This window comes from Elgaria multicarinata, chromosome 1 (genome assembly GCF_023053635.1).
Source record: "Elgaria multicarinata webbii isolate HBS135686 ecotype San Diego chromosome 1, rElgMul1.1.pri, whole genome shotgun sequence".
Lineage (NCBI taxonomy): Eukaryota > Metazoa > Chordata > Lepidosauria > Squamata > Anguidae > Elgaria > Elgaria multicarinata.
This window is the reverse complement of record NC_086171.1, coordinates 157,549,731-157,608,118: the sequence shown is the minus strand read 5'-3', so window position 1 is coordinate 157,608,118 and position 58,388 is coordinate 157,549,731. Positions and strand designations below refer to the sequence as shown.

The 58,388-nt window shown below is 44.5% G+C and overlaps 1 protein-coding gene across 1 annotated transcript; it reads left to right on the top strand.

Annotated features, from left to right (window-relative positions):
• Nucleotides 1-18,782: 18,782 nt before the first annotated feature.
• Nucleotides 18,783-58,147, top strand: SLC6A17 (solute carrier family 6 member 17). Its single transcript, XM_063140425.1, has 12 exons — nucleotides 18,783-18,821; nucleotides 36,074-36,479; nucleotides 40,708-40,865; nucleotides 41,699-41,825; nucleotides 42,777-42,958; nucleotides 44,036-44,146; nucleotides 48,838-49,079; nucleotides 49,811-50,003; nucleotides 52,690-52,882; nucleotides 55,603-55,762; nucleotides 56,044-56,206; nucleotides 57,156-58,147. Exons 2-12 carry the CDS (start codon nucleotides 36,200-36,202, stop codon nucleotides 57,522-57,524), a joined length of 2,178 nt encoding a protein of 725 aa, XP_062996495.1. The 5' UTR covers nucleotides 18,783-18,821; nucleotides 36,074-36,199; the 3' UTR covers nucleotides 57,525-58,147.
• The last annotated feature ends 241 nt before the right edge of the window (nucleotides 58,148-58,388 follow it).

Genomic DNA, 58,388 nt, shown 5'->3' with positions numbered 1-58,388 from the left:
GCTAGCTTAGGGGACAAGACAGGCTAATGGGTACCCACAGCTCTCTCCTCAGGACCTCACTGCTCCACCTGGCACCTAACCTACTTGCTCTCCAGTCAAGCAAATGCTACAAGGCAGTAGCAGTGGCATCAGAGTGAGCAGAGCAGTCAGTGTGTGTGTGTGTGGGGGGGCCTTTCCCAACTTTCCAGTGATGCACTGGGAAGAGGTGACTAGGTCAGACAGGCAGGCAGGCAGGCTGGCCAGTAACAGGCAAGCATTGTTACTGCTAGGGGGTTGACATAGAAAAATGGGAAGAGCCCCCACCCACCTGTTCACCGGTATCTCCTGCCTGAAGGAGCTGCCTCATTCTGCCTAATGGCACAGTCAGCCATGGTGTGGACAGGAATATTCAGAGAACAGGCTGAAAGAACCATGAGTGTTTGGTTTAGAGGAAATGCAAGTGGAACCTGCAACAGAATGACGCAGTGTATCTGCAGCCCCTAAGATGAATGCTACTGCTCAGTGCTCCAGCCAGCTAGGAACAGGTGCCTTGTGGTGTGCTGTTCAGGCCGTGGAGGAATTTCAGGAATGGGAAGAGTTAAAGGAGACATTTTTCTTCCCACCCTCCTAAGGCCTTTCACGGCTGTGCTGTATGGCACTAGAGGGCTGCCAGCCCTAAGCCTGAGTATTTGATAGCTGTATAGTGGGAGCAGAGGGGATACAGTTTAGGAGATGTGAAAGAAATCCCCTCCAACTTAGATGTTCTCTACATTAGAAAAAAAAACTTCACACCTTTATCAGGTTGTGGATCTTTTCACATTCACCATGGGTTCCTTCAGACAGCAACGAACAACGGCCACGTAATTTTAAACTGAAAAGGGAATGCCATGGAAAAGAATAGGCTGCAATGAAACAACACCATCTAGTGGCAGAATAAATCCTGTTATAAATAGATACTGGATTGTGTCTGCATTATAAAAACACAGGGTTACTGGGAGAAACTGCGGGAGATGTCCTGGCTGTTGTTGACATCATGAAATAGACCCGCAAACTTCTGTGAGTGGTCTGTCACAAGCTTGCTATAAATCACTCATTTAGAGAAGGCCTATATCACTGCTGCTCTTAGATACTTACTATAGAGCTATCAGGGTCTTGAGCAGTTCACATCCCTCTCTTCCTTGGCCCTCCATTTTCCTGCTACCCCTCTCAACTACTACACAAACATCCCATGTCTTAAACTTCTCTAGACCACACACTTTTTTTTTTCATTTACAAAATTATGTACTTCTGTGTGCCAAGGTCATCCACTGAGTACGTAGAAGCTTTTTGGATGGTCCAGTTTCTCTTGCAAACTTATAGAAAAGAACCACCCGAGTTTGCTATTAGAGTGGATGATGTTTATTATCTGTGTGATGGGGATATGGTGTAGTTTTAAACAATAGGAAGATAGATGTAGATGTAAATGATAGATAGAATATCCTAACTGTAAGAGGATTTCTGCACTAGAACAGACTTTTGTCTAAACCATCAAGGAAGGAAATTGATTAGAAAGTTGTAAAATGAATCTCTTTAATTGGTAGTTTAAAGCATATCCTGATAGTCAACTGCTCAGGATACCTTAGGAACAGAATGTTCCATTCCAGAGCAGGAGATTGAACTAGACACCTGGTTTGCAAATAGTTTTGCAAGTGATAAGGCTGGCCTACTGACCTTGCCATGAAACAACATGAAGCAGTTCTTTGGAGTGGCTGATTTAAGAGAGGTCTGCAGAACATCTGTCTGTCCCCAATGTCCTTATCCATAAATCATTTAAAACACACACAGAGGGAGGGGAGGGGGAGAGAATTTATCAAGAGCAAAGCGTCATTGTTTATCTGTGTTATTTTGATTTTTCATTTCAGGAGCAAAAGTGTCCAAGGGTGACCCTTCCTCTGCAAAGCAGTTGGGACTGTCAGGACACATATTTTCTCCTGTGCACCTCCTGGAGTGACCTGCTACATTAATCCTTCCCTTACTCCTCCACTGTTGTCAGTGTCACACCTTCCTCCTCCTTCAAGGAGGAAGGGAACAGTGAGCACCTGTGGTCTGACCCCCCACATGTTCTGGAACTGCTTCCAAACTACTTTCTGATTTGCCTGTCAACCCTGAGGTTCCCCCAAGTGGCAAACAATGACCCCCATGGCCCATTCAGTGGACATTTTTAATCACTTATCTTCTCCTGCAAACATGAGGAAATGGCAGCAAGTTTCGTTATAGCCAAAAGAAACTGGGATTTCCTGGGTTTTATTTTGTGACAGAAAAAAGAACAGAAGGAGCAGGAGATGCGTGGGAGGATCGCTGCATCGTCAAAATGTCCCATGAAGAACTGTGAGTGGCTAGTTGTGAGGCTGCTGGAAATGCTTCCCTAAGCAAAGACTCTACACAGTTCCAATGATAATTGCAAGCTGCCTTTCAAGTGTATTGATCCTCCATTAGCACCACATACTCTTGGTGGTCACTGGTACTACTGTGGAGACTCTCCAGCAATTGGGCCGATCCATGAGACCATGTGGTTTGCAAACTTCACCGGACACATATGGATGCATTTACAGAAGCTTCCCGTGTGTGTGTATGTGTGTGTGTGGGGGGGCTATCACGTAAAAACGTCCCCTTGCATTCAACATTTCACCCACAAAAGGGATTTTAAAAAACAACAACAAGAGCTTCAAAACAAAAGAGCTGCAAAATGGCCTATCAGCGTATTGGTACCTCCTAGAATGAGTTCCTATTAGAAAGTAGTGTGCTTTTGAAGCTGCAGAAAGGATAGTTAATGCTCAGGCACAAGAGCTTTGAGGGCAGTTGCAAAGCGGCAGGCTCTCCTCTGTATAACCATGCTGCTGATAGTCACTGGGGAGGCAGGTTGGTTTCATGTTGTGGCACTAAACTGGAAACAGAAGGAGGGGGGCACCAAAAGCAGAGGCAGCAAAGAGCCATGCCCCACCCCCGCCAGTCACTCTTGAATTGTTCTAGCTCTGCTGATTGTACTAGTTGCAGGCCTGCCGCCTGGCCTGCTGTTTGGACCCGCCCAGTTCTCCTTGTGTCTTGTGAGGCATGAAGGGTACTGAATCAGTGTGCCAGACACTGAAAAATCCTCCATCTGGAAGAATCCTCAATGCTGCTTCTCTCAAGTTGAAGACTGACTCACAGAACCAAGTTGCCAGCTGGGAAGAACTCCTGCAAGAAAGATGGGCAAATGGACGCAATGCATCCAGTTCTCACCACCTTACTCTTTGCTTTGTCCACACACACACCAGCATCACCTTGCCTCAGGTCCAGCATCAAGGGTTGGCATCATTGGCCATCAGCTAAGACACCCACCCCAGCAAGGGGCCCACTGCTGAACTCGGAGCTCCTGGCCCTGCTTCTCCTGCCTCTGGTGCCTGCTTGTTCACCTGCCCTCTCCAAGGCTTTAGCAGGGTGGAACCAATGACCAGAGCAAGGAGCTGCATCCTCCCCACACTTGTTTGGTTTAGTTATGGAAAAATAACTGATTTCCCACTACTCCCTTCTCCCATCTCTTCTCTCCCATCCTTCTTCCAAGATCTCTCATTCCCCTTTCCCAAAATGCCACCCTTGGGTGATTTCTAAGCGATTTAGATGAGTAGAATAGACCCCCTACTCCCAGGTAGGAGAGAAAAGTCCCATTTACCTATTTGGGTAAGGTCGCTTACTTAGGGGTAAGGACGAGCCCTAGCTGCTGGTTAAATCACCAGGCGCTTGACACACACACACACACACACCCACACACACACACACCCCTCTTATTTCCTTTCCCCACAGCTCAGTGGGAAGCCAGGGAGAGAAATAAGAGGTGGGAAGCTCGCCCATCGAAAGGAATGTCAGGCACCAAGGGAGGGTGAAGCAGGAAGGTGGGACAGGAATGTCCCAGGGGACATTGCGAGGTGGGGAACCAGGGAGAGGGAGTGGTGGACAGGGATTAGTTAAAGACAATGGAATACGCGACAGGAAGGTCCCAGATTCATTACTAAGGGAATCATGTGATAATGGAGTTTGCAAGGTCAACAGGGTCTCTCACCCATCTGGGCATGTCAAGAAAACCAAGAGAAAGATCAGCTGTTATGATCTAAGCAAGCAACCAATTATTTGCATACAATGTTTCCCCCCTGTATAAAATGAAACGTAAACTTCTGTTCCGGGCCTTTTCCCTTACATTGACAAGGGAGAGGGACCTTTGTACAAAGAGATTTTTGGTACCTGAGGTGGAAATAAACTTTCCTTTTGAAAACCTGCATCTGGATTTTTTTTTATTTGGCTCAATTGGTTCGTATTCCACAATATTTATAACAGTTTGCCCTCCCCTTCTGGGCAGTGGTGGGGATTGGGCCCTGAGGAGGAGAGAGGACGCAAATGGGCAGTGGGGGCAAGGAGCAAACAGGGCGTGAGGCCTGCTGAGGGCATCTTTGTGCCCAAGCGCCCTCCCCAAAACCACTGGAACTGAGACTGGCTGGGCTGAAGGAGGAAAGAGTTGTAAGGAGCTCTAGAGCAGCCTTCCCCAACCTGGAGCCCCCTAAATGTTTTGGACTAAAATTCCCAGCATTCCTGACCATTGACCATGCTGGCTGGGGCTGATGGGAGTTGAAGTCCAAAACATCCAGATGGGATCAGGTTGAGGAAGGCAGCTCTATGGAGATGTGTGAGGATCCGTGGAGGCAGCCTCATGTGGCCCAGATTAGGTTTCAGCATACGAAAACAGATGGTTTTCTTACGCAGCTCGCAGATGGTGTTAGAAGCCTCTTGGTGCAATGCGAATAATTGTTATCTACTTGTCGCCCCTTTCACCAATCCCTCGCCAGCTCCTCCTCCTCCTCCTCCTCCTCCTCCTCTTGGCTATTCCCACACCCCTCCTTCTCTCTAAAGAATCCTCTTGCTTGGCCCCGTTCTTGAGAATTATACTAGCTTGGCCTAAATCCCTTCTAGCTGACCCTTCCTGCTCATCTTCTCCCAGCGGAGCTAAATTGCAGAAATGGGAAGACACATTTTGGTTTTACTAAATATAAATCTCCAACACCAGCTGTGCCTGGGGGACGGGGACATTGCTGTGGTAGTTCAGGCGTCAGGACAACCGAGGGCCTGATTAGGGTGACTCCGACGGGGTGGAGGGATGATGCTTTCATGGTGATGGAAGGACAAAGGAAAAGAACAACGTAACCTTCTTTCTCTGCCTGTACAGTAGCTGATTCTTATTCTTAGCACCATCATTATTAGGCATTTAGTAACGTGTGATGGAAATAATAAGAGGAGCGAGCTAGAAGGTGAAAGTCTAATCCCTGAAAACAGTCAGAGTAGGATCCCGTTGAGATGGAGAAGCGTGTGACGTCAAAAAGAGGCTTAAAATATACCAGGGTGTGTGTGTGTGTGTGTGTGGGAGATCACATGACAGGAATTGTGAAACACGAGCTGCCCTTTTGAAGCACAAACAAACCCAGTCAGGAGGCCTTGCGGGTGGGGAAACATACAGAGGAGAAAACGTTGCTTCTTCTCCATCCTTCTCATTGCTTTCCAAAAACGCTGCCAGCATCTAGAGAGCCCAAACAGATCAATTTCATTCAGTATGTGGTCCTTCAGTAGCAATGACTGGCAAACCAGTTCCCGTCTGCTTTGCTGAACTGTGCCAGCTAGCCACTCAGCAAATGAAAAGAAGAAGGAAAAAAAGCCCCGAGCTGTTCCTGGAAAGTGGTGGCAGCGAAAAGAACCAGCTGCGGGTTCACGTTTGACTGCCCCTTATTAGTTGTCGCGTCTGGTGAATGACTGGAGCTCAGAACTGGGGGCCCTTGGCGCTGTTTGCTGATTAGCGAGTAATACTGGCCTGGTTAATGGCTTGTTAGAATTACTTTGGTTGCAAACTTTTGCCATGATTGTTAAAATGCATCATAGAAACAGTATACCTGTAGTGGTGCATCTAGGTCATTATGGGAGTGGGGGCCATGTATATTACCTCAGTTGTAGAGCACACAACCAACATTTCTCTTCTCCCCTCCTTCCCATTCTGTGCTTCACAACTGGTTCTATATTCCTGATAGCCTGGAGCAAGTAACCAAGAGCGTCATGAGACGAGCATTTTATCACTACTGCCCACTGACAGGTGTTTGTGCATCCTTTAAGATGACAACGTCCAACCTCCCACGTGCTTCCTGCTCCTCCTTGACTCTTCCATTACAAAATGAAGTCCTTTTAACCTCACTTAAAAAAATAAAAATAAAAATAAACATGGAATGTGCCACCAATTCCTGCTGTGTGCAGGAAAGGCGACGCAATAAAACAGCCCCTGAATGCACCAGATGGTCTTTGTTTACTTCCTCTTTCTCCCAATAGCAAGAGGAAGTATCATGGTACAGGAGCAGGGGCAGAGAAGCAATGGTAGGGAACCACGTTTTTTCCCCCATCTGATGATTTTCCATGACTACAAAGTATAAAATGGAGTTTGATTCTGCTGCCTTGATCTCAAATACATTTACTTGGGGAATAGCACCATTTTGTTGTAGAAAAGGATAATATACTTTTAAGGTAATAATAAATAAATAAATAATAATATAAACACCTCTAAAGCCATGTACTGTACATGCTTAGTCAACTGCTTCCTAACTCTAAAATGTTTAAAAATAAGAAGAAAGGGTGCTGCAGCAAACAGTGTCAGCCCTTTTGGGCCAAGTGCTGATTCAGGGCCTGTTTGCCACTGGCCCCATCACCTTCTGCTTTCTGGATGGCCATTTGAGGGGCCCGTAGGCTACGGGCCCCCTGGACCTTGGCCCCAACATCCAGCTTTAGCTGTATCACTGATTGTCAGATGATGCAGAGAAATTGATGATGCACTGATTGCCAGTGATGGCTGACTCTGTTATGTGAGCTTGTGATTGTTGAAGACATGATTGCTGGACTTGATGGGACTTTGGCCTGGTCCAGCAAGACGGTGCAACATTGGTGGACAGTTGCCACACTAAAACCTGCTCACATACCTGAGGCCCATAGAATCCAATCATATTCTATGTTATGAAGTAACACAACCTTTCAGTGGAGTTTGGTGAGTTGGATCAGTCTTATGAATGCTTTGAAACCTATTGCAGCACCAGATCACTACATCTTGAAAAGTCCACGAAAAGTGGATTGAACCAGGATGTGGAGACTTGTGATCCAGACCCATGTTGGAGCATTCACCAAAAATGCTTTAATCGGCCAAAAAGATTATCCTGGGTTGACTTCACTGGGTAAAAAATGGTTGTGTAAATGAGTGCCCACACAAAGCCAAGAGATATTTGGAACATGCACAATTTGCGGCAAGTTACAATTTTATGACAGAAGCTCTAGAGCAGGGGGTGTTGATGGAACCTTTTTCAGTCCAGGGTCAAATTTCATTTCAGAGCAGCTGTTGGAGGCTGCAGTGCAGTAACGGGGTGGGTGGGTCAAAAGTAAAAAGGGTGTGGCCAAATGCAAAAAGAGGTGGAGCCAAAACACCAAAAACATTTTAGCTTAAAGCTCTTACTGCCTGTAACTAAGCCTTAGGAAAGGCATTTTAACCTTTGGAATAAGGGAGGGGGGAACACACAAAAGCCAGAAAGCCACCCAATGGTTGGTGATCTCAGAGATAGGGATTTGGCCTTCTGGGGGTATCCCATAGGGCCAGATTGGGGATGAATTTGAGCCCCAGACCTGAGGTCCTGCACCACTGCTCCAGAGGATATTTCTTCCTGGTTTGTCCATACAGTAAATCCAGGTCTAATCACATTTCCAATTCCATTAGGATTAGAACTGAGCCACAATGAATTAGAAAAGTAGTCAGTGCAGAGTAACATGATACTATTGCTTTCTGTACTCTTATGTACTTAAGCACTTCTCAAGTAAAACTGCACTTTCCATTCCTGTCTTGATGTCTTATGCATGACTCATGTTCAGATTCCAGAGGGGTAGCCGGGTTGAACTGTTGCAACTAAAAATCTTGTGGCACATGAAAGACTAACCCATTGATTATGATACAAGTTTTCGTGGATTAGTTACCTCCCAGATATGTTGTATGAAAAGATTCCCCATTTTGTCTTTATGTATCAGCCAATTGCTTTTAATTTTGTATGTGTGCACGTTTGTCTTCTTTCCTAGGCGTAGCTATGAATGCCTGGGTGTTAGTGTCATGGTGTATCAGCCCCTCCCACTTCAGATGTTTAACTTCTAGAGACTCCAGAGAAAGAGAGACCTGAACCCTGAAAAAACCACAACCCTAGCAACTCACACTGACATTTTTATAAAGGAACCCCAACATCTCTCCAAAAAACTAAATAGGGACAATGATGTACGAGGGATACATACCAGAAAATAGGAGCTATCCCTGGGCAGCTAATGATGGCCCTTTCTACACCTAACAATTAGTCTAGGAAAATGGAGGGACCATCCCTGCCTGCTCCTGGGACCCCCTGTATGTCATTTGCATGCACAAGGATGATCCCAGGACTATCCCGGGGGAAAAGGCAGGTGTAGAAACAGAAACAAATAGAAGGCAGTAGTTTTTTAAATGACTAATATATATATAGGGTGCCAGAACGCACACAACTACTCGAACCACTAGTGGAGAAGGATGATTAACAAGAACCCCATTTATTATTATACAAAAATTACAAAAAAGCTGATGTATCCCATAGTTATTAGACAATAGTGGTGTTGGGTACTATAATACAATAAACCAATAATTAGAATGCTATTCCTACTATAAGACAATGCAAGTCTATAATATAGCCCAACAAAGACACACTAACACACTTTAGTCTATTAAACACATTTGGCTGTACATCAGTACATAAACATATGTTCACAGATATATTATAAATAAGGTTTGTTCTTATTATATTTTATTCTTTCCAGCGTTGTAAGTTGTTGACAGGATTTTGCAATAAAGTTCCCATTTTCGCTGCTCAAGCTTCCTCGGAACAAACGCCATATCAGGTTAAACCGTCAATTATAGGATATTCATCCTTAAAAAAATTTCTTGCGGGGGAGAAAACCCCTCCAATTGAAGGCGGCCTGTCTGTTTATGGTCTGAAGAAAAACGCGGAAAGCACCTGTCAACAACTTACAACGCTGGAAAGAATAAAATATAATAAGAATAAACCTTATTTATAATATATCTGTGAACATATGTTTATGTACTGATGTATAGCCAAATGTGTTTAATAGACTAAAATGTGTTAGTGTGTCTTTGTTGGGCTATATTATAGACTTGCATTGTCTTATAGTAGGAATAGCATTCTATTTATTGGTTTATTATATTATAGTACCCAACACTATATTGTCTAATAACTATGGGATACATCAGCTTTTTTGTAATTTTTTTATAATAATAAATGGGGTTCTTGTTAATCATCCTTCTCCACTAGTGGTTCGAGTAGTTGTGTGCGTTCTGGCACCCTATATATGTTAGGTGTAGAAACAGCCCATGTCTCTGAGGTTCATAATTCCTAGTCTGTAAATACAAGTTTCAGCAACTCACATGGCACACTCAAACTAGAAACGATTAAGGCTCCAAACCTTTTTGCTGGTTTGGATCTGAACTGAAGAAGTCAACTCCTCCTGTTGCATTTCACAGTGTTCCAGGCACCTGCATAGCCTGGTGCCAGAGGCAGGCTGCCATGGGAGCAACTGTTGTTTTTATACTGTTGTTTTATGTTTTTGATGGTTTTTTAAAACTTGTATACTTTTTAATGTTTACTATTTTTAACTGTTGTAAACCGCCCAGAGAGCTTCGGCTGTGTTATTTATATTAAATAAATATAAATGAAATAAATAAATAAATAAATAAATAAGCAATCAAGCAGGCAGGCAGATGGGTGGGGGCCTGGAGGTTCAATGAGCATGAGGATGGAATTAGGCTCTGTCATACGTCAAGGGGCCCAAGAGACTCCAATTTGGCTTGAAACTAGGCTCACAATAAACTAAGATATCCTACAATTTTAGGGGGAAGGAATAGTTCAATTTTCTGGATCGAATTACAAGTCTAACTTGGAGATTAGGAGTTCACCCCATCATTTGGAGCATAGGGGATAACTGTAGCACATAGGGTTCCCTAGGTAGAGGAAATGACTATTAAACCAGTTCAGGTCTGCAAAGTAGATGCATCCTGACAATATACTGTAAAGTAAGAGCTGATTTGGATCAGGGCTGGTCTTACCATGAAATAGTTGCAGTTGTTGCATCCAGCAGCAAATTCCCCTTTCCTGCCTCTAAAATTCACCTCTTCATATCATTAAAAAGCAACTTCAGTGCAGAGCAGGGATGTCTTTATGTATTTGTTTCAGGTGTGACAATGCCCAGTACATTAGGTGGCCGTGTTACAGCCTCTCTCAACCTGGTGCCCTACAGATGTGCCTTACTGCAACTCCCAGAATCCCCAGCCAGCACATCTGGCAGGACCTAGATTGGGGAAGGCTGCTCTGTTCCTCCTTCTCTCTTTTCTTCTGAATGTGCTAGCAGTGTGTCTGCTTGTCTGAAAGGACAGCAATCTTAATGGGTCGATGGTCCTGATGAAGGCCAGAACTACACCTTGTGTCAAATCATTATGAATGTGGAATAAAAAGCAGGAAATAACACTATGAAAGAGGTAGATGGAATGTGGCTTGTGCCCCAATAGTCATCAGTGCACTTAGCAATGGTGTCGTAGATCTAGCTGAAGATGGCTACTTCCTGGCCTTAAAGGCAGCAGCTACAGCTTTAATAACTGCAATTCAAAGGGAAGTTTGACAGGCTTGACATTGGCGTTGTAACTGGAGAACCTCCCCCTGCCATGAGCCATGTGCAATTTTTCAAAGGCCTATTGAGATTGGGTCTGACCCTGTCTTGTTACTATTAAAACTCTTTCTTTTACTAGAAGGTTAACATTCTAAAAACAAACCACGCAGCAACATGCAAAACCCTCCCTCTTTAGCACTCACACTTTGCAAAATCAGCTTTTCCACGTGTTCTGACGTTTCCTCCCCCAACCTCTCAAATGTTACATTTTCTGAATTATTATTATTCTCCATCATCCCCCCCACACCTCCTCCCACCTTCTTTTATGTCAGCCTGAAATTGCTATGAATGAATGGCTGGTGGTCATGTGATGCTATCACCATGGAGACAGTTGGCAGCTGTAAGAATCAGGATCACGGGAGGGAAGCTGCATAACCAGCAAGTTATTTATAGGCTGCTGTTTGTGAATTTATGGAATTGCGTCTGTATTTGAGCGTCGTGTTTAATCTTCACGATGTGTCAGGTGGGGCAGCACACAGGATTATTCTTTACAGGCATGCATTATACAACTCCTCAAAGACACCGAATTAATGCGGAGGAGGGAGGATTCTTGGTAGCAAATGTTGAGATCAGATGGGTTTGGAATTAATTCACCTTAATTTTCTTGATCTTGAGAAGCTGCTACAGACCTAAGCAGACTCCTCAAAACACAGCCCTTGACATTTCCTTGAATATTTACTGCACAGAATTGCTGAATAGGGACATTTTAAGACGTTTTACTGCCAGAGATGGAACAGCAAATCCTTTCCCACTGAAAATAAAGTTCCATAGTACCTAGCCCGGCCCTTTTTTGTATCTGGTCACTCTAGTATAGCTCCTGCAGCTTTCACATTTGTGATGAAGAGGGAATTTCACCAGGTGCTGCATGCATACAAATGACACAAGCTGAAATTCCCTTTTCTATGCAACTATATAAAATACAGGAGCCCTGTCCTCCTTTCCATATGATCCTCCTAGGTTATACCAATATGCAAATGCATTTCTATTTAATCAATATCAAGAAATTACTTGATTACAAAATAGTCAGTTAAATAATTCAATCAAATTATTTAACTTACATCCCTCATTCTTATATAGAACAACACTGAGATTATTTACCTTTACACTTCCCTCTTGGCTGCATTATCTTCTCTCTACTGTAAACTCAAGGCCTTGGGAAATTCACTTGCATGGGAATTAAACACATCCCTGCAGCCATTCTGCTTCCTGTTTCATACATTAGTGGAGCAGTGAGAGATTATGGTACCTGTGAGGCAGTAGCAAAAATAATGTACGAACCCGCCTTTAATCTGTACACAGCGATACCATGGCCATGTCTTAGTGATGTTCTTTGCTCATTTTCTGTTGGGCTTTGTATGCTTCCATTCCTAGACCTCCCCCCTCCCACCACTCTATTATTATTATTAGTATTATTATTATTATTATTATTATTATTATTATTTATATAGCACCATCAATGTACATGGTGCTGTACAGATAACACAGTACATAGCAAGACCCTGCCGCATAGGCTTACAATCTAATAAGTTGTAGTTAACAATAAAGAGGGAAGGAGAATGCAAACAGGCACAGGGAAGTGTAAACAGGCACCGGGTAGGGTAAAGCTAATAGTATAGAGTCAGAACAAACTCAATATTTGAAGGCTATAGGGAAAAGAAAAGTTTTTAGCTGAGTTTTAAAAGCAGTGATTGAGTTTGTAGTTCTCAAGTGTTCTGGAAGAGCGTTCCAGGCGTAAGGGGCAGCAGAAGAAAAAGGACGAAGCCGAGTAAGGGAAGTGGAGGTCCTTGGGCAGGCGAGAAGCATGGCATCAGAGGAGCGGAGAGCCCGAGCGGGGCGATAGTGTGAGATGAGAGAGGAGAGATAGGGAGGAGCTAGACCGTGTAGAGCCTTGAAGGTCAGCAGGAGAAGTTTATATTGGATTCTGGAGTGAATTGGAAGCCAATGAAGAGATTTCAGAAGTGGAGTGACATGGTCAGAGCGGCGGGCCAGGAAGATGATCTTAGCGGCAGAGTGGTGGACAGAGACCAGCGGACTGATGTGAGACGAAGGAAGGCCAGAGAGAAGAAGGTTGCAGTAGTCCAGCCGAGAGATAACCAGTGCGTGAACGAGAGTCTTGGCAGAAGAGACAGACAAAAATGGTCGAATCCTGGCAATATTATATAGGAAGAAACGACAGGATTTAGCTACAGCCTCGATGTGAGGAGTAAAGGAGAGCGAGGAGTCAAATATAAAGCCAAGACTACGAGCTTTCTTGACCGGAGTAAGCGTGACATCGTTGACAGTAAGAGAGAATGAGAGGTGAGGAGAAGGTTTAGGAGGAAAAACAAGCAATTCAGTCTTTGCCATGTTAAGTTTCAAACGACGATGAAGCATCCTGCCTTTTACCCAATACTGGGCCTCAAGGCGGTATTACAAAGTTTAAAGCATACATTTTAAAACATAGGAAAACAAATGTAAAAAAAAGAAGTTTAAAATACACAACAAAATTGTAAGTTAGTAGGGGGAGAAAACAAAACAAACAAGGGGGCAGGCCCTCACCTTGGTGTTGCCCCTTCAGTGGTGACCCCACTGGTGGCGGACCCAAAGGAGCCTGCCTCTTAAGCTCCCAGTCCCCAAAAGTTGTTGCAGATGGGGGTGAGATGGTTCTGTGCTGGGAGCCTGAGTCTGCTAGGAGGCAGTTGGAAAGTTCGCAGACTAGGCAGGACAACAGCAGCCGCTGATTGGTCACTTGCTCTGCAGGCCTTCCTCTCCTGGCTGGATCAGATGGAAAGTTTTCCAGGTAGCAGGAGCCTGCCTCTTAAGCTCCCAGTCCCAAAAAGATGTTGCAGCTGGGGGTGAGATGGTTCTGTGCTGGGAGCTTGAGTCTGCTAGGAGGCAGTTGGTGTGCATCATCATCATATACTAATAGTAAACTTATTTTCCCAGTGTGTATCCTTATGTAGCCAAAATAGCACCACCCTACACAAGAGGAAGGTATATCAGCATGCTTGGGAAAACCTCAAGGCCTATCTTTAAGCAAGGGGGAAACACATGGGTGCAGGAGGGAAATCCTCCAAAACAGTCCAAGGAGGACTAGTTATACTCAATGGCCACAGAGGGCTCCATCACACCAGCTTTGTATTGCACTCTCGTCATGCCTGGTTTGCGGTTTTGCAGCACAACACTCAGACAATGTCATCCCTGTCGTGCAGACACCCCACCTCTTCCCCTCCCTTTTTCATGTTTTCCTAGAGCAGGGAAAGTCTGGAATTAAAGCGGCCTTCAGCCTGTCCTCTTGCTATTGCCTTGGTTGGGGACGCATCCTTTGAAGCGTTCCCAACCTTTGCTGACAAAAGGGGAGGGCAGGGTGATTCTCCTCCTCCAGCACCATGTTGAACCAACAGACTTGTGCTGAGTCGGTTGAATGGATTTTTACTGCTCCATCACCATTCTCATTGCCCCCAGAAATGGAGCCCAGCTGGTGAAACGTTAAATTAGTAAATTGCTAGACAACAAAGTCAGAGGGGTAGAGGAGCCCATGCCCATCACAATGTTACAACCAATGAACTGGAGGTGGAAGGAGAAGGGGCGGGGCGGATTGAATTGCAAACAAGTGAAAGGGAGGTTTCATCGGTATAGCGTGATACCACAAACCCACATGAAAGGGGCCATTAGCTTGATGCACTAATGAAATGGATCTAGAAATGGTGGGGACAAACCAGGGGGGAAAGTAAAAAGTTGGAGACCAGAATGCTGGTGGACTCTTGGATGGGGTGGGAAATAGAATGGAGTACCCCAGAGGGAGGACATGACTGGCTGTCACCCAGAAGAGGAACACTCCACCTTCCCCCAGCCCAATAAGAACTGAGCATGCTCAGTAACATGGGATGCTGATTGACTGTTGTGGGGTAGAGGTGGGGGGAATAGTAGAATTTATTTTATCCAGGAAGAAGGCATGGCTAAACATGAGCATTCTTCACTGCAACTTTTTGTTGCCTTTCCAGCCTGGTTCATCTACATATGCCTGGGAATAGAGCAACTTTTTAATATGACAAATTGATGAGGTTCTTTGGGAATGGTAAAATAATTAATGTTGCTTGTTTTTAGTGAACTTACTACATGTGTCAATAAATAGTCTTTCTTTGGATTTGATAATACAATGCAGACATTAAAATGTGCACTGGTACTATCATGACAGATATACTTTTGGGAGGAGGGGGTCTGCTGTCTCTTGTAGAACACTGAATTAGGGTTGCCAACTTTTGACTTTAAGAGTACTGTCCCTGTGAGTGGGGTAAAGGCAGAATCTGATTTGGGGGGGGGGGGGAATGGAATCAAGATTCTGAAATTTTTGGGTAGACCCTGAGACTTGTCAGTTTATGAGGGGGGGGAGGGCAGTGTGGCAGAATCTGGCCAGTCATAAGTAAAGTCTGGCACAATCGATTGATCAATTACATCAGTGGTGGGGAATCTTCAGCTCATCTGCCAGATATGGCCCACCAGGCATCCCCATATCCTTGAAATCCTGCCCCTTCAGGAAAACCATGGTGAGGGAAGACTGTTCCATTAGGACTCGTCTGGAGCTCATTAAAGGAGGTGGTTCCCAATGGAGCAGCTCTCCCTTCATTGCAGCTCAACCATTTTCCAATCAAGTGTGCAGTAGAGGAAGGACGTTCATGGGGAAGGGAGATTTAACATCCCTTCCCTGTGATCTCCCCCTCTCCATGCTGCTCAACTGATTGGGAAATAGCTGAGCAGTAGCAAAAGGGAGCTGCTGGTGTCAAGAGTAGGCATGGTTGAGCACCTGCTAAGGACCCACACCCCAGCAAGGGCCCACTGACAAGAACCCTCTGGAGTTATTCCTCTTCCTCCTCAACATCGCAACCTGCTTGTTCACTTGCGTCTAGCTCTGACCCAGATGTCAATGGAGCAGTAGATGCCACTGCCTACTTGCTCACTATCTCTCTACCTGTCAATGAGAAAGAGAGGAGGAGGGAGACTCACTGAGGGAGGGGGGCCATGAGACGTCTTGCCCAAGGACCCTCAAAAACCTGGAGCTGGCACTAAACTGCTCCATGGGTTCTGGAAGGGATCCCCCAGAGAGGAAGTGCAGCAAGCTGGGGATATGGGAAGAGATTGGGAAAGGAATCATAGAGCTGGAAAAAGTGCAGAAAAGGATAACTAAAATGATCAAGGGGCTAGAGCATCTCCCCTATGAGAGAAGCTTACAACAGCTGGGATTGTTTAGCTTGGAAAAAAGGAGGCTGAGGGGAGACATGATAGAGGTGTACAAAATCATGCATGGTGTTGAGAATGTGGATAGAGAGACATTTCTCTCCCTCTCTCAAAATACTAGAACCCGGGGTCATCCCATGAAGATGATTGGTGAAAGATTTAGGACAAATAAAAGGAAGTACTTCTTCCCACAGCGCATAGTTAAATTCTGGAATTCACTACCACAAGATGTGGTGATGGCCACCAATGTGAATGGCTTTAAAAGGGTGTTGGATAAATTCCTGGAGGAGAAGGCTATCAATGGCTACTAGCCCTGATGGTTGTGTGCTATCTCCAGTATTCGAGGCAGTAAGCCTGTGTGCACCAGTTGCTGGGGAACATGGGAGGATGCTGTTGCACCATGTCCTGCCTTGTTGGTCCCTGGGCGATGGCTGGTTGGCCAGTGTTTGAACAGAGTGCTGGACTAGATGGCCCCTTGGTCTGATCCAGCAGGGCACTTCTTACCTTCTTATTGCTCCCTTTTTGCATTTTCATTTGCTTGCTTGGATTCCTGCTGCACCTGGCTCTGTGAACAGATCTGGGGCAGGGAAATGGAGCAAGTAGAGCAAAAATAGGCAACAGGCTGAAAGGCAATGGGGACAAATACTACCTAATGAGAATCAAATATGGTACCCAGAGTAGTGATATGTGTAGGAGCAACTGGAGACTCTTTTATATTATTTTTTATTTTATTTTTTTATTTATCATACTTATACCCCGCTCCTCAGCCAAAAAAGGCTCTCGGAGCGGCTTACACTTAGCAAAAAAGACAGTCCCTGCCCTCAGGCTTACAATCTAATAAAGACATGACACACAAGGAAAAGGAGTCAAGGAGGGAGGGAGGGAGGAGAGAGAAAGAAAGAGAGAGAGAGAGAGAGAGAGAGAGAGACCAGCAGGAGCAGGCCCTGATGTTACTTCTGCCTTCTCCTGTCCCCTCAGTCCTTCTTCCCCACAGGGCCAAGATGGCAGTTTGCCCTGGGGGGGGGGGAAGAGTCCAGCAGGAGCAGGCCCCGATGTTACTTCTGCCTGCTCCTGTCCCCTCGGTCCTTCTTCTTCCCCACAGGGCCAAGATGGCATTATGCCAGCCACATCCTGAATCAGAAGGTGGGATAGATGTAAAAGAAATAAAGGTGTGAAAAATGTGCATGGTGCCTTTCTTCCAAGGCAGTTCAAGGCACTTCCCCATGTAAAATACTAAAACAATCAACAGACCATTGGCAGATGGGTTGCTGTGTAAAAGATAAAACAAAAGATCCTTCCCAGGCCACTGGTGGTCTCTTCAGGAGCTGATGGCAAGGAGGTCCCTGGGCTGGGCTTCTCCTCTGCTGCCTTCTTTCAGGGCCACATAAGTCTTGAAGGTGGGGGAGAAGCTGCCCCAGTCTTGCTATTTACTGTTTTACTCTGTACAGCACCATGTACATTGTTGGTGCTATATAAATAAATAATAATAATAATAATAATAATAATAATAATAATAGTTGGACACTCTCAGGCCGGTGATCTCTTTAGACCAACCTCCACAACAACCCGTGGCCTCCAGCTGTGTTGGACTACAACTTCATTACACAGGGCTGATGGGAGTTGTAGTGGAACACACCTGGAGGAAAATCTGCTTCCAGCTGGGGGAATTTGATTTAGGCGGATGGGCTGAGCTTCCCTGCCAGAGCCTCCTGGTTTTTCACACCCAGAGACTCGTGACTGGACCGAAGTGGTTGGCGCCAGGACAATGCCGGCTACTTGTCACCCGTCTTTGCAGTTGCGCTTGAGTAATTATATAAACAGATCCGGATCGGATCTCCCACGGAGCCCACCCGGCGCACGCCAACGAGCCAGCAGACAGCCCGCGTGTCATTCAGCTCGTACGGCTCACTGCGATTGGGGACACTTTCCCGCAGTGTGCCAAAGCCGCTTCGAGGCATGCTGGGAAAAGCCCGCCCTTCTGGGTGGGGGAAAGCCTCAGGTGTCGTTGCCGGCCTGGCCGCGACGTCGGCGGCCTGGGCCTGAGCGCCAGTGAGCGACGCGACGCGACTTTGGGCGCCGGGTTTGTCTGTGGGGAAGCCACCCGGTCCCAGAGCCGCCTCAACCGCCTGTTCGGCCGCCCGCCGCCGCCGGGCTCCAGAAGGGCGCGGCGCGCTCGCGTGCAGCCAACAAACCCCGCGCGCTTTCCCCACTGACGCGCGTCGCCCGGTGACTCAAGCCTACGTCACCCGCGGCCAGGCAAAAGCCCAGCTCCCGTGCCGGGGAACGCGGAGCCGCGCCACGGTGTCCTCTCGACGGGCTGCTCTCGCCGGACAGCCGGGCGCGCGGTCCAGGGAGGCGGTCGGGCGCGCTTCGCTGCCATTCGCGCTCTCCCGCGGGGATTCAGCCAGCAGGGGCGGGCAGAGCAGCGCCAAGCCGAGCCCGGAGAAGGCACCGACGGGCCGGGCGCTGCGAGAGGAGCCCACGGGCCACCTGGGGAGCCGGGCCGGGCCTCAGAGCGCGTGCCTTGGCATGCCCATTGCCCGTCCGCCGGCGAGGCGGGGCTTCTAGGCGAGGCGGTCGTGGCCAGAGTCGCCCAGTTCGCTCAAGACAGCCCGGGGCTCCCTGCCGTCCCGGAGGAGTTCCTTGCTGCTGGCGCCCCGACGGAGAGGTGAGTCCGAGCAGCTAGGTAAGGAGGCGCCCTGCCCGTGCCCTGGCCGTCGGCCTTCCAGCAGGTGCAGGCAGCGCCTCGTCCTTGCGCGCCTTCTCTTCTTTCCTGCCTCCATCGGCCCTCTTCCTCCAAACAGGTAGGATTCCCTTGTTTCCATCCTTTACCATCCCCAAGAGAGAGAGAGACACAGAGAAAAAACTCCGAGTTGCTAGGCGAGAGTGGAAAAGGGGATCTCGCCTCTCCTGGGAGAGAGGATGGAGAAGGAAGCTGAAATCAGGAGAGAGCGGGCGCATCACCTGAAGCCTAAAAATAACAAGCGATGCGGAACCTGAGACCTTGCATGCACCACTGAGTGAGAAAAGTGGGGAGGCGATGGAGAAGAAACGGCCCTTTGCTAACAGCTGGGCTTATCATCTGTTTGTGTGGAAGGGATGCTTGTTGTAGAATCGGTATTTCAGCATTTGGGGCAGGGGCGGCGGGGCGGCGGGGAGGACCAAGCATTTCAGGATCCCTCCTGAAATCTACGCGGCCTGAAGCGTGACCTTGATGGTAACATTGGGAAAGGAAGCAGAAACCACTTCGCCCTCATGAATAATTAAAGGATGGAGCTCGCATTCTCTCTCTCCCTCCCCCCTCCCTCCTTTGGCGATTCATGGCAGAACTCTAATTGAGTGGCACAAACATGGGCAGCGATAAGCTGCATTCCTTTGACTGGAAAGCCTTGGAGGAGAGGTTGTTGGTAATTTGGGGTGGTGGTGGTGTTTGGTTTTTTTAAACTGGACCCCTGTGAAATTATTGGTTGCACTGGGAGTCCCGTTCTGGGGCCAGTTTTACCCAGTGGGAGGAAAGGTGCCATTATTTTAGACCCAGCTGGTGCATCTGCTAGTAGTGACACATTTGACGGGGTTTGGGTTGCTGTGATTCTTGGCAGATACACTGGGGCACTTCGGGGTTGAAGGGGACGGTGCCTTGCTTTTGAAGACAAAGGGGTCAGAAATAGCAGGACGCTATTCTGGCCATAGCATCATGCCCAAAATATAGGTCAAGTTGTTGGTCTAGGCCTACTCTCAACTCGTATATACAGCTGGAAGCACGAGTGTGAAGCTTCATTAGCACTTTTGCTTAAACTGGATGAATCTGGAACAGGATGAATCTGGTCCAAGAACTTTTGCTGCCTGAGGTGAAAGCAAGATGGCACCCTTCCTCTGGCCCATCCCATGTCCAGAAGCCCACTGGACCAGCAGTGGAATACTGCTACAATGTTGATGGCAGGCTGGTATCCTCTACGGCACTTGAGAACAGCAGGCTTGCTTAGTGGGTGCAGGGCAGGCCTCATGACACACACTGTTCTCTCCTCCAACATCTTACTGCTGTTGCACCCCACTCCCAACACATGCTGTCTGGGGCCCTGATCTGGAGTTAAATTCTTAGCTCAGGTAGGCATGTCACTAGAGCGCTGTACAAATACTGTGGATATTTGGGTGAAATATAAGGGGTGCCTGCAGCATCTCAGGGCTTCTGAGGCTGTTGGAGTCTTCGCATGCGTTCCACCTGGCCCTGTTGTTCAGCATACGCTGTTGAGGCCTCCTTCACTACCACTCCAGCTGCTGCAGCTGGCCAGCCAGTCTCCTCTAATAGAGGACTACCTGGTTCCCATTCTCCCACCTCCTCCAATGTGCATCAGACTCTGCTCTGATGGGCTGTGGTTACTTCATCTATGCTTCACACCTAGCCTCAATCCACTTTCCCCCCTCCCCTCCTCCCACGGCCTGTAACATCACGTTCTCCACCCTTTATTCATACCTTGCTGTCCCTGGATAACAAAAATGTATGAACTAAGAGTACAGAATGTCCCTTTCTGTTGCTGTAGCCAAAGTGCTACTTCCTACAGAGTTTGAGACCTCCACCTAGGATCAACGACATGGCCTGCAACTCTTCAAATGACATTGAATTCCATGGTAACACACCACTATAAATTAATAGTGCTTTGGCTTTTACTGTTTTCATACAGATGATGCATAGTTTCGAAGGTTAGATTCTAAGGTGTGGTGTAGTGGCTAAAGTGTTGGACTGGGAATCAGGAGATCCAGGTTCTAGTCCCCACTTAGCCATGGAAACCCACTGGGTGACTTTGGGCCAATCACAGACTCTCAGCCTAACCTTCCTCACAGGGTTGTTGTTGTGAGGATAAAATGGAGAAGAGGAGGATTATGTACCTTGGGTTCCTTGGAGGAAAAAAGGCAGGATATAAATGCAATAATAAAAATAAAAAGTGTCTAATAATCCAGTGGTTCCCAAACTTTTTCAGGTAACCGCCCCTTTGGTTCCACAAACTCATGCCCAGGGCCCCCTACCCTGCACTATAAAAATCATTATTCAGAACAGCGGTTTTCAATGACCCACTAAAGAAGAGAATAACAATAAAATTCAAAACAGTAACAATTAATTGAATATTTGTTCAAAATCCAATTACATTTTTTAGTTTATTCAATTAAAGATAATTGATGAACTTGATTCAGTGATATCATCTTTTCAAAGTCTGATAGTCATTTAGCAAGAATACTAGATATCACATTTAGTAACTAGGGTAGAGTACCTCACTATTCTGTAAATTCTTATTGTGATGGATGGGCTTCTTAAACTGTATTAATACATGTGTGGATTCTTCCCCTGTATGGCTTGGGACCAAACTACCTTCTCCCATAAAAACGTCCCTGGGTTTTAAGACCTTCTTGAGAGACTCTTCTCAGAGAAGACCACCTCGAGCGCCCCCCTGCCGCCCCCTTGCCTCTTAATGCCCCCCTATGCAATCCTAATGCCCCCAAGGGGGCAGTACTGCTCACTTTGGGAACCACTGTAATAATCCACCTGGATCTTACCAGCCTATGATTTCTTTTCTTACCTGCAGATAAATAGCCTTATACAAAAGACATCTCTATCTATTTTGATGTTCTCAGGGGACTAATAGAGTTTTCAATGACTTTATTTATTTATTTATTACATTTTTATACCGCCCAATAGCTGAAGCTCTCTGACTTGGTCTGCCTGTCCTCCAGAAATCTCATTCTCCAATGCTAAGAGTCAGTATGGACCATCCAATCGAATGTCGGGTCTAGGCATTCTGGAATCTCATCTCATAGATTAGCTGCGGCTTCACTGAGTGGCCTTGAGCCAACCCACTGTTTGTTGTTCCCCATTCCCGAAATGATGGATAGTGATTGAACTCACAAGGTTCTGCGTGTGCGAAAGAGGGGGCGGGAGGGTGAGTTAAAAATGGCACGGCACTTTGTACAGCTAAAAGTGGCACATCCATTATTAATCATGCAAAATTGCATTGCTGGTGGCCTCTGGGGTGTGTGTCCAGATATCATTCAGCACCATTCAGCCATCTGTCCCTCTCATTTTGTCCTTCCTCAAGGTTGACTTTCCCCCTTTCATTGGCTCTGGGCTCCACATCTGCATCTTCCTGTCCCTACCCTATCTTTTTGTCTTTCTTCTTGGTTAATCACAGCAGCAATCTTAGTTTTGAGAGTGGGAACATATGGTAGGGCGGGGAGGGGGAGGAAGTGGTTATTCCTGTGAGTACATATGTGAATATAAAAAGCAATGTAGCCATGTTAGTGCATAAACGGGGGGGGGGGGGGAATCCAAATTTCACAGTTTGGCAATATCTTTTATTAGGATCAACCAACACGTCACAAAATAGTGAGCAAGTTTTTGAGTTCTCTAGAACTCTTCATCAAAGCAGAAGGTGTGGTGCAACAGAGCTGGTTTGATGTTAAAGCCATAAAGTCTGCATTGGTCCCCGTCTTAATATGGAGAGTAAGAAGAGGTCACAGGCATAGCTGGGTTAGACTCTCTTAGGTGTGCTGTGCAGATGTTAGTTTACACCTAGGGAGGCTGGGACAAAAACACACACAGGTAATCTAACACTTACCTGAACCTGTTGCCAGCCTTAAACAAACATGCACAGGTAGAGAACAGAAAAATCATGCCAGTTTGTATATTAGCAGAGATAGAGATAGATGTTATTTTTTTTTAATGATTTGTTTTATGGTTTTATTGTTTAAAATTATTGTACACCACCTTGATGGCGTTTTAATGGGTAAGGCAGTATTTAAATGTTAATAATAAATAAAATAAATAATAATAATTTTTAGGTGGTGCACTAGGTTAAAAAAAGTCAGTAGTAGCCAAATTAGGTAGCATTATCTAGTGGTTGGAGGGAATGTAATCCTGAAAAACTGAACACAGTCTTCTGTGATAGAGCAGCCTGATTTTCAACACTTCGTCTCCTGCTGCTGTTTTCTGTAGGGAGACTGGCCCTGTGTTTTTATACTAAATAACCAATTTGTCCTCTGCCTCCTAGTGAAATATTTGATGTTGTGAACATACTCATAGCATTAAGGGAGTCATATGATTAGTGCCATTCATTATTTCAAATACAGGGTCATATTGTTATAGCTGCTGTATGCTGCTATGATACCAAACAGGAAATGAACATGAACTGTACCAAAAGAATGATCCTTCTTTTATTCACTTTCTGATCAATGAAGTTTCAATGGAACAGTCCTCTCTCTCCTTCTAAAGAAAGAGGACTGAAAGAGCTCAGATGTACTTTGTAATTCACTTCATTCCCTAGCCCTCCCTTTGGGGCTCTCAGATGTTATGCTATTAAACTGACACTGAGAGTCAGTATGGTGTAGAGGCTGGAGTGTTGGACTGGGAGTGTTGGACTAGGAGTCGGGAGATCTGGGTTTTAGTCCCCACATGGCCATGGAAGCTCACTGGGTGACTTTGGGCCAGTCACAGGCTCTCTGCCTAACCTACCACACAGGGTTGTTGTTGTGAGGATATAATGGAGAAGAGGAGGATTATGTATGCTGCCTTGGGTTTCTAAGGGAGGGGATAAGGCAGGATATAAATGCAATAAATCAATAAATCAGTATTTTCTACATAACAAGTAATATATTACATCTTGGAGCCTTGACCACCATAGCTTCTCTTACTGTCTAAACTCTTATACTTTTTATTTTTTAGTAATAAAATTATTCATAATAAATGTCTATAATAGTTTTATTATGTAAAGTGCTTTTGAAAAAAATCTTTTTCCTGAAATGAAAGCTTGAGTTTTTCAGGATGCTAGAGTCTGTGCTCAATTCTAATTCTACATCTGTGAGTTGCAGAATACACTCAGTGCTGGCAATATCCACTCAGATATGGAGCCTTAGTGTGCATCTTTTGTTCAGTCTGTGTGCAGGAGTGTAAATACCGATCCCACCCCCTCTAGTCCAAAACAGGAATATGTAATGTGAAAGAGCCTGTGTTAAAAGTGCACGTGTTAACATACAGATCAGTGTCTACTCTGGTAGCTCTATGACCCACCCTTCTCTCATGTATGGGTGGCTGGACACTGATGCAATGTGGACTGTTGAGCATCTTGAGCATCTCTTTTTGAATTCAATGCTGCTTGCTGAAGAGGATTTCCCACTGGAGTGTGCCTGAAATAAATAAAACAGGATAATTCAGTGTCTGTCCCCTGCCGGCTGGGTTAATTTCCATTGTCTGTGCCTTTGTACCATAGGGTTTAAGGAAATAGCACCATTGTTGCACATTCCTCTTCTCTGCCTGTTCTGATGGACATGGCAACAATACTATGGCCTGATCTCATCAGAAATAGGATTGGGAGAAGATCATCTAAGATGGGAAAAACAGCCACTGCAGTAGCACAATCCCATGGTCTGTAGCATTCAGCTGGCATTGCAAGCTGACCCAGACAGTTGTGGTAGTGCAGCAATTTGGAATGGCACTTCTATGCCACCGTCATCAGATGATGTAAATCAGCATTTGGCAAAGAAGTTGCATGGCCTGGAGAAACTGTGTGTGACCCAATGCACATCTGCTATACTGGGCATGCAGTGGGGTTGCTGAGCAAGACATGACTCACACCGTGGATCACTTTTCAGAGGATGAGGATAGGGTGCCCAGATTCTCTTAGGTGCCCTGTGCTCTCATTTCAACCAGCTCTTTAGGACAGTGTTTTTGGCTCAGAAGCCCGTTACAGTACCAATCTGATACCGGGATTTTAGGATTTCACCTGACAAATGGAAAAAAAAGTTTCTTACTGCTTGCCAAGGAAGAATGTCATTTTCAACTGGGATAATGAAAGCTGCCGTTTGCACTAAAGAACCTAAACAGTTTTATACAATTAGGTGGAAAATGATGATTATGAAGGTCTATGCTCTTAAGTAAACCAAAATAAATTCCATTAAGAAATCCAGATTGTCAATAACACTAGGCAACAAGTAACAGAAGAAGCCCAATACGGGTATGCAAAGTATGCTCAAGGGGTGAAGCCAGGAAACACCAAGAAGCTAATTCTGCCTTGTCTCCATGGATTTATGTTTAGCTGATTGCAATCCACTGTACCTTATTCCCACCCCATGCTCAATACATGCTGAGCATATGTTTTGCGACAAATCTCATGAGGCCCCTAAGTTATCTTTGCTGAGATCCCTCAGCACTGGTTTTGCCATTGAAGTTACTTTGAATAGACTCATTTCTTTTCCATGGCTACAGGAAGAAACAAAGCATACACTTTGAGGAGCTCTCATGGTGTAACCAGTGGCGGCATTAAAAATAAATAAATTCTGGGAGGGCACAGAAGGGTCAAAGTATATTTCTAGGTAGACAAGATGTGTTCCATATGTTAAGATCTCTGAAAGAGAAATAATGGTATATTTCACATTAAAACATCCACCCTAAAATATATTTTCTGAAATAAATGGGTAAAAGATTACTTTAGGTCTACACCACAGAAAGGGAACTTAATATTAATTTTGAAAAATATTAATTTGTGATAGAATTTCTTTTCTGTTTTACTATTAAGCACCCCATATATAAATGATAAAAGAAGTTAATTATCTCTCCTGCATGTCAGATGTTTTCCCTTTCTCTCAGTGAATGGCCATTGGTCTGTTGGCATCTTGAAGACTATGTCAGCAGCTGCAAAATGTGTAGCTGTTGTTAGCTCTAGAGCTACAGAAATGATAATGAATAAATGCACTTGTATATGTGAAAAGTGCCTTTCATTCAAGTAATGACAGGAATCCAGCAGTGGCGTGGCAAGCTCCTTGTTTGGGGAGGCGTTTGCCCCCCATCCCCCCCTGTAGCACCACCCCTAGGTGTAACGGTTAAGCCAGGGCTGGGAAGCTTGTGATCCTTCAGAGGTTGTTTAGCTGCAGCTCCCATCAGCCCTAGGTAGCATAGCCATGGTGAGGAATGCAAGGTGCTGCAGTTGAACGACATCTAGAGGACCTCATGTTCCCCAGCCTTGGGTTAAGTTCTACTATATGAGAACTGCAGTCCTCTGCCTAATTGCATGTTGAGTGGCACACAGAGAGAGGTGGCACAGAGAAAGAGAGCTATGCAGTGCTGAAAACTCCATCCACTTTTAACTAGCTCCATCTACTTTTGGCTCTGGCTTCACCCACTATAGATTATGGGCCCTGATTCACCTTTCCCAAGTGTCAACAGTACTTCACAGGAAAAAGCTTTGCCCCTGGTTAACTGTATGAGCAGAAGTCTTCTGTTCAAATCTCAGTTCTGCCATGTATTTACTGAGTGGCCCTAGAGAAGCTACTTGCTCTCTGCCTCAGAGCTCCCACTCTATCCATGCTAGGGTTTCCCAGTCTCTCAGGCAAGCACACTTTCTGGCAAACTGACATGGGAAACCCAAATCAGTGAGACTTCTTTATTATAAGAAATCCCACAGTAAAAGCTTAATGGTTACACACTTCAGAAATCATATAGCTGATGGTCAGTAGATATAGGCTCCAAGAAATTCCAGAACAGTCAAAAGCTAATCACTACTGCCATATCAAGATCCCCATCAACATGGTTTCCCCATTGCCATCTCCACACTTCTGAACACAAAGGAAGGTCAATCCGTACACGGGTTCCAAACCTGGACAAGGGAAGGGGATGATTCCTGACATGACCTCTCAGGCAATCAAATTCTTGAAAGGCCAAACAAGCCACCCAAAAAGAGCTAGTTCAACCTCAAATCATATGTTGGTAACTCAAAGGGAACATGGTCAAGGCCTAAACAAGATCATGGGGAAGGTAAATCTTCAAATGCAAGGAGTTCCATGCCACAGCTTTCGTATGTCCCACTCCTTGCCACATGAGTCCAGGCAGCAGAGAGAAAAGGTCCAACATTCAGTGATCAAACTCAATCTGCCAGTGCACTGAGCTGATGACAAACAAAAACACACAATCCACAGCAAACAAGAGTTCAAGTCTATGAAAAGCCTCACAGTACTTTTCATGGCAAGTTCTTAGTAATCCAAATTTCCACAAGAGGGAGCAGGTGCAGAGTGCCCCCAGAGTCTCAGACGATGATGGATCCAATCAGGGAGGTTTCCTGGGAAATGCAGATCAGATGTTCCTAGCAAAGGTGCACCAACTTTAAAAGGGAGGCATAGGCCTTTTCCAGACCACTTGACAGACAGGGGCTTTGGCCTTTCAGCAATGCCCCTGTTCAAACAGGGTGGGACTGCTCAGTCCACCAAGATGACGCTCAATCTGGGCAACCCTTCTGCAACCCCCACTCTTTCTTTATCAATTTCTCATGGACAGTTTCTTGCCCAAGGCCGAGACAAGCAGGTGGCTTAGGACAATAAGGGCACTCCTCCATCTCTGCTCTGAGAACACTGACAGAGATCTATTTACACAGAGAGTAACATTTCAGAGGCTGACCAGTCCCAAAGCATTCCAGACTACTTCTAATTAAATCTTAGCTAAACTGCAAGACCCATGGCCGTGCGTTCTATTCCTGACAGTCCACATGTATTATGGGAGGTCATAATACTGGACTACCATAGCTAGCAAATGTAACAGCAGTTGCTTGTGGACCTTTGAACTTTAAACCTTTGACCCTCAGCTGTGTGGCCCAGGGCTGCCGAGGATCTCTGTGACATCAGAGCAACTGAGGCAATAGCAGCCAGAGAGGTGATGGGACACAACTTGCAAAGCCCCATAGTGACATTGGAGCAGCCCAGCTACTGGCCACAAGAGAGGCAGGGCAAACCGAGTTCAAGGAGGGGTTTCCAGGAGCAGAGGTCAAAGGATAAAGATGATATTTTATATGGGAGGATACAAATGCAGCCTGTCATGCAAGATAGAGCTATATAATTATTCTTTTCATTTCATCTAACCTTGATTCAGTGTTTGCTTCAAAATAGTTTGGCATCTTTTTGGATCAAATGGTGTGGCCAAAGAAGTAGTGGTGATTGACTCCTGAAAAAGAGCTGGCTGTAGAGCTTGCATGTTGCTTTTTTCACTTAAATGTGCTTTTTCTCTAGTGGAGTTTATGGTGTTCATCCATATAGCCCAAATAGGACTTTAATATAACCCTGTTAATGATGCATGCCATTCTGATGGTTTCTGATAGGCCCCGTTCTTGTTCTGAAAACTGGGGTAACTGATGACTTGAAGAATTCAGCATCCGTGGTGTAAGTAACGTAGGTGAGATGCATGGTAAAAAGAGAGAGCGAGAGACCATGTGATATGCAGCCAACAGTGGTCATGCTATTAATGAAGCGTATGCGGCCCATAAGAAGGAAGTTATCTTTCTAGCACAGTCTTGCTAGTACAGCAATATGCAGCTCTAGCAGGAAGGATCAGCACCATGGACAGTGGTCTCCTTCCATGCAGTGACAGATGGCACTTTCCCTTCGTTTGATACAGCAAAGCCTTCAAGCAAATGTACACAGTTGTCAGAGTTGATCACATTGTGCCCACCCCATCTGAACGAAGCCCACGGACACCCTTAGGCATGCCCCCTGCCATGGTGTACCCCTAGAGCCCCCAGAGGGAGGGGTCTTCTGTATTTCCCTGGCGGGGAGCTGCCCCTTGGCATTGGGGAGACGGCAGGCACATAACTCTGTCCCTTGGCCTATTAATCTCGCCTGGCTTCAAACTGTATGGACTGCAAAGCTATGTGCTGGTTAGGGAATCCTGCTTCTAGTGCCTAAAGTTGTTACTGCAGGCTTCAACCACAGGGACACATTTAAAGTAGTTAAAACTAATTAATAGCTATTTATTTATAGCATTTATATCCTGCCCCATAGCCAAAGTTCTCTGGGCGGTTTACAAAGATTAAAACATGGAACATTAAAAACAAATATATGAAATTTAAAACCATAAAAACAGATTACATACAATATCCATCTATTAATGCATTTTAAAGCAAAATAAAAGCAACCCATGGGATCCCCTTAGAATGCATGCCAAATTTCAGGTGACTAAGGTTTGTAGTTTTGGCACTATGGTACAGATGGACAGGCAGAGGGTCAGACAGATGCACATGCTCTTTTATTATTAGAGACTATGGGCCTAATTCTTTTTTCTCCATGAAACCTTACCTGAAGCATCAGATGCATATACTATGCGGTTGCACCAGGTGTGGAAGAAGAGGAGTCAGGTCGCAGTGGAAGATAGTGGCGATGGTGGCTTTGATGTTAGTGGGGCAGTGAATCCATTCCAGATTTCAGTCAGAACTCTAAAGGAGCTATCCCCTCTCCCAGGTCTATCTGGGAAATACCTGCTGCCAGTCAGACAGTAATGGGCTAGATGGCTCAATGGTCTTACTCATTTGTTATCCAACACACTTTCTACAAGTTTACAATGGACAGAATGATCTCCACCCTGTTTATATGAACACCAGACATTACCTGGAATTTATTCTAAAGTTTTGCCTCTGTGTACACCAGCTGAGAATCCCAGTTTTGCCTGGTAATATTTGTGAAAACCAGCTGAGACAGTAACTGAGTTTCTAGAAGTTCCAGCCAATTGCCTATGGGTTAACAGGACCTCACGAGGGAATAGAAATGCTCAGCAGCAAGATATTTAGGGCTGTTTTGCTTCTTCACCTCATTATTTCCTTCCTTTTGAGAACTCACAGTTCACTCACCCAGTTCCTGCTTCTATTGGAAATGCTATTTTAAGGTGCCTGTTGCTAAGATACGTTGTCAGCTCTGTGGACCTGTCTGGGAATGATACATCCAATCAAGTAGTTTCCCCAAATCAAAATAGAATTTACAGTAGGGTTTAATGTGGTAAAATTGTCCCATTCATTCTGTTCTCTCTTAGTTTATGTTCCATTAATTCTCATATCTCTGGAATAATTCACTTTCAGAAAATACATACTTTGCTGAGTGTCATAAAATCTCATACTTCAGGGTAGGATCATTACAAGATCAAGAAGAACCTTTTTTTTGGTACATATTAAACAGCTAAAGTCATTATAAACCTAAATCCCTCTGCTTGTGGTGGAGGCTCCTCACTGATCCATCCTTTTCAATTGTCTACTGCTGATTTTGGCTTAAAATGTAAGTCCTCCATAAACCTGGTTCACATGTAACAACAGCTAATAGCATGAGTTGTTGAATCGAGTATTGCCATTATGTACAAACCCAGAACTATGGGTTAGCTATAGGTAGTTATGCATGAACATCCCATGAAGAGAACCTATGTTTGTTGTTAGGTTGTGAAGTCTGAGTTGTTTAAACCATGGGTTATCATTGTGTGCAAACCCCAAACTGTGGTTTGTTCATGGGTTGTTTTGACAAATTACAGAGGTCAAGAAAACCAACTGCTGTACATGCGAGTAATATGTTACCACAAAGAAATGTGGGATACAGGGATGGAGTGGGTGAAGGGGGTGGGAACCAAACAACCCAGGAATTGAAAAAAAAATTCCATGGTTTGCTCAATTGTCTGATAGCCAAATTATGGGTTAACTTCATTAAGGCAGCAACCAATGGTTTACTTAAACCATTGATTGTCATTCAGTACAAACTATCTCAAAGAATTCAAGCACAATGCTTCCACATCTTCATCTCAATGAAAAGGAAGATTTTCCACCACACAGCATTGCCACTTTCCTTAAGTCACGGTGTTCCAGGATAGGAGCCCTCCTGTCAATGAAGTGCATGAAAGCACATTTCAGGGAATGAGAAGCTGAAACTAACTGCTGTTAATACACATAAATTGTTAGCCTATTACATGAGGTATTGCAGTTTAAATCCTCCAGAAGGTGCATGTTATCATTACTTTCTGTATTTGCTCAGCTACAGAATAATTTCAGGTTCCCTTTGCTTTATCAAAGTCTCAGGGAGGTGGTCTTGGTTGTGGTTTACTCTCCTCAATATATAAAGGGGGGAAATCTTAATTTATGCTGTTAGTTTTATTAGTGAACTAACTATATACATGCCGAGAGACACTGGCCTAATCTACACCAAGCAGGACATTGCACTATGAAAGCGGTATATAAAAGACAGGAGCCATACTTATAGCGGTATTGAAGTGCACTGACAACTCTTGAGGCCCATTGACACATTCCATATACTGCTTTCATACCGCTTTCATACTGCTATATCCTGCTTGGTGTGGCTCCTGACTTTTCTATACCTCTTTCACACCGCTTTCATAGTGCAATATCCTGCTTGGTGTAGATTTGGCCATTGTTGCATAGTAGGTAGCATGTCTGGCTTGGATCTGGAAGAGATGGGTTCACATTTCTACTCATTCAAAAATTTTAAGTGATGACCTTGGACAACTCACTGTCTTTTATCTAGCCTATCTCACGGTATTGTTACACTGATAACAGGGAATAAGCCCATGTATTCCACCTTGAACTCCTTGGACAGATGTGATAAACAAATCAATATTGATGCAAGCTTGAAATTCTTTCTATGGACGCTGTACTGGATTATTGGGATGCAGCCACCAACTTTCTGCTGCTCTGTGTTCCATGTTTTGCTCCAGGCTGCCGTAGGCCAAACTGTCCAGTGTTTTAGCTAGGGCTGGGCCTCAGGGCTGATGTCCACGGCCCCTGCAGCACAGGAGGCTTCCAAATGACCACCCAGAGTGTGGCATATGATAGAGGCACTTGCCAACAGGCCTTATGTCAGCACGTGGACTCACTGCAACGGATGCTGCTCATTGCATCACCCTTTCTTCCTTCTTCCTTCTTGTTTTTTTTAAAAAAACATTTTATAGTTAGGAGATGGCCTGCCAGCATGGACTTGGCTACAGATGCTCATTTTGTTGTTTTTACTTTAAATCTATATTATCTTTTTCTACAACAAAATGGTGCTCATTCCCAAGTAAATGTGTATAGCATCAGGGTAGCAGGAGCAAAGGTAGTCATGATGGTGCTGACATTTAAATGAGTTTACAATTCAAAACTGCTCATACTCAGGAATATTTCTTCTTGTTTTTATCAAGGTCGGCAAACAATTTTTTGTTTTGTTTTGTGTTTTTGCTCTAACATATCAGGAAATAAGGACGTCGTTGTAACACATGGAAGGAGGTCGTAGTAGGGGAGAAGAGAAATGTTAATTGTGCCCTTCACAAATGAAGTAATATGCATGGCCATCTAAAGGGAGGTGGGATAAGATCACTAAGTCCAAGGACTAAAATGACCTATCTGCACAACTGAAACTGGCAAACAGCTAAGGAAATCTTCTATCATACTTCTGAGGAAAGTTACCCAAACGTTTTGCATCTAATTAAGTACCTAGATAAGATGACAAAAAGAACATTAATAAGGGATAATTTTAGCGTCAGGTGTACAATTCAGTGGATCCCGTTTCATCTATGGATATCAGAACAACCTTGTCTATTTTACAACGTTCAAGCTTGAAACTGAAAATAGTCCTGAAAAAGCATTAAAATCAGCAGCCAGATATATTGCAATGAAAGAACATCAGAGATTATTCCAATATTAATGGAATAACTTGTCAGTACATGAACTTGTTAGGGAATTTTGGGATCATTTATTTAATCCATTCATGTGCTATATCAAGATCAATATACAACTGGCTGGATCAATATACAATTCCTCAGGCCCAGACTTGCTTCTCTCAGATTTCAGGTGCTATATCAGAACAAACCATGTTCGAAAGCACAGCAATATTGAATTGTTTCAGCACTTAACACATTCAAACAGACACAAGCCCATTCTATTCTATCAAAAGCATTTTCAGCCAGTTTGATCATGGTGTGCACACTTGCACAAAATGCTATTCAGGTGATTTGCTGGGCTGAAATTAAGAGTTTGTCCTCAATGTCAGCTAGATTGGATTTAATTTTAAACGAGTACTTACTAGTCTTATGGATAATGCTTGTCTTAACTTTAATCTAAGACCATGAAATGCTGTGGTTTTTAAAATGCAGAATGAGAAAATGCCCAAACATTTTGGATTAATTGATTTCATACATTTTAAGAAAACCCCATGGCAGAGCAATCAGAGATGGAACTTGGTTGTACCTTTTAAGTGGTATTTCAACCGTTTGCTTTCATCATGGAAGCATTCATATACTTCATATTGGAGACTAATAGGAAGATATAAATAGCTCTACCACCCTCTTAGAGGGATTGTCTGAAATATGCAAATTCTAATAATACTTTTTGTGCTCTTGAGGGCAATAACTATCCATCTGGCTTTGTAACAGGAGAAATTAATTTAGCTAAGTCTGGGTCACAGTACAATCCTGTGCATGTTTATTCAGAAACAAACTCCACAATGTTCAATAGGACTTACATCCAAGTATGTGTACATAGGATTGCAGTTTGAGATATTAGATGAGCTAAAAATGATCAGGTTTTCTTCTGAAGTCTCATTGTTCTTAAAATGTAAGGCCATAAAGTCCATTGCCCAGAAGCCCACCTGAAGTTGCACACATGATTCCATTCTAATGGCTCTTTCATCCCATTTTCTTTCTAGTTTCATTTTCAAGTGTTTCTTAATTCTGTCCAAAAGGTCATCATGCTCCTAGATTCTCCTATGCGCAATATAATCGCTACACTCTGAGAGTAGTTGCTTTCTTGTTTCGGATTCCACTGCTTAAGAAAAACGGGACCTTGTCTATGCAAACAGGCATGTTTTAAAACAAAACAGAAGGAAGTGCATATGATTTCATTCATGGTTTATCATGGCATCCATTTTGGTTCCATGTAGGTGAACGTCTACTGGGCCATATAAGCTGGAAGGGTGCAATTATCAATTATACAATCAATTTGAGATATGACTGTCTGTAAAACATATACCACATAACAGTCTGGCTGCCATGTTTTACACTAGCTGAATTTTCCAGGCACTGGAATTTTCAAGGGCAGCCCCTTGAAAATATAGTGTGTTATAGTAATATAAATGTGAGGTTATGAAGACATGGGTCTGTGGCTGGGTCCATCTTCCTCAGGAAGAGACAAATGCTGTGCAAGCTGAAGTTGGGTAAAAGCATTCCTGGCCACTGAGCACCCCCAAGTAGCATACCTGATCCTTCAGAGGGTGAGCCAGAAGAGGGTGGACTCCCAATCACAGGCTGGCCTGTTTAGTGACTAGCAGGACCTCTCTCTTGCCTGGATTGAGCCCCGGTTTGCTCACCCACATTCAGTCCTGCACCGTACCAAACATTGCATCAGGGTTTCCACTGCTTAGGCATCATTTAAAAAGGAGGAAAAGAGCCAGTTATCATCAATATGGGATAAATGGCCTTAAGTGCCATTTTTTTTGACAGAAAGGCAAGATATAAATACAATAAATAAATAATTATGAAGTTCAGCTATACTTGGTGAATCTGATCACACCCTCTTCTGTTGTTGTTTTTAAAATCAGCTTGTGATGCATACACAAGATCATCCTCTGTAGTAGCGGATCTATTGTTAGTTCCATCCCTTGGTTCTGTACTCATGGCCATGAAAGCAGATTAGAACCCCACATTTTACTCATAAGCATTCATTGAAAAAATTGGGCCAGGGGGCGAAATCCCCCCTTTTACTTGTCCTGTCCTTGAATACAACAGGGAGGTTCAAGAATGTAAGCTGATCTCATGCACCTGCCCATATATCTTGGCCATAAGGATATGTGTGAGCTTTACCTGTTCTGGCAAATTCCCAAACCTTTTCATCCTAATGTCTATGGGGTTGCTATGCATTCTGGAGCAGGTATTACATTCAAGACCTTGAATTGCTCCTAACAGTATATAGTCAGGCACGTGCAGGAGAAAAGTGCTTCGAACGAACTTCTTTCTTGTCCAATTCTGATGTGTTTTATATGGCATAAATCTTGAAAAAGTTCAGTGTTGGGTGCTTGCTGAGTGTAAACTGCTGAGGTTTCCCTGAAGTCAGAGGGGCTGTAGTGGTTTACATTATCTGAGGACCTCTATTGAAAGATGGCAGCTCTTGAATGCAGAGGCAGAGTAATGAATGGCTTCCCATGCAATGCAAAATGTTCTGCAGATACTATCTGTTGTAAAACTGTCACGGGCAATTTAGCAGAAGATTCCTGGCCACCCAACTTGCTCTGATAATGTCAGCAGCTAAGAGATAACCCTGCGGCTTGCTGCTCCCACATAAGAACTGCCAAAGCCTGACCAGTTATTCAATGCCGTTGTATTTTAAGCTAAATAGCTCCTGACACATTGTTGGCACTAAACAGAAGTTATTGTAATAAACTCAAGTAAGTCCTCAGACTTCCATAGATTTGAGCGAGCATGAAAAGCAACTGGATGTTGAATTGCCTTACAGCATGGTAGGTACATGGTGTCCTCCACATGTGTTGGACTTCAGCTCCTGGACGCCAACCAACATAGCCAATGATCAGGGATTATGGAAGTTGTAGTCCAAAACCTCTAAAGGGCACCAGGTTGCCTAGCCCCTCCCTTTTACAGTAGAGCACTGTGGGAATGCAACCATTCCATGGTTTTTACTGGATACACCCAAGGCTATGCACAGTTTGCATTGAAAACAAATTATCCCAGTTTCTGCACCAAGAAAACATTCAACCAGTAGAGGCTGGTGGCTCTGATATAAACCCGCTCCAGGTTTCAGTCAGAACTCTAAAGGAGCTATCCAGGGTGCACCTTGGATAGTTCCTTTAGAGTTCTGTCTGAAACCCAGAGCGGATTTGCCGCCCCACTGACATCAGAAGCACCAGCCTCCACTGCCTTCAGCCTGTATCAACTATGCAAAGTAAGCACATTTGTACGTATATTTTATAACATTTATCTTGCTTCTGCCAGTCATAGATAGCTGTGGAAAGCTGTATAGAACATTGAAGTTCTTCTTCCTGTATGTCCTCTTCCACCCTACTTTCCCTCAGATTCCAGGATGTCCCCAGGCATTGCTTGCACACTTTCAAGCCTGAAGGACTAGGAACATGGTCTTCTTTTAAAATGAAAGCTGAGGATCTCAGACACTAGAGTTCTGTAACCATTTCTGCATTGAGCAATTGCAGAATGATGGCACCCCCAGCCCCAGATATACCAGCAGCAGAGAAAGTGGAGACATCTCCATTTGCTTTCTATTTTGTTTTGCAGGTCTTGCAGAGGACCAGGATCTGAAGTCTGGTCTCCAAAGCTGGCACCTGCCCTTAAAGATTCCCACTCCATCTCGCCCCCACAAAGCCCTTCCTATAGTAGGAGTGGCTGAGCCAGACAGTCCTGATGCCGAAGAACAGCAAAGTGTCACAGCGGGAACAAAGCACTGAGCCGGTCACAGAATCAGTGGCTGACCTACTGGCCCTTGAAGAGCCTGTAGACTATAGGCACAGTGTCTTAAATGTGGCTGCAGAAAACTGGAACAAACAGCAGGATGTGGAGGAACCTGGTGAGGACAGGCCGGCATGGAACAGCAAGCTGCAGTACATTTTGGCTCAGATTGGCTACTCTGTGGGGCTGGGGAACGTCTGGCGGTTTCCATATTTGTGTCAAAAGAATGGTGGAGGTAAGTGACCCGGAGGAAGGTATAATGCATAACATAAAAGACACATGTACGGACATACCCTCTGCTTTCCTGATCTAATATGATGCTGCCTCATATCAAATCAGACCTCAGAGAGATCATAGGCAGTATTGCCTATGCAGTATTCCAGGGATGGGGAACTGGTGGCCCTCCAGATGTTGTTGGAGACCACCTCTTTTGTATCTGCTTGAGGATAGGGCTACTGCAGCTTTAACTGTTGTGATGCAGAGGGAATTTCACCAGGTGCTGCATGTGTACAAATGACACCTGCTGAAATTCCCTTTTCTATACAACTGTTAGATACAGGAGCCCTGTCCTCCTTTTCATATGGTCACCCTAACTTTGTGCCCTTCCAGCATTTGAATAACAACTATGGTGTATATGCAGTCTCTGTTTCTGAATCCCCAAAGGTGTAAACACTAGGTAGATCCATTAGTTACATTAGAGAACACTAAATGAAGATCTGGTCAAAACACAACAGTAATGTTCCTCCTTGATGTATCTTACATGAAACCAAAGTTGCCACCATCTAGCACAATCTTGGTGGTTAAATAAAAGCCAAATCATTATAATCAAGCTTCATGACAGGAAGTAGATCTTGGGGTTGCTATTGGGGATAAAATATGGAAATAAATGTGAGCAAGTGGCTATGGATTTTGTCTTTATATAAACTTAAAAGAAGCTTGATTCAAATGTATTGCTGATATTTGACCCCATCAAAAACATTGAAATGGACTTTAGATTAAGTTTAAAATGTTGGCGAGGTTGTGATGGCAGGAGTTGATTTCATGTGTTTAACATGCATATTCGTGAAATTTGCTGTAAGGGAGTAACATTAGGAAATAATTAATTTTGGAAGGATGTAATGAGTGTAATCATGTTTATCCATAGACATGCTGGAAAATCCATTGATCATTATTTTAGGTTATTTAAGAGGATCTGTCCTACTGTATTTGAAGATCTAGCTATAAATTTATTAAGAATGTAAGACAAACCATGCTGGATCAGACCAAAGGCCTATCTTGTCCAGCATTCTGTTTCCACAGAGGCTGAATGAATGCAATTACTTGGTCAATGATGTATTTTTTTTGCTGCTAAAAGCACTGGGTTCGATCCAGTGTTAGTCTTACCTAGAGTAGGCCCATTGAAATGACTGAGTCTTACATTAGACTAGCACTGGATACAACCCACTGTTGCTACATGCAATGGTAGCATTTTTTAAAAAAATTCTTGATAATAAAATGTGCATTTATCTGACAGAGTGAACAGCTTTCTATTAGAAAGAGGAAGATACTAAGCCAATTCTTAGGAACACTGTGTGCTCAAGAGCTTACAAAATGAAGATGTATTGGTTGAATGCTTTGTTGAAATAGAGCATCACAGTCACTCAGCAGAACACCCAGATTACAAATTAGTAGCCTTCTAATTCAGGGGAATACAATTTGTCACCCTCCAGATGTTGTTGGACTGCAACTACATCATCCTTAGCCAATTCAGCCAATGGTGAGGAAGGGAGCTGCAGTCCAGCAACGTCTGGAAGGCAACAAGTCGCCCACTCCTGCTGTAATTCCATCTGTTAACCCAGCCTCCCAAAACCTGGTGCCTTGCAATTTTTTTGGACTACGACTCCCAGCATTCCTTATCATTGGCCACACTAGCTGGGACTGATGGGAGTTGAAGTCAAAAACATCTGGAGGGCACCAAATAGGGGAAGGTTGGACTAACCTCTTAAAATAGCTACTTTTTAAACTGTGTACATGGATTGCTGCTGGTATACACTGAATTTGCAGCTGGTACCTCTGCCAACGTATTTGTTTTCCCCAATGAGGTTTGGCCTGTTCCTGATTGGCTCTGTCTCAGTTTATAAGTGGTATTGCAGTATGCACTTATTTGTGACTGAAGTTGGCGTTTTATGCTAAAATGCTTCATGTTTTAAAATCTGTTTAAATTTATAAATTGAATGTGTTATCATTGGCCATTGGTTTTGTTTTGGAAGATCTGCCAGCAGGGTCTGAGCATGATAACAATATAGTCAAAAGCAGTCTGGTGATCAGATTCCAGAGCAGGCAGACAAGAAAGGTGAGGCAGGGTGGCGCGAAGGCCCCTGTGGCTACTCATGGGGAAGAGTTGCTCAGAATGAGGAACCAAGCCTGGAGCAACAGTTCTATAGAGCCAGCGATGCCCCTATTGGTTCCTCTGGTCACCTGTCTGGCTGGGTTGGACTGTAGCAGTACCATCTCTGTCCACCGTAGGGGTGCTGCTGCTGTGCAGCAGAGACAGGGCTGATAACTCCCTTTATCTGAGAACTTCACTAAATGTGACAGTGGCCACATCTTCAAACAAACATACTTAGGGTGACCATATGAAAAGGAGGACAGGGCTCCTGTATCTTTAACAGTTGTATTGAAAAGGAAATTTCAGCAGGTGTCATTTGTATATATGGGGAACCTGGTGAAATTTCCTCTTCATCACAACAGTTAAAGCTGCAGGTGCTTTGCCCTCTTTTAAATCTGGTCATTCTAGTATAGATCCTGCATGGGCTGATCAGTCATACTGCCATGGATGAGATTTCTGCAGAACTGGGCTGAGCAGAAAGTAGATCTCCAGATATTTTGGACTTCAACTCGCAGCATCCCTGACATTTACCGTCCTGGTCCAAAACACCAGGAGATCTACCTTCTGCCCAGCCCTGATTGCAGAGTACTGGGATTCAGTTTAAGCTAGCCCATGCTTATATAGCACTAATGCTAATTGCTTTCAGAGGGCTGTATTTGTAGCCCCCAAATCTTTTCCTAAAGGGGAAGAAACTTTGCTTTGATCAGAATTTTGTCAGATTCAGTGCTGGGAGCTGACATAGTTATGTGAAGGATTTTTTAGCAACTTGCTGTGAGCTGTGTCAGAAATTAAGTCTGGGATATTGTGGTGAGTGTGCTACTGCTTCATCGTTCCAAGCCTGCTTATCTGACTCCCCTGAATGCAGAGCAGATTCAAAATCCTGCCTACACAGCTTTCCTGTCTGTTAGAATTATGAATGTGCCTGGAATATTGATTCTTTTGGCTTAGAGTTATTGCTCAACAGCTCAGACTTCCAACAGAATGTTTTTGCCCTCTCTAGTTAGCTATTCATGCTTCTCAGACTGCCCATTTCATTCCACTCTCTCCAATTAACCAAAGATTAATGGTACTGCTACTTAAGGATAACCCTTTATGAAGAATTTTTGTCTTGCCCTCCCAGGCATTGTTCTCTTTAAGCACATAGCAGGTGCTGCAAATATGGGAAGGCCTCATATAATTATACTGTACATACATTGGGTATGAAAGGTGTGTGTGTGTTTACATGAGTGATTCCATGTGCAGGGCAACTGTGTAACTCTCTTTTGTCATGATACCGTCATACATTTAGGTACTCACTTCATGTAATGCTTAGAGCAGCTTGCCCCAATCTGGTGCCCTCCAGATCTTTCGGATTTCAACTCCCATCAGCCCCATCCAACATGGTCAATGGTCAGGAATGCTGGAAACTGTAGTCCAAATCATCTGGAGGGCACGAGGTTGCGGGAGGCTGGCTTAAAAGCAAATGCTACTTTTAACCAAATATGTTAAATATTTGCCATAAATGTGGACATGCAGGGCTGGTTCTACATTTGGGGCAGCCTGTGGCACCCTCCCATCCTCCCCAACCCCTATTCCTTGCATCCCCACTGGGTTAATCCACACACCACAGGTGAGTAAGAAAAGGCTTTCAGTTGCTGCTCGTTGCAGCTGTCACTTTCTTGGGTGGGCCTGAGCAACAACTGTACTGGCCCGCCCTCTGACTCTGGGTGGGAAGGAAACCACAGAAGAGGGGGGTTGACCCAGGTACGTGAGGGGTTAAACCTCCCAGGATGCCCCTTCCTCCTCCTCAGCAGCAGCAGGTCAGGGGTAGGCACCAATGGCTTCTCCTTAGGTGTTGGGGTCTTGGCAGCTGCCCGACATTGCAGACTTCAAATCCCAGGGAACGATTCTGAGGATAAAAAGTAAAAATGTGTAATTTGGGAACATTGTTGATGGGAAAGCATCTTAAATAAATGAATAATTTTGCTGTTGGGTTACGTAATGAGCCAAAACATGAGATAAAGCATAAGATATAATAAACAAAATAAATAATGTCATTCTTTGCCCTATGTAGTCAAAAGTGGACATCTCTAATTGCCCTTTTCTTTTCTTCCAGGTGCCTATCTGGTCCCATATCTGGTCCTGCTTATCCTCATTGGACTCCCCCTCTTTTTCCTGGAGTTGGCTGCAGGCCAAAGAATCCGCCGGGGCAGTGTAGGAGTGTGGAACTACATCTGCCCCCGGTTGGGGGGCATTGGATTCGCTAGCTGCCTAGTGAGTGCTTGGATGAGGTTCATGACTGGTTGTATGGACTGAGTGGTTTCTGTGCAGGTTGCCTAGCAGAGGGGTGGACAGAAGGGAGATTTGGTTCTACTGGTAGATCTCTGGGTGGTTTGTAGTAGATTGGCAAGGATTTTGGACTCCCAGTTGGTTAACAGAAGCAGCAGCAGCAGCAGCAACAACAAAAAAATGACTCCCCCACCCCAGCTAAATTATATTGCTGAAATGAAGAAAGCTTGTGGTAACCAGAAGTAGGTTTTTGTGTAAAAGGACTGTACACTCTGCAAATTAGGTTCTTTATTGGCCCCAGTGGGCTAAAGGGTGTAACCAAAGATGACCCCGGGGCAATTTACGGGTGCAATGTCTTAGAAAGATGTGCTTAAATTATAGGAGATAAACCGGGGATCAGGTCTATGAGAGGAAGGCACAATATACAAGAAATCAGAGGAAAATAAATCAAATTTATTTATTTATTTATTATGTTTCTAGACTACCCAATAGCCAAAGCTCTCTGAGTAGTCACAATGGTTAAAACCATAAAATGCAGCATGATAAAACATCCTATACTCATTACACTCATTACAGTGAGTGAAAAGAGTCATGTGAAAAGCAATGGTTTATGCTTTTTAACCTCAGATGTACAAATGAGATTTTTTTTTTAAAAAAATGCCCAGCAATGAAAATGCAGCTCAGAATTATCGTATTAAAATAGTTCTTTTAAAATACTGACTCAAACCCCTACTGGAATTCTATGTATTTTAATGGTCGTTCTCTGTCATTTGTCCTAACAAGTCCCCTAAGTTTGTTTGAATTCATTCTTTTGCCAGGTCTGCTTGTTTGTTGGGCTCTATTACAATGTGATCATCGGGTGGAGCATCTTTTACTTTTTCAAGTCCTTCCAGTCCCCTCTGCCTTGGAGTGAGTGTCCTGTCTTAAAAAACGGCTCCATGGCAAGTGAGTACCTAGCCTTTACAACTTCGTATGTGAGAGAAGGGCAACTTAGAGCCAACCCTATGGCCCCTAGACAGCATCTGAGAGGGGGCATAGGACAGTTCAGGTTACTGGATACAAGGTGGGAGTCAACATGCCCCCTCTTCCTCCCCTCACAGCCAGCATGGAGAGAACCACACCAGCTCCTCCTTTGAGGTCACAAAAGCAACCTTGGACAGGAAGGAAAGGGGGCAGTTCTGTAGGCAGGGAGGGAAGGGGACTGGGGAGGCTGGCTTGCAAAGAATCCTCTGGCCTCCCTAGTGTCCTTCCCTCCCACTCTGCAGAGGCCCAGCTAGATGGGCAAAAAACCTGTCTAGCAAAACTGCAGAGCAGGAGAAATGTAGAAGTGAAGATTGCCTTTTCCCGCTCTGCATAGGATGCTTGTCAGCATTCAGGTTTGGAGGCTGATGGGAATCCTGATAGGAATGAGCCCTTAAGTGTTCAAAAGTGGATCATTCACTCCTTCTGGGGGTGTTGAGAATACTGGCAGGGAAGCATTTTCTGGTCCAAGAAGGGCAAAAACTCAGGTTTGGTTCCAGGTGTTAGGATATGGGATTGTATTTGGACATGAGCTGGCAGGAAATGGATACTTTCCAAAGTGTGCAATAGAGATGCTTTGGAAGTTAATGGAGCATTTAATAGAATTTGGACATCTCCCAACACATGGATGAATCTTTTATAGTGGGTGTAAATTACTCCATTTATTTAACTTCTATATTCAGCTGGCAAGGTGTTCTCCTTTTCCTTTCTCCTAAAATGAACTTCGGCATCCTTCCTGATATGCCCTGTGAAGCTTGTCAGTCCTCCTTAGCCTTTAAATACTCTCTCGTATTGATGTGGTTTAAGCATGTTTTTCTGAGATGCCAAAGGAGAGGACTGTGGACAATGTGAAGCCTAAGGTCTTGTCATTTTCAGCTGTGGAACCCGAATGTGACAAAAGCTCAGCTACGACCTTCTTCTGGTACCGAGATGCCCTGGACATTTCCGACTCCATTTCAGAGGGTGGCGGGCTGAACTGGAGAATGACCTTGTGCCTACTGGCGGCTTGGAGCATTGTGGGCTTGGCCATGATCAAAGGAATCCAATCCTCTGGGAAGGTAAGTGCTGATGGTGGCAGCCTGAAGCAGAACAGAACAGAATTTGACAGACCCCACAACAGATTCATACACCTACAAAGTGGTGTGCCCTTATGTAACTCCTAAGGCAGCCTTGACCAATGCAGTGCCCTCCAGATGGCTTGGATATCAACTCCCATTGACCCCAGCCAAAGGGATGAGGGATAATGGGAGCTGTAGTCCATAGAACCTGGTGTGTACCAGGTTGGGTAAGGATGTCCTAAGGGTTGCTCAGGTTAGAAGTCAATAGCTGCTATTCGGGCCACCATCCTGCATCCAGGAACCATGCATTCAACCACCTGACATATCCTGTGCAGCTCCAAGTGCCCAGGTAACCACAGAGCAGTAAGCAGCCAGAAAGAAGGGGAGGAGCCCGGCGTCATCAACCCAGCCACCACATCCTGGGGGTCCCGTTCTCTTTTGCCTGTCCCTCTGCCTTCCAGCAGCTGTCTGGAAGAGAAGAGAACATGTGGAGAGCCCATAGCTCCTATGGCAGAGAAAATGAAGTTGATGATGATGTGGCATTCAGCAGCACCCACTGGCACTCTCAGGAAAACAACTCCAGCTCTTTCAGAGTGCAGCTGCCCAATTTAGTTGTCTTAGGTCATATCCACATTACTGACTTAAACCAGCTGCTAACAGTCAGCAATGTCTCCCAGAGAACTCTGGGGATTGAAGTTCTGTTGTGGGGGAGGGCTAGGAACCTCTTCCACAGCAGTAGGGAATATCTGCCCCTCCAGATGTTGTTGGACTACAGGTCCCATCAGCTCTAGCCAGCATAGTGAATGGTGAAGGATGATGGGAATTGCAGTCCAACAACATCTGGAGGGCCACGAGTTCCCCACCCCTGCTCCAACAGATAATTCTTCTCAGTACTTCACCAAACTACAGTTCCTCAAATGTTTTGCAGAAAGATATTCTTAAGTTAAAGTGGTAGAAAACTTATGGAAGTTTCTACTAGTGTAGGTATGGTCGGTGTTCATCCAGGAGGATATCATAATGCACCATCTGCTGCTGGTTTATATCATGTAGGATACCCTCTCTCTCTCTCTCTCTTAGGTGATGTATTTCAGCTCCCTCTTTCCTTACGTGGTGCTGATCTGCTTCCTGGTCCGAGGGTTGCTCTTGAGGGGAGCAATAGATGGGATCCTGCACATGTTCACCCCCAAGGTAAGCCCATCCCACGTGCCATCTGAGACCTTCAGACCATTCAGGGGAGCTTCTCACAGAATATTTTATATGTTTGTACAGATACTTGAGTACAAAGTACTGGATGACATTAATTCATTTGTCACATTTTTTTTATTCTACCCTTCCTCCAAGGAGCTCAGGGTAGCTCATAAGCTTCTCTCCCTTTCCCTTTTTTTATCCTCACAACAACCCTGTGAGATAGATTATGTCGAGACAGAATGATCACACAGTGAGCTCCATGGCCGAGTGGGAATTTGATCTTGGATTTCTGTGGCCTTAATCATGACTTGAGGCATATATGCATGTATTATTCTCCACAAATGCCTTTGAAATATAAGGAAGCAGTAATTTGGGAAAGGACTGGAACTCCACTTCCAGGTCGTGCTTTGCATGCAGAAGGTTCCAGGTTCATCTCCCAGGTAAGGCCGGGAAAGAGTCTTGCCTAAAACCCCAGAGAGCTGCTGCCAGTCAGTGTTGAGATCCATGATCCGACTCAGCAGAAGGCAGCTTCCTAAATCATAGCACATGTGTGCACCCTTTACAACACACATGTTGTATTTTGTACTTTGGCATCTGTGCCCAAATAAAACATGTGAAAAAAGCTATTCTCCGACTATCACGTCCTCAGGGAGATGTATATTGCAAAAAAGCAGAGCAAGCACTTCAGGACCAAAGAGACTGTTTTATATTAATAATAGAAATCTACAATTCTCTACAAGGCTTTACAAAGAACTGTTGCTGTTGTTCCAACCCCTTTTGGCCAGCTGCCCCCTCTGTCCTCTGCTACCAAGCTGTGTTTGTGGGATGGAATCTGAGCATTTGCACCAGCCAGTCAGGGCAGGGTGGTGGGAGAAAGCCCCCTGCTCCTCCAGTGACACACCATTGCAGGGATCTGCTGTGTCTTGAGTGGCAAGTTCATTGCAAGATCTTTGTCTTAAGCAAATTGTCATCCCAATGAGATAACCTGATCTGGGTGTGGCCCTTGCACCTTTTAGGCTGTTAGTAGCACGAAAAAGAGAGCATCTGCAGCTGTACAGATTTCAGACTTGAGCAGGAACTTCCTTTTCTGTAAAGCTGGACCAGACAATCTGTGGCCCTCCAGATATTGATGGACTACAACATCCACCATCCCTGACCATTGGCTATGCTAGCTGGCTGGGGCTGCTGGGAGTTAGAGTCCAAGAACTTCTGGAAGGTCACAGTATCCCCAGCTCTGCTTTGAAGATTGCCCCCTATTTTCCAGGATGGAGCTAAATGGTCCTTACAAGCATACACAGCCCACTTCAGACAGACAAAGAATGCACAAATGTTGCAGAGCTTATTCAGACAACCACCTTTTCCTGGCTGTGGCAAATGAGCTGGTATTCTCCATCTGCAGATATTTCCTTCAATGAATAATGTTAAACCAAAATAAAAGCATCCATATCAGTTATCATGCAAATTTGTTTCCTGTACCCCATATATCTTGGCCGTGATTCATTCTGCGCTATACCATGCATGCACCAAACAATAAGCCAAGCTAAAATGTACAGTCCATTCATATGAATAAAGAGATGAGTAGAAAACCAACTTTACACATGCACAGAAATGCAGAGCTTCAGAGATGTCCGAGTACCAATAAAAATCAAACCCAAGCAAGGTCCATTTTACAATAGGAGTTTGTCTTATGAGGAAATTACAGATCCAAGCATTTAAGCCGCCTGTAAAACAAAACTTGGTGGGATATGTACTTATTACCAAAACCCCTTTCTCTTTGGTGACCATTACAACCATCTTCTCCATAAAATTCAGATTGCTGCACTCTGGATAATGCAAGGGCATAGCCAATTTTATGCAGAGATAGGAGTAATCTTCTAGTCAATGGTGCTATATCATTTTAAGCTGAAATGCTGAAACATAAGTATTTTGTGCATGCCAGTCCAAACCAGCCTCCTGATTCTTCCCACTCCTGGAAGGAGATGCACGGTGTCAAATTAACCGTGAATGCAAAAGGATAGCTGCAATATGTTTCCATTAATTAGCCAGTTCATTAATTCATTGAATAAAGATGTAGATGATTCATATTATGAAGCTTATGAAAGACACTGATTCCCATTAATTTTGAATAAAAATAATCTCAAAACATGCAGGCCTTATTGTATATAGGCTGATCAACAACCATGTATTGCCCATTAGCAATACCATAAATGATATCACCATTTATGAATGTCATCTCTATCATGTTTGTCAAGATTCTAGCTGGCAGAAAGTCCCACCAGTAATAAGATGTGTGATCATCATACAGCTTGGTAGAGTATTTGGGCACCGTACATCGTGCCACATAGAGTGATGGATTGAAAGAGGAGTATGGGGCTTAATATGTTGCTAACACATTTGTTTACAAAAGGCACTTAAATGGCTTCATAGTATAAGTGTGGTTACCCTATGTATTCAGTGAAGTTTATTTTGTAAGACTGCTAGCTTTAATTACTTAATTACTTAATTAATTGCATTTCTGTAGCGCACAAAATTAAAAACATGAAAACCATTCAAAGTATAAAACAAACAGTGTAAAAGCATAATATAAAATACAATATAAAAACACAACCAAGATAAAGTCGAGCAGCAATGCAGAAACTAATACAGATTTAAAATACAAATTTAAAACAGAAAAGTTAAAATTAAGTTGCTAGACTGTTAAAATGCTGAGAAAATGTAAAGGTCTTCACCTGGCATCTAAAAGAGTACAGTGTAGGTGCCAGGTGAACCTCTTTAGGGAGCTTATTCCACAGCCAGGGTGCCACAGCAGAGAAGGCCCTCCTCATGTAGCCACTTGCCTCACTTCCTTTGGCAGGGGCTCACGGATAAGGACCCCTGAGGATGACCTTAGGGTCCGGACAGGTACGTATGGGAGGAGGTTTCCTTCAGATAGCCTGGCCCCAAGCTGTTTAGAGCTTTGAATGTTAATATCAGCACTTTGAATCGGGCCCGGACCTAGACTGGCAGGTCCAGACCTCTAAACCGTAGGGCCTAAACAACGAGGTCCACTGTTTGGGAGTGCTTTTTGATCCAGCATTGTTACAAGAGGCTCAAGTGTCCTCTGTGGATTGCAGTGCCTGTTGTTACTAGCTTTGGCTGATACTAGGCCAGCTGCAACCGTACCTGCCTGGCAATAGCTTGGCCACTGTTACCCATAAAGGCTGCCTTTTAAATGGTCCAGAAACTCATGCTTTGCTAAAACCATACCGGCCCTTTCACAACCTCTTTATTTCTCTGGGAAAGAGACAGTCGTTCTTCTGCCCCTTTCCTTGGGATATTGAGAATTTCGGAGAAACTTCTCAGGATGCGGGGCTTCAGCGCTTACCGTACTGTAAGGGGGGAGCCGAGGGATGTGCGGGTGTGCGTTTGTTCTTACTTTTACCATTTGCCCTCGGCTTTCTGTTCTTGCGGCCTCTCCAGCTGCTTGAAAGCTCCCAGGAGACTAGCCAGGACTTCTTCCCTTGGGGGCTTCCCAGTGCTGTTGCCTGCTCAGTGCCTGAAAGCTGAGGGAGGCATTTTTGGTTTTGCTTTGTTGTGCAATAACAACAAGAAGAAAAATAAGAGGAATAACAACTCCCCACTCAGCTTACAGGCACTGAGCAGGCAGCAGCACTAGAAAGCCCCAAGGGAGGAAGTCTTGGCTAAGTCCTCTAGGGGGCTTTATTATTTACTATTATTATTATTTATTACATTTATATTCCGCCCCATAGCTGAAGCTCTCTTGGCAGTTTCCAAGCAGCCGGTGAGGCTACAAGGACAGAACAGAAAAATTGTAAAGGAAATGGCACACACAAACCCCTCAGCCACCTCCTTAGAGGAGGGTGTACACTGAAGCTCTGCACCATGAGAAATTTATCAAACTTCTTACTCCTTCCCACAATTTTCAGGTGCAATTTCCCCCCCAACCCCAATGAAAAGTCAGAAATAAATGGATCCAAAAATTTTGCACAGGGCTACCAGAAACTGCAATTAGTCCAAACCAGGGCTGCAAGATTGTTAACCGGAACCAGGCAATTCAGTCATAATATTCCAGTGGTTTATTCAGCTACACTGTCTTCCAGTCTGCTTCTGTGTCTTCTCAGGGTTTTTTTGACCTTTATAGCCCTAGTGGCTTGGGACCAGGGTACCTGAAAGCTTTTCTTCACTCATATGTTCCTAGCCAGACCTTGATATCTTCTTCAGAGGCTTTCTTCCAGATACCCCTGCCAAAGTAAGGCTACCAAGGAAAGGGCCTTTTTGGTAGAGGCACCCTGGATATGGAATGTCCTCCAAAAATGAAAGGAGGCAAGCACCCAAAATTGGTCAAAAAGAAGAGAAACAAGTTCTCAGGATGCAAAGTATTTATTTTCAAGAAGCTTTACGTGTTTCAGCCTGTGTTTTATTCTAGGACTTCCTCAGGAGTTGTTAGAAGGTAATGTCTGCAGAATTTCCTCTAGTAAAATAATTGTCTCCTGTGGTAATCTATAGCAACTAACAATCAGTCACCATAGATTACCATATGGAATGTCCTCCCCAGGTAGGCATGCCCGCCAACTTTCACTTATTTTCCTTACTTTTCCTCTGTATTTTTACTTATGCTGTGAAACTGGTCGACTGAACACTTTGTACTGCAATTCATTTAATAGTTTTCTCTCTCTTGTCTTTTCTTACAGCTTGATAAAATGTTGGATATCCAAGTGTGGCGAGAAGCAGCCACTCAGGTCTTCTTTGCGCTAGGACTGGGCTTTGGTGGAGTTATTGCTTTCTCCAGTTACAATAAACAGGACAATAACTGCCACTTTGATGCAGCCCTTGTCTCCTTCATCAACTTCTTCACCTCCATCTTGGCTACCTTGGTGGTCTTTGCTGTGCTGGGATTCAAAGCCAACGTCATGAATGAGAAGTGTGTCATTGAGTAAGTACCAATTGCAGTCTCCCTTCAACAGGCTTTAGAGACAGCATAACCACAGCAATGACCTGTTCTACAGGATAGCTATAATTTCTTAAATAGAGCAACATGGAGCTGTTGCAGTTTTATTCTGGCCTTGAGCATTGATAGCCTAGACTTGTAGTTTCCATTCTGCCAAATGGGGGTCTGGAGTAGGGTGACCATATGAAAAGGAGGACAGGGCTCCTGTATCCTTAACAGTTGCATAGAAAAGGGAATTTCAGCAGGTGTCATTTGTATATGTGGGGAACCTGGTGAAATTCCCTCTTCATCACACCAGTTAAAGCTGCAGGAGCTATACTAGGGTGACCAGATACAAAAGAGGGCAGGGCACCTGCAGCTTTAACTGGTGTGATGAAGAGGGAATTTCTCCAGGTTCTCCATATATACAAATGACACCTGCTGAAATTCCCTTTTCGATACAACTGTTAAAGATACAGGAGCCCTGTCCTCCTTTTCATAGGGTCACCCTAATCTGGAGTCCTCTATAGGGCAAGAAATTTTTCCACTGCATTGTTTTTGCAGCAGGTGCTGATGAGTAGTTCCACTAATTTCACCTGCATCAGCTGCTGGAGGTACACCTTGCCTATTTTGCAGAAGGAAGATGCCCTTCACCATATGCTCAGGACAAGGTGAACCACCATGTCTGTAAAGGCCAAGAAATGGCTCTGCAGTGACATTTAGCTTCTCCACCTTAGGAATGCTGAGAAGATCTTGGGCTATCTGAACTCCAATATCCTAAGCCATGCACTTATTCCACCCCAAGTGAACTTCTCCCATCTCACAGCCAAGGACTACAGTGAGATGTACGGCGTGATAAAGACAGTCAAGAAGGATGAGTTCGAGAAGTTGGGGCTGGATCCCTGTCTACTGGAAGACGAGCTTAACAAGGTACCTTTACAGGCCACCTTGCTTTTCATAATCATTTTGGGCCCGAGTCTGAGTAGATCTACCCTAGCACTTCTTTGAAGACCCTGAAAGCCAATCTTCATGCTCAGGGGAAAGACGTTGGTACAAGTCTCCTGGGACTGTACCACATCGGCATGCAGGTGGAAACTCACATGATCAAATGCCCCCCAAATTTTCACCCCAACACTCCCAGTTTGCTGGGAATAAAGGGAGTTGCAGTCCAACACATCTGAGGGACACCAGATTGAGAAGGATGCTTTACAACAAACCTTAGGAAAGTCCAAAAATGCACACAAATGTAACTGAAGATTTGGAAAAACCAGATCCATTCCAGGAAGGAAAATATAGCTAGCTGAAACGCTCAGTTTAGTATGATTTTGGACTTCAGAATTCCTAATTTTTACAGTGGTGTGGTGAAAACCACCATGGAGTGAACTTCTGTAACCAACAGCCCACTGAGTGATTTAGAGCAGCTTCCGCACATATATATTGATCCCTTCACCCTAATGACCATCCACAAGTAAAGACCATCCACAAAGCACAACCATCTATGTTTTAGGTCCATCTCTAGTTTGACCGCATCTGGTGTTTCACATAAAGTTTTTTTTAAAATAAAAATAAAGGATACCCAATTTATTGGAGGGTGGGAGTGGGGGAGGTAAGCTTCCTATCTCAAAGGGTCAGTACTCATGCACCAAGTTAAAATATTTATAAATGTATCCACTTGTGGTTCGTTTATTTTTTAACTTATGAAATTCTGTGTTCCCATAACTGTTGTAGGAAGACTATTCCACAAGCTTATTCTTAAGGGTTCTTCCAGATGGTGCTGTTTTCCTGGTGCCATTTTCAATTACATCACAACCACCTGAGGGAAACCATGGCATCACAGCATGAAGCAATGGAGCAGCACAGGAATCCTGCTGTGATCCCTGATAGGTTAACACAGCTGCAATCCACACCGAAGGCAGAACTGATATCCCCTACCATGCTGTTCCTCTTCATTGAATAAAAATGAAGAGGATCGCTTCCTCCAACGATCCAGTGATAAAAATGGGAGGTGCTGATGTACCTCTATAAACCTCCGCATATGGGTGTGTTTATATTTTCCCAGTTCAGACATAATGCTAAACCATAGTTAGCATTAGGAAAATGAGCTGCAGCAAACCTTGGGCTTGTGTGCTCTCCCTTGCCTGCTCTTCTGAGATGGCCACGAGGGGGAGCTTTCACTTCCACTTAAGATTAACTGCAATTTAGAGTCCCATCCAAACCCTAAACTGTGGTTAATCTTAACTGTGGTTAATGGAAACAAGCCTGCTTTGTAAACCACACTTTGAAGATGGCTTGCTTTCACTAACCATAGTTAATACTAATCACAGTTTGTGTGGGTTCAGATAGCACAGCAAACTGTGGTTAATGTAAAACGGGAACAAAAGCTTCCACACTCTTGCTTGCAGAAGCACTGGAGCAGGAGGTGGGAGCTTGTGAGCTGGAGGCTGACTGTGGCTCGTTCTCATAATGTTAAACTATGATTGCAGTGTTACATCCAAACCAGGCCATTGCATCTTTCAAGGAATGCTCTTTTCAGCTGTACAGCAGTGCAGCAATAAATCACCCTAGCTCTGTATTGTAGTGACATCATCTACATAGGTTTTGAATGTCATTCCAACAACCTTTTATGAATGCAGCACTACTGTGGCAGTTTATAACTGAAGATGCTTCAACCCATGAATGTGCTGCTGGATTTGATTAAATAATGTACTCCATCAGCTCTTTGCGAGTGGTTGGTGGTCACTTTTCTTCTTGACCCAGCTAGCACTCATTTTGAGCTTTCTGAGCAGCAAAGCAAATCTGAGAAAAATGATGTGGGGCTTTGGACGTGATGTGAAAGAAACCTCATGAATCTCCTCACTGGGAAGAGGCTGCTGATAGCAGTGCCATTTATTTGACATGGTTGTTCGTCCTCCACAATCACGGAAAGACGTGGGCATGGGAGGTTTGGGGGAAATGCAGCAGTTATGGAAAAAAATGTGCTTGAGTATTATGAGGTTGCCAGTGGTGGGAATAAATGCACATATACCTGCTCTAAGAAACCACGGCTAGCTGTGGTTTCTCAGAGCAGGTATATGTAGTGAAATAGATGCTTGTGCAATCATACTATGCATTATGCATGCTTTGTCCTACACTGGTCCATGTAGGAAATTCTTCACATTTGGAGCAGCCCTATAACTGGTTTGCTGTTTGGCTCTGAGAGCCTTTGGACGGGGAAGCTCTTTCAGCCCAAAGGACAAATTCATCTTCAGAGGGTGGAGCCAAAGGGAAAGGGCGGAGCCGAGATAATACCTTCATTTAGTAGCTTAATGCCCTTGCTGCCAGTAACTACGCTTTAGGAGAAGCGTTTCAACCATTTAGAATGGGGTGGGGAACTGCACAAAAGCTGAGAAACCACCCAATGACTGGTGATTGGGGAAAGGGGGAGGGGGCATGGCCACCTGGTGAACTCTAGGGGGGCGGATATGGGCTCCTCGACCGGAGGTTCCCCAGAAGGGGCAGATTCTGGACAACGGGCCTGAGTTTCCCCACAGTTTTACAGATAGAAATCTGCAATCTGCTTATATAACATCCTTTTTTGCCAAGAGTAACCGAAGCATCTTCTTTTGGCTGTGTACAGTCAGTGCAGGGAACTGGCCTCGCATTCATAGCTTTCACAGAAGCAATGACCCACTTCCCAGCTTCTCCTTTCTGGTCTGTGATGTTCTTCCTGATGCTGATAAACCTAGGCTTGGGGAGCATGATTGGGACCATGGCTGGCATCACCACACCCATCATTGACATGTTCAAAGTGCGCAAGGAGGCATTAACAGGTAAGGTCTTTTTCAGAGAAGCCCACAGAGCAGCACTGCTGCGCATGCAGTGGGGAGCATCCTGTAGCTCTGCCAAAGATTGCTTCTTCAAGAGGATGTATCGAATGGTATCAAACTGTAACTCGTAAATGCCATTGCTGAAAGCTCATCTTTAGTTCTGAAATAAGGTTGCAGTCCTGAAAGAGAGAGTGGAGGAATTTGGTATTTAAAGGGGGAATTTCCCCACCTTTTCTATCCACCCTATGGAGAGGATGTTGAAGGGGTAGTGATGGGGATCTTTTTTGGGCCTGTCAGCATTTGGCAACTCACTGTGGTAGTGAGGCAGTAGATAGGAACATAGGAACCTGCCTTATATGGATTCAGACCATTGGTCCATCCAGCCCAGTATTGTTGACACTGACTGGCAGCAGCTCCCCAGGGTTTCAGGCAGGAGATTTTCTTGCCGGAGATTGGAACTGGGACTTTCTGCATGCAAAGCAGATGCTCTACCACTGAACTATGGTGAAGTTTCTGGAACTGGAGGGATGAAAGGTCAGTTCATGGGAACAAACTGTGGTGATAGACCGAAGCCGGAAAGTGAGGAGTGGTTTTATGACTGCTTCACCACATTCCCAAACTTATCCTACAACCACAAAGCTGCCACTAGTGGCACCTTACCTGTACAATCATGGATGTTTACATGGAATCTCACACTCTTCGGTGGAATTTTCTTCCATGTAAATGCGCATGGGATTGTAGTGTGAATGTAGCTTGAGTTATGAATTGAACACTTCACCTCATGCCAAAGTTGGCTTGGATCCGTTCAACCTGCATGTACATAGCTTGCTTGCGTGGGCATGTGAACTAATGCCGATTAAACGACCCAAGTTGTGAAGCACAGATGACGAATTCCCTTGCAATTTAAATTGCCAAAAGCTTGAAACAAAATTGAACTCCAGAATCGGATGTGAACCTTGCAGTCTAGGTCCACCTTCACCGATGAGCGAAGTAAAGTTAAGGGGATGTTTCTGATGTACATAGCACCTATGATCTCTCCTATTGCTATTTGCATAAATTCTTCCAGGTAAGAATTAAATACTGATTTATAGTGCAATCCTATGTATGTTTATTTGGAAGTAATTCTCACTGTTTTCAGTGGAAATTATTCTCAGAGAAGTGTGCATAGGATTGCAGCAAGAAATATTTTAATAGCTGAAGGTGCAATCCTATGCATATTTACACAGAAAAAAGCCCCATTGTAGGACATTATTCTGTCTAAACGTGCATAGGATTGCACCCTAAAACAAGTACTTAAAACTCAGGAAAACCAAATGTCATACTGTCTGTTCGGCCTTACATCTGCTACTTCTTTGGGCATGAATGGGGGATGCTTCACACATGACAAAATGTAAGAATTAACTTACTTGTAGAAAATTGTGTGAATCCCACATATAGCTTCTTTTACACATGTGCCTGTTTCACCGTGAGTGCACATGGCAGGATTGCTTAACAATGGTAGGTTTCTATTGTATATATACGTAGTAAAATAGATGTGCAGTCAGTCATCACATGTAATGAGCTACACACGCAGGATTTGTGGACTTTGATACTTCTACATGAGATGTTTTGTTTTGTGTGAAGTGACTTTTAGGCTATTTTTCCTCCCTCCATACAGCAAGCCAGAACAACATTCATAGTACTAACTAGGCTAGCATGGCAGTTCTCTGATCCAGTTCTGATACATGTGAAATTAGGGGTAGCGGGTAGGGGCTGCTTAATCAAGTGTGGTTGGCTCAGACAGAAGAATCAGGCATATCATGATCACACCATTGCTGTATCTTTATCATAGCACAACTTTTTCATGTACTGCAATATGTGTTTACATTCTTGTGAAGAATTGAATTAATCTTATCGGGGGACTGATTTGTAGTGACTATTCCCACCAGGGGAGACATATAGAAGGTTTCTCAAGATTCAAGGAAGACAGTATGCTGAAAAAGGCAGAGTGCTAAACATTGAGCTGGATTAGATATAAATGCAAGTTCAGTCACAGCCCAGCCTCAGTTTCCCATTTGGAAAAATGGGTATAGGTGCTGTTGTCTCGAATAATGAAAGGTTTTTACCTATCTTGAATCTTCAAGAGAAGGTTAAGTTATAATAATTTCTTTAAAAAAATCTATCCATCAAATATAAGGAACATGGGATGTACGTAGTGTTGCACAGATGACCATAAATTTGGCACATTTTAAGTCAGAGCTGGGGAATGTGTGGTGGTCCTCCAGATGTCGTTGGACTGCAGCTCCCATCATCCTTCACAATGGCCTATGCTGGCCAAGGGTGATGAGAGCTGCAGTCCAAGAACATCTGGAGGGCTGCCCATTTCCCACACTTGTCTTAAGAGCTTGCCTTCACAAGCTAAATAACTCTTGATGTAGAGGAATGAGGAACAGTGTGTGGTATCTGCCCTGTGAGACGGTTTTGTTGCCCCCAAATCATGGCAGATATACACTGATGTACACATGGCAGATATACATGCTCTTTGTGTGTCTGAATAGCTGTAATATCTCTCTAATTCCTGTCATTAAACTCACATCTGTGGATTTTGTCTGGGGTCCTTTTAATAAATTGCTTTTTTCCTGTAGCAGTGATGTAATCAGTTTGCCTTCTGCGGATTCCAGGAGAAGGTTTATGTGATCTCACGTAGCTGTATGCTGACTATTCTTATTATCTGCTTTTTACAGTCGGCTGTTGCATTTTTGCTTTCTTTGTGGGGCTGATCTTTGTGCAACGCTCAGGCAACTACTTTGTCAACATGTTTGATGATTATTCTGCGACACTGCCACTCACTCTTGTGGTAATCCTGGAGAACATTGCCGTGGCCTGGGTTTATGGCACCAAAAAGTAAGCATTCTTTCAGAGAGAACCAGCAGAGTCAGGATTTTAACACTCCTTCTTCCTTTAATGGTTTGTCTGGATTACTACATGTTTGCCTTTCAAAACTTTGCCTCTATGACCACTACATAATTGCTCTTGGTGTGCTCTGATTTCTGGATACTACTTTAGGCTTCTGGCCCCAGTAAAATGTCTTGATTAAAACTCACTATCCACATCAGGGGAGGGAAGGAGCAAGGAACCAGGCTCTTGTGCTTCATCTGCTTGCTTTCTTCCTCTTCTCTTTCTAGATTCATGCAAGAATTAACAGAAATGCTGGGTTTCCGACCTTACCGGTTCTATTTTTACACATGGAAGTACATCTCGCCGATCTGCATGGCTGGCCTAATGACAGCCAGTATTATTCAGCTAGCGGTCAATCCACCAGGTTATAATGCCTGGATCAGAGAAGAGGTGAGTAAAGAGAAAGATACATCACCAGAGCCACAAGTCCACAGGCTGTGCACCAGGATTCAACTAGCCCATGTAATTTGTACCACACTGCAGTCTGGTTGAACTTGAGTTGCATGCCAGCATGTAATACAGCCACAGGATCCTCTTTGCAAAGGGCTGCAGTCATTTGTGCAATTGTTAGGCCAGCATCTCCGTGGGGCCAAGAGAAGCATTATCCTTAGTACATTGTGGTCTTAGAAGCCCAAATTACATTGCAAGCCTTCCTCCTGCTTTGTTTAATCCCTCAAGTTGGTACGGGCTGCCCCACTTTTAGACCAATGGACTGTTCCTAAGGTGTGGCCAAGGAATTTGTAGAAAATCCGAATAGCCAATTTCTTCCTGGAGGCGAACCCAGACAGAAGTGGCTTGAATTCCTGGAAATCCTCCCAACTGGAGACAAGAGCAAGGTGCTGCCTTTCCAGTGGAGAGTGATAGTTGCACACACTGTCTTGCTTTAAGGTAGAGTAACCCAGAGTTAAGGTGTGCGAGTCCAGGATACGAAATTTGGCTTTGACGTTTCACTTAAGCATATGTATCCCTTCTACAGAACATTGTTGATTTAGCTTCATCATCTTATGAAGCTGCTGTGGATGCCTCCCCCCTCTTTCTTAAATGGTGTGAGTGTGTGTGTTTCCTACAAGACTGAAATGTCCTAATGAACTAGCCTTGAGAGACTAACCTTATGCCAAGTGCTTCTGTTAGTGTGCACAGAAAAGAGAAAGGCAGAGGATGGTCTTCTGGCAGACATTTCTTTCTATGTCTTAAAATTCCCCCTTAGAGTCCATGCTAGTTCTTCTCTAAGAGATGAAGGACAAGTCATGGTTGTCTTGGTGCCAAAGGAATATGGGCCTGATCAGCCTCTGGGGTTGTGAGGCTGACAAGTGCTGATGACATTTCCCTTCTCTTCCAGGCTGCGGAGAAATATCTCTACTACCCGAAATGGGCAATGGGTATCCTTGTCTCGCTGATCATCCTGGCCACCCTTCCTCTGCCCGTAGTCTTCATCCTCCGCCAGTTCCATCTGGTGTCAGATGGTTCCAATGCTCTGTCTGTCACGTACAAGAAGGGGCGTATGATGAAGGACATCTCTAACTTAGAAGACAATGATGAGACACGTTTCATCTTGAGTAAAGTACCCAGTGAAACCCCTTCCCCGATGCCTACCCATCGTTCTTACCTGGGACCAGGGAACACATCCCCGATGGAGATGAGCAGCGTTGCCAATGGACGCTATAGCAGTGGGTACCTTATGGCAACCACCCCTGAGTCTGAACTGTGACCGTCAACCAGCAACCCACCCCTGCTTCCTGGGTGAAGGACAGGAGGTCATAGAAAAGGAGCCTGTGCTTTAGAACCCCTTCCCAGAAATTACAGCAGCCAGGTAGGAAGGGAAGGAGCCTGCCTTCTGGTAATCTCCAGCCAAAATATCAAATCTTTCCTCAGTGAATAATAGTAATAAGCTATTGCAATAAATTTTATGGGCACAAGGAAAATTTTAACCAATCGGTACCCCAAAAAACAAAACATTTGTGTTCAAGCAATCGGAGGCTGGAAAAGGAAGTCAGATTAAGGCAATGGCCAAAGAAAAAGTTTCATGTTCCCAGAAGCCCTCTCCTTGTCCCTCCCTTTCCTCTAGTTGGGAGAAGAGATGTTTTCTCATTCCACTGCATATGTCTAACCACCACTGTTCACAGTGCAAGGAAGATTCATTTCTTGATACAGATTCCACTTGTCATTTTATAGTCTGATAATATCAAAAACGCACAGCCTCGGTGAACACTTCTTACAAGTCTGGGTCAAGATATAGTTTATGTAGGCAGCACATTGCCATGCCTGGTGATGCCATCACATATCGGCCACGCCATTGCTGATGTTGGATCAAAAACTGTAAACATTGAGGGGATGTTGTTTCAGTGAATGCTAATGTTACTCACAGTGTTCTTCCACCAGATGTTGGATCATGCAGTGGTGAAATGCAGGTATGTGCCATGTGTGTAGGCCAGAACGAGAACTCTGTTGCATCTATGTAATTTTCTAGAATTCATGCTGTTGCTCCTGACATCATTTATGGAGCCATGAGCAGATCTTGACCTCAAGAAATTTTATGAAGCACACTGTATGTTGAAAGCTCTTCCAACAGCAG

Coding starts and splice junctions, on each gene's coding strand:
- SLC6A17 (XM_063140425.1), top strand. CDS start 36,200: ATGCCGAAGAACAGCAAAGTGTCACAGCGGGAACAAAGCACTGAGCCG. Junction 42,959..44,035: donor GAATCCAATCCTCTGGGAAG/GTAAGTGCTGAT, acceptor TCTCTCTCTTAG/GTGATGTATTTCAGCTCCCT. Junction 56,207..57,155: donor ATGCCTGGATCAGAGAAGAG/GTGAGTAAAGAG, acceptor CTTCTCTTCCAG/GCTGCGGAGAAATATCTCTA.